This window comes from Lactuca serriola, chromosome 8 (genome assembly GCF_051521515.1).
Source record: "Lactuca serriola cultivar US96UC23 chromosome 8, Lser_US96UC23_V15, whole genome shotgun sequence".
NCBI lineage: Eukaryota > Viridiplantae > Streptophyta > Magnoliopsida > Asterales > Asteraceae > Lactuca > Lactuca serriola.
Window position 1 is genome coordinate 132,743,220 of NC_136415.1, and position 72,089 is coordinate 132,815,308.

At 37.9% G+C, this 72,089-nt stretch overlaps 3 protein-coding genes across 4 annotated transcripts; 1 reads left to right on the forward strand and 2 right to left on the reverse strand.

Annotated features, from left to right (window-relative positions):
• Positions 1-10,221: 10,221 nt before the first annotated feature.
• LOC145067415 (uncharacterized) lies at positions 10,222-12,363 on the reverse strand. Its single transcript, XM_079014564.1, has 6 exons — positions 12,210-12,363; positions 11,381-11,754; positions 11,140-11,292; positions 10,813-11,062; positions 10,466-10,745; positions 10,222-10,423 (listed from the first exon to the last, which is right to left on the reverse strand). The coding sequence occupies exons 1-6, from the start codon at positions 12,361-12,363 to the stop codon at positions 10,222-10,224; spliced, it is 1,413 nt and encodes a 470-aa protein (XP_078870690.1).
• A 1,657-nt stretch (positions 12,364-14,020) lies between these two features.
• On the forward strand, positions 14,021-15,088 carry LOC145068865 (large ribosomal subunit protein eL31). Its single transcript, XM_079015836.1, has 3 exons — positions 14,021-14,147; positions 14,331-14,440; positions 14,621-15,088. The coding sequence occupies exons 2-3, from the start codon at positions 14,358-14,360 to the stop codon at positions 14,898-14,900; spliced, it is 363 nt and encodes a 120-aa protein (XP_078871962.1). The 5' UTR covers positions 14,021-14,147; positions 14,331-14,357; the 3' UTR covers positions 14,901-15,088.
• Positions 15,089-20,318: 5,230 nt separating this feature from the next.
• LOC145066401 (leucine-rich repeat extensin-like protein 7) lies at positions 20,319-22,870 on the reverse strand. Of its 2 annotated transcripts, XM_079013635.1 has the most exons (2): positions 21,916-22,870; positions 20,319-21,771 (listed from the first exon to the last, which is right to left on the reverse strand). In XM_079013635.1, exons 1-2 carry the CDS (start codon positions 22,781-22,783, stop codon positions 21,638-21,640), a joined length of 1,002 nt encoding a protein of 333 aa, XP_078869761.1. In that variant the 5' UTR covers positions 22,784-22,870; the 3' UTR covers positions 20,319-21,637. The 2 variants fall into 2 exon arrangements, with proteins under 2 accessions (XP_078869761.1, XP_078869760.1); XM_079013634.1 differs by having other exon boundaries at positions 20,319-22,869.
• Positions 22,871-72,089: the final 49,219 nt, after the last annotated feature.

The window sequence follows — 72,089 nt, forward strand, 5'->3', positions numbered from 1 at the left end:
TATTCGCTCATCGCCGATCACCGTGGCCTTTCTTGCCGGGGAAACGAGCCATGGAGGAGCTGCTAGCCTCGGTTGAAGTCGCTGCCACTATTCCTTCTTCTTCATCCTTTTCTATCGTTGTTCACAGCCACACCCGGCTGTTGCCGGTGCTGTTCCAGCCGCTGCCTTCCCTAAGCGCCACTTGCTAGCCATCGTGTCACCGCCGCTGCTGCCTAGCGGCCGATGAAGAGAAAGGTTGCTGCTTCGACGTGATTCAGTTTTCGAGATCGCAACCCCAACCGCCATCCCCACTGTTTTGTGGCTGTTGACGTCGATGAGCCGCTGCCGCCTCTATTCGTTGCCTTCCTGTTGCCACCAGCCACCGTGGAAGGTGGTTGTGTGCGTGTGCTTCTATGTGTTTAGGTGTGTGCTAGCATGCTGTGTTTTAGTGCGTGTGTATGTAGCTCCGTTGGCCGGAAAATTGAGAAAGGGCCATCGCCACCACCGTGAGGTGGTGGCTGCCGCCTTGAAACACCATGTATCGTAGTGATTTTGTGTGTTTATTCCGATTATTAGCCTTGTAAAATGTAATCTGAGATTTAAATAATAAAAGGAATTGAAAAACCACCACCTTAGGGTGGTGGCTGCCGCCACCGGCCGCCGTGTCGGGTGGCGATGAGATTGTCTTGAGAGTTGACTCGTTTGGGAATGCTTGAAACCCTAATGGGCCCAAAGAAGCTCAAATGGGCCCAATGAAGCTTAATGGACTCCAATGGACCCTAATAAAACCCTAATGGGCTTAATGGTATTCTAGTGGGCTTAATAGGCCCAATAAAGCCCTAATTGACCTAAAATACCCAACAAATTAATTAATGGACTAGTATTGGGTTGGAAACTCTAATTAGGGTTTGGAAAACCCTAATGCCATGAAACCCTAATTTGGGGGAATTAATCGGGACACACAAGAATTATTTAATAACTTGAGATATTAAATAATAAACTTTGGCAAAGATTAATCTAAGCGATAATGGACTTAATGGATTAAGTCCTTAATGGGTTAAGTAGAAAACTTAACCCTAATCATCATTTTATGTGAAACCCTAATCTCATTTGTATTATTGGGCCTTGATGATCGGGTTATTAATGGGCCATCCAAAGTCAAGCAATTGGACTAGAATAAGTTAATGGGCCTAGGGTAAGGCCCATGTAAGGGGCTTGGGCCCAATTTGGGAAATTGGGCCATAGATGGGCAATAGTTTGGGCTTTAATGATTATATGATGTTGGGCCTTAGAATGAGACCATGTATAGGCCTAGGCCCAATTTGGAAAATTGGGCCATGTGTTTGGGCTTTGATTCCTAATTGAATTTGGGTCTATGGATTGGGCCTTGGGCTTGAATAAGCCAAGCTAGGGGTAATGTAGTAATTACCTAAAGAATGTACTTATGGTTATATATTGGGACCCAATTATTAATTGGGTGTTATTTTGGTGTTGACAGTTCGGGAATCTGTCAGCCGGCAGCTGGGGTCGAGTCTGCGGGACTTCAACAAGTGTGGGATTGTGTCTTCGGGACTTCAGCAGTGTGAGGTGAGTTACCTTCCAGTAGCGGTGGGTCTACGGCCACAATGCCGGCCCACCAGTAGGAGTTGTATGTTAGATGATTGTCTTTGTGATATCATCTAGGTTTGCTATTACCTGATATGTTATATGCTGGCATGATATGTTATATGTGTTAGTAGTAGAGTTCGGTTGTTAGGACTGAAGGGTAGGTCAGACACCCCAGATATGTCTGACAGTATGTGATGATATGTTTATATGCTGGCATGATATGTTATATGTGATACTGGTAGTAGGAGGGGAATAGTCCCCAAGTTCGGTTGTTAGGACCGAAGGGTAGTTCAGACACCCCAGGTATGTCTGATAGTATGTTTGTGTTATGATATATGTGATAGTAGCTGAGTGTGGGCGAGGCCCGTATCTCAGAGATAATGGAGTGTGGGCGAGGCCCGTATCTCCCAGCTAGCAGAGTGTGGGCGAGGCCCGTATTTCCATGAGTGTGGGCAAGGCCCGTATCTCCTAGCTGTTCATTATATGATTGTATGGTATGTGGTATGATGGGGGAACTCACTAAGCTTTGTGCTTACGGTTTACAGTTTTGGTTTCAGGTACTCGTTTTCAAATGAAGGAGCCAGCTTGATCGCAGCGCATCACACTATGTTTTCCGCACAAGTGATCTTTGGGATTACACTCTGATATGGTTTTACGATAAAATGTTTTGATTATTGACACTTTGATTTTGACATGAGATATGAATATAAATGTTTTATTACTATTTGTTTTATATTATAACTTAATCAAAACGAAATTTTTGGCCTTGAATTTTGGGATGTTACAAACAAGAAGTTGAAAAATGAAAATCTTTTCTTGAAAATATGTTTATTTATTAGTTGGGTATTGTTCTTGGTGATACTTGTTTACAAGTTGTAAGGTGGGGATGAGTTGTTATTGTAATGGTAAAGTCTTCTATAATGGTTAGGTTGTAGCAGTGTATGTGATGGTATCATTTTCTGTAATGGTTAGGTTGTAGCAGTGAATGTGATGGTATCCTCTTCTGTAATGGTTAAGTTGTCTATGTATTGTAATGCAAATGGTTAAGATTTTTAAGATCAATGAAAATGGTGTTGTGTTGTATTGATTATGTTTTAAAGTGATGTATAAGTAGCATATTGACCAAAACAAGTAGCAATGGTGCATCATAAGAAGAAAAAATTCCATTAATTAGTACCAAACTATTACAGAGCAATGAGGGTGACAAACTAGTTCATCCAAAAGTGACAACATATTGGCTAAAACAAGTAGCAAAATACCGCCCCTATTACAAACTATTCATAAACAATGTACCAAAATATTAGCCCTATTACAAGCAGCAACATAACACAATCCATTCATATTTAAAGTAACAAAAGACTAGCCCTATTACAAACCATCAAGTGGTTGCCTTCCTTTTCCCCTTTCCTTTGACTTGTGACTGTCCACCACCCCCACCAACAATTGGTCTTTGCCCTTTGCAAGTTCTTGCATTGTGACCAACATTGTTATACTTCGTACATGTTACTGATCTATGGGCCCTCGATGCTATGTTTCCTCTAACAAAGTCCTCCTTTTCCACAATTGATATTGTTCTCTTCTTCTTTGATCTTCCTATGGGAACACGATGTTTTGGAGGCAACATAGTTGTTGGAATAGCTGACTTCTCCCACATGGACATTCCATTGATTGGACTAACCTTAAAAGAATACATCTCTTTCCAGCTTGATAACTAGTAACATGGATGCACAAATGATTATGGGATTCCCACATCTTTGGTATTCCTCCCCATGTCCCAAATAGCAGCCACACCATGTTTGCACGGAATTCCTGTTAATTCCCACCTTTTGCACGTGCAAATTTGTTGACCTACATTTATAATACACTGATCTTGCCATGGTCCAGCAACTTGATATTTTCTAGCACCACAAAATGTTGCAACATACTGTTATGCCTTACTCTTTATCTTATCCAATATTGTTGTAGCTGTAGGAGTCAAAGGGCCTACAACTTTCTGAATTTCCTTGTCAACTTTGACTATCTTCTTCATAATGTACTCTCTAATGAACTCAATGTAGTTAATGATTGGTGCGTCACGACCATCTTCTATCTTGCTGTTAAATGCTTCACACATGTTATTAGTCAGAGCATCACAATGTGCTCTCCCTGAACATAAACAAATTCTATGTCAGTATTCAATATACCTTCTTTTAAAATTATTAAGTAGAGATCGAAAGTCATTATACCAGTAAAGTGGGAGCGAGCCCAACTTTGAGGAGGTATTTGTTTCAGCCACTCATAAGCATCATTGTTAAGCTTCTTTAGTTTTTCCATTGCTTGATGAAAGTGTTGTACATTAGAGGTCGTGGCACATTCCCAGAGAAGATCCTTGAACTCCTTTCCCCTCCAGTTCTTTTTCATGTTGCCGTGTATGTGACGAAGACAATAGCGATGCTCTGCACATGGAAATAGTGTTGCAATCGCAGGCAATAAACCCTAGCAATAGTAACATGTTTGTATGTTAGTATAACTGCATCAATAGTATAGAACTATAAAACCTAGTTTGGATAGGCTCGAATACCTTTTGCCTGTCACTCATAAACGTGAAATTGGAATTTTTTCCCAAACCTAAGTCATCAACCAAATTACTTAAAAACCAAGTCCAAGAATTCAATGTTTCTGATTCAACCACAGCGTAGGCTAAAGGATATATCCCATTATTACGATCCAATGCCTTTGATAAGAAACATAAATTACCAGAAAACATTGGTTAGTTAACACTGCTTTTAATAAAGAACATACAATACAAAAAGAAATAAGAAGATCTTACCACAGCAGACAAGACTTAGCCTGGATATGGACCTTTCACGAAGGCTCCATCAAGTCTAATAAAGTCCCTTCTTCCCGCTGCAAAACCTCGCTTCAAAGCTCCAATGCAAACATAGATACGTCTGAATGTTCTTGTCTCAACAGTTGGATTTGCTTCACTTTCAACATCAATTTTAACCGTAGTATCTGGGTTACGTGCATGTACCTCTAAAACATAATCCCTTAACAACATGTATTGGCTGGCATAATCTCCTTGAACATGCTTTAAAGCTTGCTGCTTTGCCCTAAAAGTTTTCATATGCAAAATGTCCATCTGGTACTCACGTTGGAGTTGCTCTCGTAAAGCCCTAATAGGAATCTTTGGGTTTGTTTCAATAACTTGTACTATATGATCTGAAAGGAACTTATAGTCACATGCTTTGGCTTTCCTTGTTTGTAGACATCGATGCTCCTTCATGTATGTCTTAACCATCCAATTTATGTCACGCTTCCACTTACTATAATAGATAACCCATGGGCATTTCTCTTCTTCAGTAATAGCAAGATTTGGTATAGTGCCCTTACACACAAATCTAACCCTATTCTTATCATTTTTCTCTAATTGTATTTCCCTTCTTGTCCTTATGGAATGTAGTTTCACTTGTGTCTTAAAGTCCTTAGATGAACTGAAAGTTTGAAAAATGTAGAAGGGCTCACTAACCAAAGCTGCATCATTTTCATAAGCCCTCTGTATGGCCCTAATAGTTTTCCTTCGCTTACCATCATTTTCCTCATCTGATGAAGACCCAGACAACAAAACCTCTGTGTTGATCACTTCCAAGTCACCTTGCTATGTATCTTCAGGTACATTACTTTTAGAAGAACCTCCAACCCATTCTACATCCTTGTCAATGTTCATATGGAAATCTTTCATATCCACATCAACATCGTGTATGAGATTGTCCTCATTAATAAAAAAACCACTCTCTTGACTCTCACTATCATCATCAAACTCATCACTTCCACTGCCATTGTTGTGTCCACTACCATCATAATCATCCTCATTCTCTATATTCATTTCAAAATCAATATGGTCGACCAAAGATGGTTCTTTGTCCAATTGACTATCATTCTCAACTCCTGTTAGGTCTGGAACACTCTCATGCTCAATTGGAGAGTCATTCCACTCCAAGAACAACTGTCTGGAGCAAGCTGGTGGCTCTTTAATTTCAACAATTTTAACCTTACTAGGGTTGAGGGACGTAGAATAAGTATGTAAATTTGTTTTCCCATGCACAATATATACATTTATTAGCTTAAGGTTAGCAACATACGTACCCAGATGATGAACATCTTGATCTGAACCCAAAGCAAATAACCCAAAATCCAAATCGCCAAATGGTCTCAGGAAATGATAATAGAGTAGTGTCTGGTCTAAATCAATATGCCCAAGTTCCTCCATCATCTCGTCAATGTCGTGAATGGAAAAGGTGTCAATGTCTAGTAAATCAACATAATTTTGCTTGCCTTTGATATACTTTCTTCCAAGGAACTTTGTAAACTGTCCACCATGGTGTAATCGGGCAGAGAATATCGTCGGATGTCTGACTGTGTATTCACGGAAAGATAAATTAGTCACATTTTTTTGTTTAAGTTACTAACTGATTGAAGGAGTAAACACTTACCATATATACGAGCAACATCAATCTCGTCCATGGTAGCACGTATCCTCCAAGGCGCCATCGTCGTCTTCAAGTGTAGGGGTTCTTTCGATCAAGGGTTTTTAAAGGTTTTGTCTGTGAAGGCTTGTGTCTGATCACGTTGATCAACGATACGTCTTTTATTTCTTGGCGCTATAACATTGGAAATGTTAAATGACTTTTATACCCCCAACGTGCAAGGCATGTGGGGTGTCTAACGGAAACAATTGACGGAATGTGAGAATAGGGACTAGGCGCGTTACATTATTAAAAGTTGAGGACAATCCGAGTTAGAAAAATAAGTTAGGGACCAAGCGTGTAATTTACACTAAACCACAGGGACCATTTGCATAATTTACTCTTATTATAATAAAGAAGTTATATAATCATTTATAAAACATAAAGAGTAAATTACACGAATGGTCCCTATGGTTTTGGGTAATTTGCGCGTTTAGTCCCTAACTTATTTTTTTAAATCGGAAGGTCCCTACTATTTGTTTTTGTTACACTCTTGGTCCATACTGTTTATTTTTGTTATGCGCTTGGTCCCTATCTTACCTAAAAATACTAGGGTAAATTACACCGTTGGTCCCTCGTGCACATGCCAGAAAGCGTGTTTAGTCCCTATTTCCAAAATTTAACTCGTGCAGTCTCTCGTTGTTATTTATCTTGCACGGTTAGTCCCTATGCATGTTAACTGTTAAATCCTTCCGTTTAAGCTACCCACATGCCTTGCACGCAGGGCATTTTCGTCTTTTCAGGATTTGTGTCCATTCTTAATGTCGTTACACCTTAAATCTTATAAAACACTGCAACCCTCTTTTCCTATGCTATCCTCTCGTTCGTCTCTTCCCCTCGTTCGATCGATTTCTTCCAAATAGATAACAATGATCGATTTTAATGCAATTGTGGAGCCAGTGCAGTGATTCGCACATCTTATAGCAAAAGAAACCCTGAGAAACTCTATTATGCTTGTACAGTAAAGGTAAGGTTAATGATTTCAATTTCGTTCTTCATCTTCTCTAATTTTGCCCTAATTCTTCATCTACTTTAATTGGTTCAGGGACCATTATGCAAGTTTATAGGATGGGTGAATGATTATGATCAGGACTGTGATTATATGGCGTTTAGGATGAAACTTAAAGAACAAAATCGCAAATTGAAGCTTTACTTAGTTATTAGTTGGGTTTTTTTTGTTTCAGTCCTTATATATAAAGTGTAGGTTTAGTAATGAAGTTGTTAGTATTTTGGTATGTGTATTTTGTAATGTTATTTGTATTAAGAAAAAAACTTCAATTTCAGTTACAATATGTTGTGTAATCATAATGTGGTGTTATCAGTTGGTGTTCAAATTTAATGAAAATGTGGTATTTGCAACATATGCAATATACCATTCAATACATGTAGCATCCAATATAACAATAAAAAAGGAAAAAAATTAAAATATCCAAGATAACCACTGACCATTAACATAAAGGGACATCCAAAATAACAACATAGTGTTATGGCATACAGATAGTTATCCTAGACAACAACAAAGTATCAAAAAATAAAACATAACAACAAAGTAATATGGCAATAAATGCCTCACAAAAACATAGTTATCCTTCATGATCATGATACCAAACTACAAATTCTCAAAGCATGGGGATTTTTCCTTTGTTCCCAACTCCATTTTGTACACCACCACTGCTACCTGTTGCACCTTCTCCTGTTGTATTCCCTACTGCACCTTCTCCTGTTCCATTCCCAGTCTGTGATTATCCCTTGTGTAATGCCCGTGTTTCCAGGATAGGCATTATTGTTGATGTGATAGTCTAGGTTAACCTTTGTAATTCTTTTGAAGTATTAATGATGAAATATCTGAGTATTATATGTTTTATGCTTAGTTGTGTGGCTTAATTGAATTAAGAATAAAATAAGAGTCAAAATTAAAGTGTGAGATAAGCCCGCTATCTTTTCATAAAGTTGTAATGGTCGAAACAAGGATTCCGTAGATATAAGGAATGTCGAAATCCGAGTTATAACGAAGAAGTTATGACCTGTCGAAGTTTCGCGACAGAATCGAAACGACGCCGAATGACGTAAAATATGAATTTAAGATAGAGCGATATCTAACCTTAGTGATCTAAACGAAAGTCGTAGGGTTCGTTAAACCGATAGCGTGCATGAAAAGAATGCCCAAATCTGACTTCGTATGAGGAATATATGATTTTTCGAAGTTTCGACTTAGCGGTATGCAGCCCGAATACTCGAAATAGAGATCGAGTGATATTTAGCCAAAAATTTCTAAATGAGAATTGAATATCTCATTGATAGTAGTCCAATGATAAAAAAGACAGACGAAAACGGAGTTTAGATGAAGGAGTTATGAATTTCGAACAGAGTTTTCCTGTCCCGGCCTACTAAAAATACTATATAAGTAATATACTTATAATATATTAAAAATAAATTCAAAATTAGCCAATGGAGTCTAAACGAGAGTTTTAGAGCATAACCTCACCTTCGCGTCGATATAAAGAACGTCGAAAACGGAGTTCGTGTGCGAAAGTTATGAATTTATGAAGTTCGGGGCGCGAACCCCAAAGTTGTGTCAGAGACCACGACGTGGCAAGCAGTGCCACGACGTGGCAAGTCTTCTGACACCTCCGGAAGTCCCCCAAATGCAACTTGCGATGACGTATGCAGTGACGACCAAGCCCACGACGTGGAAAAAGGGTGCCACGACGTGGCAAGGGCCAAATTTGCCCTATAAATAGATTTGAAGGGCCAGTCGGTTAGGGTAGCTATTTTCTCTCCTCTCTCTCCCGTTTTACCTCGATTTACGTGCAAGAAATATCCCGAAGCAAGTCCCGAAGCCCTGAAGTTCCCGAGAAGTGCAATTCCCGAGCCGAAGCTCTGCCCGCGAGGAGTCCGGTTTTTGTGAAGATCTTCCAGATCTACCGAAGAATACTACTTCTACAAGCCGTAGTGCTGTCTGATCATCTTTTGATCAAGTGAGTGTGTAGTTACTTTCTTCTAACGCATAATTATGAAGTATTTTATACGAAATACGTGTTATGTGTATATTTTTTTGTTATATGTGTGAATGTATATTCACTTTCTTCTATCTCGTGGATATGATTTATTCTCTATGAAATACATGTTATGTGTATGTGTCTCATCTTTTATCTGAAATGTGTTTTGAATGAACATACTATACATGTTTTAAACTATGTATAAAAATGTATATTTTATCTACTAATGTTGGGTAGAACATGGGTAGATAGTTGTCTTGTGATAAAAAGATGAGAGGCCTCGATGTTTTTGATTTAGTCATCTAGCGGAGTTTAGATGACGACCACAGACTTTTCTAGACAGTCCTGTGGAACACTAGCAGGTTCGCCACCTGTAGGTGTTAATGAACTTGGGTGTTCATTTGCTGTACTCCATCACCCTCATGGTTGCCTTATTTTACTTATATTGCTGAGGAACCCCCGAAGCATGTGTTGTCGCCCCGATGAAATATTCTTAGACTAGGTCCCTTATGTTAGTTGTCTTAGGGATGTGAAGTGAGAATAACAGGAATGGGTAATTGGATTATTGTTGGTTGGTGGAATTAAATATAATTATTTATTGTGGGTTGAAAACCCTATATGCTCACCAGGCTCCCAAGCCTGACCCACTTAGTTTCTTTGTATTACAGGTAGTGGCGCCAGAGCATAAGTTTGATGACTTGTCAAGTTATTTTTGGATTATAGACCTGTTGTTGTAAATAACTGTTGTAAGGTCTGTATTGAAATGTTTATGTTTTTGGTCTGTTTATCGGAACATGACATCCCGAGTATTGTAATATAATGAAAAATACATTTCTTTAAGAAATGCTTTGGTAAATCTTATTTTATCATATTTTGTTTTGGGAACGAATTCCGCAACTCTTTTAATCAAATGATTACTCTGAAATTATTTTAAAAGCATAAATTAAACCGGTCTTTTCTGGCTGTGATTTTGGGGGTGTCACACTTGCAGGTCCTTCCATTATGGCCCACATTTCCACATTTTGTGCATGTTACAGATTTCCATTTTGTGGACACTCCATCATCTTCTGTTGCAGATCTTTTTCTCTTTTTTTTTTGTCTGCCAATAGGTACACGATACTTTGGTGGTATCAACTTAGTAGGACATGTGCTTTTTCCCCACAAAACCTCCCATTAATAGGTTCAACTTTGAAGACATACATTTCTTTCCAAGTCTTGAGCCAATAAGTTGGGTGTACCCATGTCTCAGGTATTCCAACATTTTCATTGTTGAGCCTCATATCCCATATAGCTGCTATATTATGTTTGCAGGGTATGCCTGTCAGTTCCCACCTGTTACATGAACAAGTTTGTTGGTCCATATTAACCACATACTGATTGGTACCTTCACTTGTAACCTGGTGCTTCCCATTGCCACATAACACTGCCCTACACTGTACTGCCCTTTCGTTAATTTTTTTAAGGGTCTTAGTGACCGTAGGAGTTAATGGGCCATTAGCTTTGTCAATTTCTTTTTGAACCATGACAAATTTCCTCATGATATACTCCATAATAAACTCCATGCAACTAATAATTGGCTTATCACGACCCTTCACTATCTTGCTATTCAAACTCTCACACATATTATTCAACAAAGCATCACAATGTGCCCTCCCTAATAAAACACAACTGTATTAGATTATATTTAAAAATTATACACTTATAAACATAATATTATATACCTGAGAAGTGGGATCTGGACCAGTGCTTAAGTTGAATAGAATTAAGCCAGTCATATGCTTCACTGTTAAGTCTCTTTAGTTCTTCCATGGCATTGTTGAATTGTGGTATGGTGGTACATGTTGCACATTTCCAAAGACAATCCTTGAATTCCTTGCCCCTCCATTTACGTTTCATGTTCTCATGAAGATGCCTTAGGCAATATCTATGCTCTGCTGTTGGGAAAAGTTTCTTAAGTGCAAGCAATAACCCCTAAATCATAAAAAGAGTGAAGTTGCTTATTGAATTGTAAAACATGCAGGTGAAAATGAATGGAGAACTTTATTTACCTTCTGTCTGTCTGATATGAAAGTGAAGTTGGAGTTTGCATACAAACCAGGATCATCTCCTAAGTTAGTTAAAAACCAGGTCCATGAATTAAAGTTCTCTGCTTCAACAACTGCATATGCCAAAGGGTATGTGTAATTGTTCCCATCTAAACCCTGAATTATCATGTCAAACATAGTAATAAGCAAACAATTAACTATGGTCAAACATTAATCAAATACTAAAATATGATTATGCACATACCACTGTTGTCAGGATCATACCATGGTATGGACCCTTCATGAATGCACCATCAAGCCCTAGTAAATCTCTTTTCCCTGCTGCGAATCCACTTTTCAGTGGACCAAGACAAATGTATACTCGTTCAAATACCCTGGTCTCATATGCATAACATGGTTCACTTTGCACTTGAAGTTTGACTGTGGTGTTTGGATTTCTACTCTGCACCTCCTGTAAGTAGTCTCTTAGACATGAGTACCGAGCAACAAAATCTTCCCTAATTGATTTCGGGGGTTTCATTTTCGCCCTATGAACTTTCATGTCTGACAATCCAACTTGGTATTTCTTCTCAAGCATCTCACGTAATGCTCTAAGTGGTATTTCTGGGTTTGCCTCCACTGTGTCAACAATCTGTTCAGAGAGAAACTTTTAGTTGCATGCCCTAATTTTCCTTGTTTGAAGGCATGTATGTTGCTTTTCATAGGTCTTAACAGTCCAGTTAATGTCTTTTTTCCACTTACTCGCTAGTAGGACCCATGGGCATTTATGAATAGAACCATCTTTCACTTTCTTTTTCTTTTGACTTGGTCCCACTTTGTCATTACTTTTGCTGGTCCTACCTGTTTCTAATATCCCAAGGTTTGGTATTGTCCCTTTAAAAACCACTCTAATCTTGTTTTTGTCATTCTTGACGAAGTCTAACTCCCTTATACTTTGTATGGAATGAAGATAAATTTGTTGTTTAACTTCCTTGGCTATGCTAAAAGTCTGGTGGATGTAAAATGGATCTTTGACAACAGCTGCTTCATTCTTATGTGCTCTTTGTAAATCTCTTATCTTCTTCCTTTTTTACTAGCTTCACCCTCATCTGATGAAGATGCAGATACAAATTCTTCAGTGTCTATAACATCTAATTCTTCATCACCTTCTACTGCTTCATCTCGATCATCAGGAAAACTTCCAACCCACTCCACCTCTTTGTCAATGTTGAGGTGAAAGTTCTTCATATCAACCTATGGATCATCTAACAAATTATCTACATCAACTATGTAATCACTATCTTGACTGTCTTCACTATCTTCATTGTCATCACTATCATGATTGTCTTTACTAGCTTGACTGTCTTCACCTGCTTTTTCACTATTTGGTTCATTTTGTTCCATAGGAGTCCCACCAAAAGGTTCACACCATTCAAATGTATCATCATCCCAACCATCAACATTAGGACATGTGCTTCCTATCATTGGTTCAGTCAAAGGGCTTTCAATTCTTGGTATATAGGAAGGGGTTGACTCAACTGTTTCACTCAATGTAACAAGGGGTTGTTCCAAGGTTGTTTCTGGTAATGTACTAGGGGGTTGGTCCATAGTTTCTACATTCTCAAAAACAGGGGCTTCTTCACTAGGACAATCCCCTGAATTTGACCATGTCAATAACAAGCTTTTACGACAAAGGGACTCAGGAATTTCGTGTATCTTTATCTTTGTAGGGTTTGGGGACATTTGATACGTATGCAACTTGGTTTCCCAAAACTCTGTATACACTTCTATCACCTTGTGTTCATACACGTATGACCTAAAGTGGTTTATATCTTCGTCACAGCCCAAAGCATACAACCCAAAATCTAAATCCCAAGTTGGTCGTTTGAAATGATAGTATATACTTTTACCTGGTTCCACACAATCAAGCAATTCCATTATCTCGTCCATATCATGCACCGAGAACAAGTCACTATCAATGCCATCAATATATTTCATCTTCCCCTTTATGTATTTGCGTCATGGAAACTTCGTAAAAACTCCACCATAGTTCAATCGTATCGAGAACATAGATGGATTGTCAACTGCGAACCCAAAAAATAAAAAAAATTACATTTTAGGAACGTATAATGGATGATCAACTGAAAATGTAGAAAATTTTACCGTATGAGCTTTGGAGATTGTATTCCTCCCATTCTTGCCTAATCCTCCAGTTCACCATCGTAGAAAACTAGGGTTTTCTTGTGCAATGCTAAGGGTTGACGGAGGATGAAATGAGAAATGATCAGTTATCGAAGTCGTGCCATAATGGTTCATGTATACAAACCCTGAAAAGACGAAAATGCCCCTGCGTGCAAGGCACGTGGGTGGCTTAAACGGAAGGATTTAATAGTTAACGTGCATAGGGACTAACCGTGCACGATAAATAACAACGAGGGACTGCACGAGCTAAATTTTGAAAATAAGGACTGAACACGCTTTCTGGCATGTGCACCAGGGACCAACAGTGTAATTTACCCAAAATACTATTATTTAAATAGGGAAAAATTGTGGGGTAGACAAGGTAAGGTGACGAAGTGGGGTTGAGAGTGTGTTTGATTAAATAAATGAAAAAAATCAAGGACAAAATAGTCTTTTTAGGTAAGACATGGACCAAGCACGTAACAAAAACAGATACTAGGGACCTTCCGAGTTAAAAAAATAAGTTAGGGACCAAACGTGCAAATTACACCAAACCATAGAGACCATTCGTGTAATTTACTCAAACATAAAAAACATTTTTTTTAAACGAATCGATCCAAACACAAAAAATATATATTAATTCTTTACCAGTGTCGAATTGTCGGGGCCATAAAAAAATCCTTTTATGAATTGGGCCTTTCGTTAGTTTCAACAATGACCCAATACAGCCTCTGGGCCAAGCCCACAGAAAAAGGAAACCCTAACGCATCAATATCAGGGTTTTATTGCCTTCATCCCATCATTTCTGCGCCTCTGTTTCCGTCTTCTCTTCTCCAGCTCCCAAATCGCAGGTTCGATCTCTGTCTTCTCTGATGCTCAAATGAATTCCATGACTATCTAATTTGATGATGCAGCATATCTGTTAGCAATCAATGGAGATATTATTTGTTGCCTGATATAAGAATTATGATGTTTTGTGATGGAAATTTTACTGATTTGTTGTTTTGATTCCTTGTTTGTATGTTCGTCTGCAGGTAAGGTGCAGATACGAGAGAGTAAAAATGGTGGATAAAACTAAAGGAAGAAAAGAAGAGGTTGTTACCAGGGAGTACACTATCAACCTTCACAAGCGCCTCCATGGATGGTACATACTTGATTCATTCTTATAAATTATTCATATATGCTTGTCTACTTCGATTGAACTTTCTTTCGGAAGCCTTATCTTTGCCAACATCTGTATTATACGATCGCGTTTAGGCTTGACCTTGATTGTACATTATTTGCTACCCTATATGTAAAATTTTCTATCTGTGTTGATCAACAGCACATTCAAGAAGAAGGCTCCTAAGGCCATTAAGGAGATCAGGAAGTTTGCCCAGAAGGCCATGGGGACAACAGATGTGAGGGTGGATGTGAAGCTAAACAAGTATGTTTGGAGCCGAGGAATCAGAAGTGTACCCAGGAGGGTTAGGGTTCGTATTGCCCGCAAGAGGAACGATGATGAAGATGCAAAGGAAGAACTTTACTCGCTTGTCACTGTTGCAGAGATCCCAGCAGAGGGGTTGAAGGGACTAGGCACTAAGGTCATCGATGATGAAGATTGATTTCATCAAAATCCAACCTTTTTGAAACAACTGGCAGAGTTTAGTTTTTATTTTTATCCTTGCTACTTTTATTTGGATTCTAGTAATTTACATTTTCCTTGAATCTATTACATTTTGTGTTTGATGGATTATGGTAGCTCATTTGTGTTGTCTTTGAAAGAAACTATAATGCATGTGCTAGTTTTAAAGTCTACTGTATAGAAGATTTCTTACAGAAGATCATATCCCCTTCATAATTCTTCACCTCTTGTTTAATCCTCTTCACAATTCATACCAAAACTTAACAATTCTGTAGTTGTAATCTGCCCCACTCATAACTCATATGCCATTGGACAAGTAGGGGTGCCAATTACATCTTCTCGACCCTTTCTTTGGTATTCATACAAGTGGGGTTAATAATTTCTTCTCTTGAAGAGATGAGCTCGAATTAGTGGTGTGATGAAAAATCATAACTGAAAACCCGATCTGGAACCAAATGATATTTGGTTTATTTGGTTCAAGTTATTTAGTTTTGATTTAAATAAGGATACATTATTTGCTTTGGTTTTGGTTAATTTTTTATTGTAAATTTCCATGTAAAAGATCCCCGTTGCCTATTGTTACTTTTGCATCAAAAAAAATTCATTATAATAAAGGAAAATGACTTATATGGGTGACTATGTTTCAAAATCGTTCAAAAAAAAGTTTGGTGTATTCATAAAACACCATCCAAGTAAAGCATTTGTATAAAAAACACCAACGAAGTATATTTTTTTTTCAAATTTGATCTTGTGATAACCGACAATTACCGGTAAAAATAGGTAAAGGAAAAAAAAAAATAGGAAATGACTCAAATGGGAAACTATGTTTCAAATTCGTTTAAAAAACACCATCCAAGTTTGGTATGTTCAAAAAACACCATCCAAGTAAACTTTTTGTATACAAAACACCAACAAACTATATGTTTTGTTCAAATATTACCTACTGGTAACTGACTCTTAGAGGTCAAATGGTGACTTAGTTTAACTATTATAACATGGTATAATAAGTATTGACAAAACAATAAATGATATATTCCTCCTTTAAAAGTCGATTTAGGGTTTCTTCATGAATGAATGACTTCATCTTCTCCTATGATTGCTCTTCTTCTTCTAAAGTGATGATCTCAAACTCAAGTCCAAAACCCTAATTCTTGACTTAAGACAAAAAGGGCTCTAATGGGCCTCCCTCCCCCTTAAGGCCCAAATCCATAAAAAGCCCAAAAAGGCATCCAAGCCCAACTACAAGGCATCTAAGGCCTAATAGGCTGCTCATTATTAGAAGAGTTTATAGTCTTTACCGGTCCTTCATTTATTATCCGGTCTATAGATAGGCACGTCTCTTGTCCCTTCCTTGTTATTTTATTGTTTCGTATCATTTCTTTTGCATGTTTCCTGGGATATGGTTCCGATACATGTGTACGATGTATTCGAATTTATATTCGTTTGTAACAAGTCGTGGTGTCTGTAATGCCCATTTGGTGATGGATAATGTAGGTTTTGGGGACCGAGTGGTCGGTTTGTGTTGGAGCCCAAGGACATATCAGTAAGTATCAGTTCGAGTCTTTATGAGGTTTAGGTTTATGTTAGAAATTTTGTAAGGCAAGGGGGAGTTGATAGACGTGTAGAGCTTCTCGTTTGCTTCCTATGGATATAAAGAACGACGAAATCGGACTTAGAATGAAGAAGTTATGGTCTTCAGAAGATTGGCGGTTCTTGACCCTAGCCGAGTACAATAGGCGTACGCTAGAAGTATGTCGAGCGTATTGGCTTGAAATCCAGATCGTAGAGGCTTCAACATATATTGGGCATATGTATGGACTTGTTTAACTTAGGCCTCGGGCCCACCTGATTATAGCAGGTTATTTTTGGGGCTTAAGGCCATGTTGGGGGTTCTTGGGCCATATTGGGCCTTAGAGGCCTTGTAGTTGGGCTTGGATGCCTTTTTGGGCCTTTTACGGATTTAGGCATTAGTCGGAGGGAGGCTTATTGAGGCATGGGTAAAGGAGCCCTTTTTGCCTTAAGTCAAGTATTAGGGTTTTGGACTTGAGTTTGAGATCATCACTTTAGAAAAAGAAGAGCAATCATAGGAGAATGTGAAGTCATTCGTTCATTAAGAAACCTTAAATCGATTTTTAAAGGAGGAATATATCATTTATTGTTTTGTCAATAATTATTACGCCGTGTCATAATAATTAAGTCAAGTCATCATTTAACCTGTAAGGGCCAGTTACTGGTGGGTAATATTTGTTGGTGTTTTTTGTACAAAAAGTTTACTTAGATGGTGTTTTTTGAGCATACCAAACTTGGATGGTGTTTTTTGAACGATTTTGAAACATAGTTACCCCTTTGAGTCATTTCCTATTGTTTTTTTCCTTTACTTATTTTTTACCGATAATTGTCGGTTACACAAGGTCAAATTTGAACAAAGAATGTACTTTGGTGGTGTTTTTTGTACAAATACTTTACTTGGATGGTGTCTTTTGGACACACCAAACTTGAATGATATTTTTTGAACAATTTTGAAACATAGTTACCATATAAGTCATTTTCCCTTATAATAAAACACAGTTACACAGACAACGGTCTAACAAATGGCCATTGCATCCAACTGTACGCAAATTTCCATAAGAATTCATTATGATACAACATAAACAATTTGAAACAAAAATGATATAAAAATAACACATGTTCCACACATCTAAATTGTATATGTAACCAAAAGGATACATGGTTTAACAAACAAATTATAAAAGCCATGCTCCAACATGCAAATAAGTCTTAAATAGATAACTTTATCCTCGAAAATGTCATAAAACCTTGAGCTACAATGCAAATAAGACGTACACGGATAACTTTCTTATTGGAAATGTTGTAAACAACCCAAGTAAATCCTCAATATATTTAGGCACCACTCTTAAACTAACGAATATCATTCTCATCCACCAATTTACACTGGAGATAAGCTAAAACATTTCATGTCCAAAATGTTGTTTGTATCCTCTAGCTAGAAGCTACAATGCACCATCGTCATGTTAATGATGAATCATTGAAATCAACATCGTATGGATGAGTGAAGGATCCACATTCATATTACACAACTCCAACCATGATCCAAATTCCAAAATATGAATTTCTAAATAGCTGTTATTGGAGTTGGAGTAGGAGACAACCTTTCCCTTATTTCATTCATAAATAACACATTCACCTTGATAGTCAATAAGGACGGGTAATAACCATTGATCATTGATAAATAGTTGTCATTAGAGTTGGAGTAGGAGACAACCTTTCCCTTATTCCATTCATAAATAGCACATTCACCTTGTTAGTCATTGAGGATGGGTAATCAAACGACATTTTAGACAATGATGTTATATATTGAATCACATTGAAAATACAATTACATATTCACACTCATACCATTACAACAACGCCAATGTCTCTTTCGAAAAAAAAAACCGTCAATGTGAATAATTTCAACCATTCATGCATGGTTAATGGATAGTTGTGCGGGTCTCGCGAACCAATATGAACCATTTGGAAGGGGTTCATCATCATGTTGGTATTGATTCCCTTAAAACTACCTCAATTTTAGTGAAGGAAATGGTATTTTATGCTTATCAAACCCAAATAACCAAAACAAAATTACATTAAATGCTAAAGTCCACTGCCAAGTGTGTTCAACTAACAATCAAGCTACTACAATAAGAACAAAAGTTTAATGATTACTTGCTTACATCACATTCATTTTTATCAACCCATGATCCACATGCGCAAACAAAAATGATGACTTTTGTTCATTTTTTGCGGTGAAAGAGATGGCAAACGATGATGACGATGACAATGAACTTTTGAAAAGTGTAGACCTGTGATACCTTTTTTTAAAGGCTTAATATTATTAAAAGTTAGCAAGAAGCTATAAAGCTTACAATTAATTGCAAAGACTTGGTTTTGAATCCAAAAGACATTACTAACTTTCAATTTACCAAATCTAAAACTAAACGAATTATAAAAACTCGTTACAATACTACCAAATAATGTTTCTTTCCCGGTAGTCTTCGATCCAAAGATAAGGGAGTTGCGGTAGTTCCAGATAACCCACCACATAGACATTGTAATCGCTTCAATCAATGACACTTTTCTTAGTGTGGAAGACCTTCAACGAGTCAACTTGATTAAAATGATCTCTGTACGAAGAGAAACACATAAAAGAAGAGCCAAAAGCTATTGGTCCTTGGCTCCACATTGTATGGTCCACCAGTCCACCTCCGTCCCTAAATTCAACCATCGGAACCTCGACAATCTTCAACTGAGCACTCTTGGTTTATTTCTAGCAAAAACATATGCGGAAATACATTCACAACTCTTCCCAAGCCAAAGTTCTGTCCAAATCTTGGTCAATGCTCCATCTCCAATGCATTTTTTTTTTCAAAATTGTATGTGGAATCAACTTTTTTTTATTTTTGGGTTAATAGAACCAACTATGCAGGACCAAACTCGTTTATTCTTCAATCCTTCAATACTATAGCCAAAACCCCCATAGGCACCATAAATAGCTTTGATATTTGTGTTATCTTTGCGGTTCGTGAGGTTTGTTTTGAGGATTTAATGGTCATTTTGTTAAAGCCATAAAATAAGAGTTATATTAAAGTATATTCTTCAGATAAATGTTCATTTTAGCGAAAAAGCTCTTCAAACAAATGGCTTATTGACCATGTCATATGGTCATTATTGATCTGAACCATGTCTTAACATGGTTTTATGGTCATTATTGATCTAAACCATGTCTTTGGACTTTGTAATTCACACTTATGATCGCTTTTATGGTCATTATTGATCTAAACCATGTCTTAACATTAAAATAGTAAAGTAATCATTTTGTTGCCTTAATTTAACATACATTGGCATATTTCTTTGACAAAATTGCACAAATGGTTCATGTGGTATGTCGGAAATTGACACTTTGGTCCAAAAAAATTTGGACCAGCACAAGAGGTCCAAAGTTTTATTTTGTTGTAAGTTTGCTCTAATTTGTTTTGATTTTTTTTAAAATCCCGATTTTGCCCTTGACATTTTCTTTTTTCATTTTTTAAATTTATTTTAACATTTCTTGATTGAAAGAAAAAACAAAAAAAACCACCCCTACCCAACCCAACCCCTACATTTAACATATTAACTTTACCACTGTTGCCGGTCACCACCACTCACCACTGCTGCATGACACCACCACCACCAGCTCACAAGCTAATGTCAAACAATTTTATTTTTTTTGAGATTTGAAAAACAAAATAATCATTTTTTTTTTCAGATTAGCATCTTAAACATGAATAATCAACTTTTCTGCTAACTCAAATTTTTCCAAATCACTCAAATTAGAATGAGATTACTCAAGAACAAAATATCTCTACAAACTCGATTTTTTTAGATCTAAAAAATAAGGATACATTATTCTACACTCGCAAAATCAAAAACCCTAGAATCATTCGGTTTTTCTAGACATATGCATGATTATCGTTTTCTGAAACTGAGTTTTCTAGATCTGCAAATAAAAAATACAAAGACCTCCAGAAAATGAGAATGAAAACCAAATCAGTGGAGAAGAGGATGGATGTTTTGGGTATCCTGATCTGGAACGTCACCATGATCGTCTTTGTCGTCACCACTGTCAGCCATCATCGTCAACCACCACATAATGAATGCTTCTCAAAGTCATCTTCATCGATCATAACAACTTCGATCTAAAAGTCATCGTTACCGGCAAAAACCCTATTTCTGCCTTCCTTCGTCTTTGAACGAAATCTAAATAAGTGTAGTTGCCTGTTTTCCGATCTATATCGTCATCGCTGCCACTACATACCAGATCCTTCGTCTTTGAACGAACCCTCTTACAACGTCGTTTGGGAGGAAGGACGACATATCTGTAACTTGACGAAGAGGATGGTTAAGGGCGATGAACTGAGAGAGAGAGAGAGAGAGAGAGAGACGTTCCTAAAACCCTTGCGTCGTTCGAATCTGGACCCTTTCGTTGCCGCCGCCTCTGCAAACCCTAGATATCTCGCCATATCTGTTCGCTGCCATGCTCGTCAGATGATCAACGTCTTCGGAAAGTGGAAATTTTCTGAACATCGGTGCCGTTCGAAAATCAATAGATCTCGTCGGTATCGAGGATGATAGATTTGTGGGTCGTTGGAGATGGTGGATTTGAGGGAAATGAGGGTTTTGAAGAAGAAATGAAGAACATGAGAGAAAAAGGGTTAGGCGTATTTTATTTTGTTTTTTTAAATGTTTTTTGAATTCTTGTAATAAAAGAAAATTATAAAATAAAGTCATTAAAAAATGTCAAAACCTTTGTACCGAACTTGCATCAAAATTGATAACTTTGGACCTCTAGTGATAAACCAATATTTTTTTTGAACCTAATTTTCGAAATAGTGCAGTTTTGTCTATTTCTTTTCATCTTTGTAAAACCCAAAAGGCAAAGACACTAAAAAAAAGTTAAAAACGATAAAACTTTGTATGTAATAAAACCAAAACGGTGGAAACAAATTAAAAGCCAATATGAATATGAAATCCATGCTTATAGTTATAACCGTGCAAAGAGAATACTGAGAATAACCCATAACTTTCCGACCTCACTTTGCGAGTTAATGTCAATACTCAATACAATAATCAATTTGAAACATAATTTCTCTATTCCAATACAAAATCTTATATTTATCCTCATGGGATTCGCGAATTCGAAGATCTAAACGATGTCCCACAAGAAAAAGACTTCATAGATGGGATTCTAAGACAGCTCAAACTACCACCGGGAATCATATCGCACTCTGGCTCAGGCCTCTGCATCTCCCTCCCTGGAATACAATTCAATGCAAAATCAAATCCCACATTCCTACCATACAATTTCCCACATTCTTGACTAAACCCAGAAAAGAAATTATAAGCAACACTCAAATTCATCAACGATTTCAACTCACAAACCAGATCCGGCAACTCACCCGACAACTCATTGTGTGCAACATTCAACACTTCAATATCTTCCAAACAAGAAATCGAATCAGGGATATGACCCATCAACGAATTGAAACTCGCATCAAAAACTTGTAAATCTGACCACATTCCGATTCCTTGAGGGATACAACCGCTTAATTGGTTGTTCAAGAACAGGATTTCTTTCAATCCTGAACCAGAATACCCGAAGCTAATCGGAATGTCACCTGTCAACTTGTTATTGGCTAAATTGATTACCGAAGCAGGGGAATTGCCTAGACTATGTGGGATTTGACCTTCGAAATTGTTGTTATTGAGTAGAATTGCGTCAAGATTCTTGGTGAATACAAGGTCTGGAATGGGTCCTGAAAAAAGATTGAATCTAAGATCTAGATACGCGAGATTTGGGATTTGGAGAATTATGGTAGGGAAAGGTCCGGAGAATTGGTTATTGCTGAGGTCAAGTTCAGTGAGGGCAAAAAGGTCTTTTAAGCTATCTGGGATTGTGCCTGTGAAACTATTGCTGTTGAGGTGAAGGAGAGTCATGTCTTTGAGGAGGGAAAGTTCTTTTACGAGAATACCCTCGAGACCACCATGGTTAAGGTCTATCCCTGTAACTGATGAATCTTGACAGAAAACTCCTTTGTAATCACACACATTTGACCCGACCCATGAGTTCAAGATTCCTTTAGGGTCATCTTTGATGGCTGACTTCCATGCTTGGAGGGCAATGTAAGCATTGTTGAGAGTCGATGTGTTTGAGTTTGACCACCCGTTTCTGGTGGTTCTTCCACCACCAACAAAACCTCCGGCGCCGCCGTGAACTGCAACTAGAAAGAGTAAAGAAAGTAATAAAAGTTTAGTTTTTTCCTCCATTTCTTTGGGGTTGTTCTTGGAGTTGGGTGTGTTTTTCTACAGAAATTTATTGGGGAAGATGATGGGGGTTGGTCTTGCATTAAATGATTGTCTTTGAATCTCTTTATGTAAAGCACTTAAAAATTAGATGATTAAATATAGCAAAAATGCTGAAAATAATGTTTGAAATATGTTTTTGGTATTTAAGAATAGGTAAGATTTTAGAAAAAAAAAAGACTTTATATTCAATGCTGTTTATCATAAAAATGTACTACTAACTATTTTTTTTTTCAAAAGTTATTGGTTATTTGAATTTTTTGTACATTTTTTTTGACATCACTAGACTGTGTCCCATTTATGGTGGTTACCTTAATGCTTATATGCTTTTTCTTGCTCATTGTGAGCCTATTTTGAACAACAATCATAAATAATTTTTATATAAATTAATAAAAATCTTTTGATTGATAAATGAATTTATATAAAGCCATGAAGCACATAGCAAAAAAAAATGTGTGAAAGTAAACATTGTACTGTATGGATTGCAGCTATTTTCCATGGGTATACCCACATGCACTTGAGTAGTGTGGTCTGCCTCCCACACTATACGTGGTGCTCATTAAAGGTTGATCAATAAATCAAATCTAAGAAACAATTAATTGAGTTATGCTTTTATTATCAAGATATATAACATTTGAATCTAGAAAGTTTATGTAGCATCAAGTATGTAATGGTACATTGAGTACCTTGAGAAAAAAGACAGAAGACACATCGATATTTGAATATATTTAAAAAAGTAAATGATTAGGGAAGACTTAGAGATCAAGTTCTCCATTTGAATATATTCCAAACGCTTTTGTATCATTTAAGCAATTATGTATTTGTTTGGCAAAACTATGAGCGAACATAATAACCGAAAAATCGAACAAAAACCAAATTAACCGATATAACCGAACCATTTTTAAAACCGGTGATTTGGTTTCTATCCTTTTCTAACCAATAGGTAGCAGTTCGGTTTTGGTTTTATAAGTTTACCGAACCATTATAAACCGAACCGACAGTTTTATACTTTAATATATACAAATTATAAATTCTAAATAAATTAAGTCCGCGCCCAATTAAAATTTGAAAAAGCACATCAATCATGAGTCAAATACTATGCGATTTGAATGCTAATTACAACCATTCACTCATTTACCCTAGTATGCAATAGCTAAATAGCTAAGACCAAGTGTTGTACTTGAAGTAATTTTTGAGTTGTTTTCGGTATTTGGACTTATTCAATGCATATTTCTTTTAAGCTTGAATAGTTGTTTTTCTTATTCGACCAAATCTTGACATTTGTAATTTCACATATTACTTTTGCGTTTATGTTAGACCACATTGTATGTATGAGAAAGATTGTTCACTTTTTGAGTGTTATGCCAACTTTCCATCATACTCATTTTACTCATCAAAATTGAGGGAATGGTTATCTTTACTAAGTTTTATTTTATTATATATATATATATATATATATATATATATATATATATATATATATATATATATATATATCATACTCATTTTGTAGGGAATTACAAATCATAAATTTTGATATATTTTTTTATAACTTTTTAGTAGGTATATAATTTAATAAATATTAAAAATAACTAGAAAAAAAAGACTGACCAATTATACGAGGAGAGAGAGTGAAGGATAAACTCCCCTCACTTTTTTCCCGCACTCATTTTCCCTCACCCTCAGTATTATGTTCTGAGGCGAGGGAAAGGTTATCTCACTCATTTCCCGATCCATACCCTCTAGCCTAGGTTATATTCTCCTATTTGATTTAGAACTATACTCTTAACTAGGTCTAATAATTGGGTTGAGTTCGGGTTGGAATTCAGAAACTCAACCCTAACCATATAATATATGAGTTATGTTGGATTAGGTGTCTAAGCCCATAACTATAATTGGTATGTACTTAAATTAATAACAACACAGTTCTTTTGGGTTGCCCTCAAACCTAACAACTGGACAAAGAAATTATGAAAGGAGAGAAATTAATTTATTATAAGATCAATAAATTAATATAAATGATTTATTTAATGTGTTATAAAAATAATATATTAATTAGAAATCATAACATTTAATTAATAGTTAGTGAAAAATTAATTGGAATTAATTTTGGGGTTCATGTATTAATTATAAAGTACAGGGACTAGTTTGCAATTATTAAATAGTTGGAAGGAACATTCTAGAACCTCCCTGGAGAAGGTGGACGAAATTCATAGGGGAAACCCTAATGATTTCGTCCAAGGGCCTTGGATAAGGCTTCTGGATTAGCTTGGGCCTTAAGCAAAGGAACATTATGTGACATCCCCAAAATCTCGGCCAGAAAAGACCGATTTTCATTTATGCTTTTAAATATTTTCAGAGTAAATTCTTTTGATTTGAAAGAGTAGCGGAATTTGTTCCCAAAAACAAAACATGATAAAACAATGTTTACCGAAGCATTTCATAAAAGAAATGTATTTTCATTATAATCAAAACTCGGGGTGTCATGTTCCGATACAGACCAATAAGCATAAACGAATACATTACAAGTCATATAACAAATATAAACATATGCAGACTTGTAATCAAAACAACTTGATGGTTCATCCATCTCATGCCCTTCCGCCACTTCCTGTAATACAATTTAAAACTGAGTGGGTCAGGCTTGGGAGCCTGGTGAGCATATAGGGTTTTCAACCCACAATAAATATCATATTTAATTTTCACCAACCAACAATAACCAAATTACCCATTCCCATTATTCTCACTTTAATGTCCCTAAAACAACTAACATAAGGGACCTAGTCTAAGAATATTTCATCGGGGCGACAACACATGCTTCAGGGGTACCTCAGCAATATAAGTCAAATAAGGCAACCATGAGGGGGATGGAGTACAACGAATGAACACCCAAGTTCATTAACACCTACAGGTGGCGAACCTGCTAATGTTTCCACAAGACTGTCTAGAATAGCCAGTGATCGTCATCTAAACTCCGCTAGATGACTCAATCAAACAACAACGAGGCCTCTCATCTGTTTATTACACACCAACTGTCTACCCATGTTCTACCCAACATATTAGTAGATAAAAATATACATTTGTATACACAGTTTAAAGAAAACCTGTATAGCATGCTTTAATCAACACATATATCACCAAACAGATGAGGCACACACACACATAACACATATTTCATAAAGAAATAAGCAGATCTGTAAGATAGAAGAGAGTGAATACACATTCACACATAACACAACCAAATATATACACATAGCACGTATTTTTATATAAAATACTTCGTATTATTGTATTAGGAAGAAAATAACTACACACTCACACTTATAAACAACAATATAATTAATACACTCGAACCAAACTCGTATTATTATTGTGTTTAAGAAAGTTAGTATACACTCACTTGATCAGAAGATGATCGGACAGCACTACGGCTTATAGAAGTAGTAATCCACAGCAGATCTGGAAGATCTTCACAAAAATCGAACTTCTCGCGGGCAGAGCTTCGACTCGGGAACCGCACTTCTCGGGATCTTCGGGGTCTCGGGACTTGCCTCGGGGCTAGAGTATGATACCGGGGCTTCGGGGTATCTTCGGCACGAAAAACGATGCAAAAGACTAGAGAGAAGAGAAGAAATGAACAAGAAATATGGCTGTCTTCGGATCCCTTATATAGAGGCTGGAGCCTCGGAGTACGCGGGGCGTACTGCAGTACACAGCGCGTACTGCGTCCGAAATCGTCATTGCATGCGTCATCCGAAGTGTCGACACTATCGGAGTACGCGATAGCGTACTCACGTACGCGGGGCGTACTCCGGATCACACCGGTGCAGTGTTCTAAAAGGCGCGCCATGGCGTGAGGCGTGGCTTCGCCGTTACAAAAAGCTTCATAACGTTGCTGTTAGGCGTAACGCGTGACAAGGCGTGATATGGCGCGCCATGACGCGTTATAGCGTGTTATGGCGCGTGTTTTTTCGTTTGAGACACAGTTTTTTTCTCTTTGTTATGTCTTTTCAAACCGGAGATACAAGTATTGTGGTTTTTGTTAACTTTTTGTTATTAGTTATTGATTTAACACTTCTAAAAAGTAGTTATATTTAGTATAAATTTATATTTATGTGGTAATATAATTTTAAATTAATACAAAATCGCCGCCTTACATCACGCCTTGAAAAACGCCGTGGCTCGCCATGGCTCGTTAAGCTTGAGGCTTGGCATTGCCGCCACGCCACGCCTCACGCCATTTAGAACCTTGCACCGGTGACTCGGCTTCGGATAAGGCTTCCGATTTTGAATTAAATTTAAATACAAAATGATTAATAAACTTCGGAAATTCATAACTTCTTCATACGAACTCCGTTTTCGACGTTCTTTATATCCACGGAAAGGTGAGACCACGCTCTACGACTTTCGTTTAGACTCCGTCGGCTAATTTTGACTTTATTTTTATTAATTATTTTTAATAGGCCGCGACAAAAACTTTCGTTATAAATTCATAACTTCTTCGTTTGACGTCCGTTCTCGCCTAACTTTTTATCGTTTCGATACCAACAATGAGATCTTCGATTCTCATTTAGATTGCTTCGGCTAAAAACCACTCGATCTCAAATCGAGTATTTCAGGCTGTATACCGCTAAGCCGGAACTTCGATAAATCATAACTTCCTCATACGAAGTCGGATTTGGGCGTTCTATATATATTCGGAAACCTCGTTTCAACTACTACAACATTAATCAAAGATATTAAGTTTATTTTACACTTAAATTTTGACGCTTATTTTTATTCTTAATTAGTCAAACCACATAATTAAGCAATTAAGCACAAAACACATAATACTCAAATAATACAATCTTATTATTTCAAAACGGGTTACAAAGGTTAACCTAGACTATTACATTGCTAAAAATGGCAAGCCTGGAAACACAGGCGTTACAATTCTCTCCACCTTAGAATGATTCCGTCCCCGGAATCACACATCAATAAACAAATGCGGATAGCGACTCAACATGTCACTCTCCGTCTCCCAGGTGAGATTCGGCCCATTCGTGTGTTTCCATCGGACAAGCACTAACCCAACCATTTTGCGTCGCAACTTCTTAGTCTTTCGGTCAACAATTGCCTCTGGTTCTTCAATCAACCTTTTGTTCTCATCAATTCTCAATTCAGAAATTGGAATTATATCGGGAACTTCTCCCGTGAACTTCCTCAAATAACACACATGAAAAGTGTTGTGAATTCCATTCAGTTCTTCGGGTAATTCGAGCTTGTAAGCTTGATTCCCAATCCTCTGAAGGACTTTAAATGGTCCAATAAACCTTGGACTCAACTTTCCCCTTTTACCAAATCTTATAAGTCCCTTCCACGGCGAGACTTTAAGCAAAACCGAATCTCCAATCTCAAAATTCATCGGTCTTCGCTTTTTGTCAGCATAGCTCTTTTGACGATCTTGAGCTGCTAACATTCTTTCCCTAATTATTTTCAACTTTTCAGCAGTTTGATGAACCATCTCCGGTCCCATAAACTGCTTTTCCCCAGCCTCAAGCCAACAAGACGGCGTACGACACTTCTGTCCATACAAAGCTTGAAATGGTGCCATCTTAATGCTCGAGTGAAAACTATTATTATAGGAAAATTCTACCAACGGTAGATGTTCATCCCAATTACCTAGGAATTCCAAGGTACATGCTATCAGCATATCTTCAAGGGTTTGTATTGTTCTTTCACTCTGACCATCAGTCTGCGGATGGTAAGCTGTGCTTAAACATAACTTGGTACCCATTTCCTCTTGTAGACTTTTCCAAAACCTTGAGGTGAAACGGCTATCACGATCCGATACAATCGTTAACGGAACACCGTGAAGCCTCAAAATTTCCTTCACGTAAGAATTCGCAAGCTTTTCCATAGACCATTTCTCTCTGGCCGCTATGAAATGCGCACTCTTAGTGAATCGATCAACGACCGCCCAAATCATGTCGTGACCATTCTTTGTTCTGGGCAGTTTAGTGACAAAATCCATAGCAATGTCTTCCCACTTACCCATAGGCACAGGCAATGGTTCTAAACTCCCGTAAGGTTTCTGATGTTGTGTCTTGACTCTCGCACAAGTCACACACTCGGCCACATACTTTGCAACATCAAGCTTCATCGTCGGCCACCAGTAGTAGGGTTTCAGGTCCCTATACATTTTAGTGCTACCTGGATGAATTGAGTACATGGTTTTGTGAGCTTCTTCCATCAGAAGATCCCTAATTCCTCCTGACTTAGGTACCCAAATACGATCTTGGAATACTTTCAGCCCATGACCGTTAGTACCAAACACCAACGTTTTACCCAAACGTTCCTCCTTTCGGTCATTTTTCTCAGAAGCTTCCTCTTGAGCTTTCTTTATACTTTCCACAATGGTCGAGACAACTTCAATTCTCAACGCTCTTGGCCTCTTCCTTTCAAGATTGACCTTCCGACTGAGAGCATCAGCAACAACATTAGCTTTACCGGGGTGGTAAAGTATCTCGCAGTCGTAGTCTTTAAGTAATTCTAGCCAGCGTCGTTGCCTCATATTCAATTCTTTCTGATTAAAGAGGTATTGGAGGCTCTTATGATCAGTGAAAAGTTTGCACTTCGTGCCATAGAGGTAATGCCTCCATATTTTTAGAGCGAAAACTACCGCTGCCAACTCCAAATCATGAGTTGGGTAATTCTTTTCATGCTCTTTCAGCTGTCGAGACGCATATGCTATCACCTTTTCTCTTTGGGTCAAAACACAACCCAATCCAACACCAGACGCATCGCTATAAACAGCGAAGTCTTCAACTCCATCGGGTAGAGAAAGTATCGGTGCCTCGCATAGCTTCTTCTTTAACTTCTCGAATGCTTCTTTATGCTTCTCACTCCAAGCATAAGTAGCTCCTTTGTGGGTCAAAGCTGTCAATGGAGTAGCAATCGAAGAAAAGCCTTGGATAAACCTGCGGTAATATCCGGCTAATCCCAAAAAGCTTCGAATCTCCGTGGGACTTTTCGGTTGTTCCCACTTCGTCACAGCTTCGATCTTCGCTGGATCAACCATTATCCCTTCTTGGTTGACCACGTGACCCAAGAATTGGACTTCACGAATCCAAAAATCACATTTGGAGAACTTCGCATAAAGCTTCTCCTTCTTCAAAACTTCTAACACTTCTCGCAAGTGTCTGCCATGCTCCTCCTGGCTTTTCGAGTAAATCAGAATGTCGTCTATGAACACTATCACAGATTTATCAAGGAACGGATTACAAACCCTATTCATCAAATCCATGAACGCTGCTGGAGCATTGGTTAGTCCAAACGACATAACCAAGAACTCGTAGTGTCCATATCTAGTTCTGAATGCAGTCTTCTCGATATCTTGCTCTCTTACCTTCAGCTGATGATATCTTGACCTAAGATCGATCTTCGAGAAATAGCTCGAACCTTGCAATTGATCAAACATGTCATCAATCCTCGGCAACGGATATCTATTCTTTATTGTTGCCTTGTTCAGCTCTCTGTAATCGATGCACATTCTCATACTTCCATCTTTCTTCTTCACAAATAACACCGGAGCTCCCCAGGGCGATGAACTAGGTCTAATGAAACCTTTGTCCAATAACTCCTGAAGTTGCATCATCAGCTCCTTCATCTCCGTCGGTGCTAATCGATAAGGTGCTTTTGCTATTGGTGTGGTTCCTGGTAACAAGTCTATTCTGAACTCCACTTGTCTATCAGGTGGTAATCCAGGAAGATCCTCGGGAAATACTTCCGGATAATCACACACCACTGGAATACTCTGCATCACCTTCTTTTCTTTCTTAGCATCAATCACGAATGCTAAATATGATGTATATCCCTTGGTCAAACACTTTTTGGCTTTCATTAGAGAAATGATTCCAGAATTCACTCGGCGTTTGTCCCCATACACCATAAACGAATCTTTTCCAGGCGGGTTTACTTTAACTATCTTCTTCTTGCACAAAATTTCGGCATCATTGGCGCTAAGCCAATCCATTCCCAACACGATGTCGAAACCATTAAGATCGATGGGCAATAATTCCTCGTGAAACTTATTCCCATTCAGATCAATTAAGATGTCTTTCATACAATGGCTAACAGGTACAAACTTGCCACTAGCTACTTCGACTAATAAAGCATTATCTAGTCTATCAATAGGCAAGGCTAGCTTTCTACCAAACTCATGCGAAATAAAGGAGTAGTTGGCTCCAGAATCAAACAAAATTGGAGCAGGTAAATCATTTACGAGAAAGGTACCTGAAGCGACATCAGCTTCATCTTTAGCAGCCTCAAGCGTCATCTGGAAGGCTCTTGCCTTCGGCTTTGGTGGAATGTTGGGCCTAGCTGCCTCCTTCTTTTTTGGACAGTCTTTCAAAATATGCCCCTCTTCATTACACCCAAAACACATCCTTTTGTTGTTCGGACATTCATTGGCAAAATGTCCGACCTTTCCACACTTGTAGCAGGTTACATCCTCGCTACATTTCCCAAAGTGCTTTTTCTTACACTTATCACACCACTTTGCTTCGCCTCCTTTTCCTCCAAACTTTTTCGAATCAGATTTCGAAAATTTTCCTTTCTTACCGGAACCAGATGTTCCCTCAAACTTCCTTTTCTCACCAACCTCAACGTTGACGGTGGTTCTCCCCTTGATCATGTTCTCCACAGACTTGGCAGCCCAGATAGCTGCCTCTAGAGTAAGTGTCTGACGTACTGGCACCTCGTACTCCCATGGAAGTCCCTTCGCATACCGATCCACCTTTGTCAGCTCGTCTGGAACGATACGCAAGGCAAACTCCATCTTATCGGTGAAGTTATTGGTGTACTCATCAATTGACATGCTACCTTTCGTCAATGTCAGGAACTTGTTCTCCAACTCCAACAAATTTTGAGCCGAGCAGAACTTGCGCTTGAACTGCACCAAGAATTCTGCCCATGTCAATTGCAGTGGCTCATTAGGGCTTAAGGTCTTCCCTAGAGTGTTCCACCAACGAACGGCTCCACCTCGGAATTGACGCACGGCATAGATAGTTTGCAACTTACCTCTGCAGCCACACGTCATGAAGGCTAGCTCCATTTCGGAGATCCAATCCATAACCCCAATCGGATCCTCCTTTCCATTGAAGGTCGATGGTTTGCAAGTTAGAAAGTCCTTGTACTTGCATCCCATTCCATCATTCCTCCCATCGTGGTTATCTTGCCTAACTATCGGTGGGTTGGCTTGACCAATAGACCCACTGAAGTTTCCCCCTTCCGAGTGCCCTTCATTCAGTTCAGGCTCTTCCACACGAATCGACAGTTCTTCACGATTTTGTTGAAGAAACCGTCTAGTTTCATCCATCTGACGATCCAACATCGTCTGAATCATCAATTGCACACCAGCCATGGTTATTGGCTCAGGTGCTGCTGCTACGACAGGTATTGGCTCAATCACTGGTGGTTGATTCCTGTTTTCGTCAGCATTTCCAACTCCACTTCTTGTTCTCACCATTTTGATCTACACACCGAATAAGGTGAAATTAGATCCTCAATCATGATAGATATTCAAATCATTCTTATCACTCTGAAACGTTTACATGCTAGTTCTAATATCGTATACGTACGCTTAGAATCCTACACACATAAGGTTTCTAGATCCGGTCGGCAACAAACCATAGATCCGAACAAATAATATCATATATATGGCAACATATAACATTTAGCACATAAAAGCATTTTAGGCAACTTTCCTAAAATAAACTAGTGCTCGTGTCTAAATCACAACAGACACACATCTCAATACTTCACTTAGCATTCTAAGTTTAAGTCTAGAAATCCTACAAATTCCTAGTTCGCTTAAACTAATGCTCTGATACCAACTGTGACATCCCCAAAATCTCGGCCAGAAAAGACCGATTTTCATTTATGCTTTTAAATATTTTCAGAGTAAATTCTTTTGATTTGAAAGAGTTGCGGAATTTGTTCCCAAAAACAAAACATGATAAAACAATGTTTACCGAAGCATTTCATAAAAGAAATGTATTTTCATTATAATCAAAACTCGGGGTGTCATGTTCTGATACAGACCAATAAGCATAAACGAATACATTACAAGTCATATAACAAATATAAACATATGCAGACTTGTAATCAAAACAACTTGATGGTTCATCCATCTCATGCCCTTCCGACACTTCCTGTAATACAATTTAAAACTGAGTGGGTCAGGCTTGGGAGCCTGGTGAGCATATAGGGTTTTCAACCCACAATAAATATCATATTTAATTTTCACCAACCAACAATAACCCAATTACCCATTCCCGTTATTCTCACTTTAATGTCCCTAAAACAACTAACATAAGGGACCTAGTCTAAGAATATTTCATCGGGGCGACAACACATGCTTCGGGGGTACCTCAGCAATATAAGTCAAATAAGGCAACCATGAGGGGGATGGAGTACAGCGAATGAACACCCAAGTTCATTAACACCTACAGGTGGCGAACCTGCTAATGTTTCCACAAGACTGTCTAGAATAGCCAGTGGTCGTCATCTAAACTCCGCTAGATGACTCAATCAAACAACAACGAGGCCTCTCATCTGTTTATTACACACCAACTGTCTACCCATGTTCTACCCAACATATTAGTAGATAAAAATATACATTTGTATACACAGTTTAAAGAAAACCTGTATAGCATGCTTTAATCAACACATATATCACCAAACAGATGAGGCACACATACACATAACACATATTTCATAAAGAAATAAGCAGATCTGTAAGATAGAAGAGAGTGAATACACATTCACACATAACACAACCAAATATATACACATAGCACGTATTTTTATATAAAATACTTCGTATTATTGTATTAGGAAGAAAATAACTACACACTCACACTTATAAACAACAATATAATTAATACACTCGAACCAAACTCGTATTATTATTGTGTTTAAGAAAGTTAGTATACACTCACTTGATCAGAAGATGATCGGACAACACTACGGCTTATAGAAGTAGTAATCCACAGCAGATCTGGAAGATCTTCACAAAAATCGAACTTCTCGCGGGCAGAGCTTCGACTCGGGAACCGCACTTCTCGGGATCTTCGGGGTCTCGGGACTTGCCTCGGGGCTAGAGTATGATACCGGGGCTTCGGGGTATCTTCGGCACGAAAAACGATGCAAAAGGCTAGAGAGAAGAGAAGAAATGAACAAGAAATATGGCTGTCTTCGGATCCCTTATATAGAGGCTGGAGCCTCGGAGTACGCGGGGCGTACTGCAGTACGCAGCGCGTACTGCGTCCGAAATCGTCATTGCATGCGTCATCCGAAGTGTCGACACTATCGGAGTACGCGATAGCGTACTCACGTACGCGGGGCGTACTCCGGATCACACCGGTGACTCGGCTTCGGATAAGGCTTCCGATTTTGAATTAAATTTAAATACAAAATGATTAATAAACTTCGGAAATTCATAACTTCTTCATACGAACTCCGTTTTCGACGTTCTTTATATCCACGGAAAGGTGAGACCACACTCTACGACTTTCGTTTAGACTCCGTCGGCTAATTTTGACTTTATTTTTATTAATTATTTTTAATAGGCCGCGACAAAAACTTTCGTTATAAATTCATAACTTCTTCGTTTGACGTCCGTTCTCGCCTAACTTTTTATCGTTTCGATACCAACAATGAGATCTTCGATTCTCATTTAGATTGCTTCGGCTAAAAACCGCTCGATCTCAAATCGAGTATTTCAGGCTGTATACCGCTAAGCCGGAACTTCGATAAATCATAACTTCCTCATACGAAGTCAGATTTGGGCGTTCTATATATATATTCGGAAACCTCGTTTCAACTACTACAACATTAATCAAAGATATTGAGTTTATTTTACACTTAAATTTTGACGCTTATTTTTATTCTTAATTAGTCAAACCACATAATTAAGCAATTAAGCACAAAACACATAATACTCAAATAATACAATCTTATTATTTCAAAACGGGTTACAAAGGTTAACCTAGACTATTACATTGCTAAAAATGGCAAGCCTGGAAACACAGGCGTTACACATTAGGATTATCCCTTAAAACCCTAGCTACCTCAACTATAAAATGAGCCTTATAGCTCCTAAATTCGGCCACCCCTTCTTGAAGAAACCCTAGGACGAAATTACATACTCCTCTCTCTCTCTCTCTCTCCCCTCTCTCTCTATAGTTTCCTTCTTGCTAGCTCTTAAGTGTGATTCCATTAGAGACATTACAATTGTGGTGCTAGGCTTCCAAGAAGATCAAGATCAAAAGGATTATCAATTGTTTACTTTAACAATTGAAAGGTATGTGATTCTAAACCCCAATTAGCTATTTTCGAAATATAACCTCTTCCCTTATGGTTTTTGTTTTGTAATTCAAAGTTATATGCTCTATAGTTAAAACATAGATCCAAAGTATGTTACATGTGAACTTAGGAATTGTTTTTCTAGTTTATTTGTTTTACTTGAAACCCATCAATGGTATTAGAGCCATTGGTTTTGTTTTAAATTGAATTGCTATAATAGTTGAATTGCAAATTAGGGTTTAAAACTATTAAAACCTAAAGCCAAAGTTTTCGTCTTTAGGGTTTTGGTTTCAGGGGTTTTCGAAAAACCATAGCCTCCATAAACCCTAATCGAAATTAGGGTTGGGGTTTTGAAAAGCCCTAGCCTCCCTCCCCGGAATTCGAAATTACCTTAGGGTTTTAGGGTTCCTTGTTTGAATAATTGTTACTTAATTGTATTAATTGGATAATTTTCGAAATCTAAAGGGTTAAGGATTAGGATTAAATTATTTGTTTAATTTAATTAGATAATCCTCACAAGATTTAATAAATTAATTAAAAGTTAATTAATAGATAATTATTAAATCTAATTTTTGGTTTATTTTAAATTTGAAATTAATAGTTTAATTTTCAAAAATTTATATAAACCTGATATGTGTATTTTTATATATGTTTTTATACATTATATCTTAATATTTTAGCCTTTATTATTCTCTTTTAGAACTAAAAAGTACTTACAATGCTTTGAATTATGATTTGCAGCTATTAGTTGTTAATAGAGCACAAAATAAAAGACTGGAGCGGAATTAGGACTTCGAAGCTAAAAGAAAGAAAAAAAATGTTGGAGGAGCCGATTACGCCCAACGTAATTGACTAGAACGCTTAGCGTAATGGCAAAACAAGGGTTACGCCCAGCGTAACTGCTGCATCCGGATAACCTCTTCGCGATAAGTTTCTAAGTACGCCCAGCGTAATCCGACTTACGCCCAACGTACGTAAGTCGGTTCCAAGGGCTATAAAAAGCGATTATCAGCTAACCAGAGGGGGGGGGGGGATTCGACTTCTAACCTAATTTAGTCGATAATTAACTTCTGTTAAGCCGTTTTGAGGGTCTAGAAGGCAGCCGGAAGACCGTTAAGCTAACAGGAGCGAAGATCGGAAGGATTGGAGAGCAGATACATGTCGGTTATCATATGGGTTGTTAACGTGACCATGTTTAGCATTCCATTGTGATACTATTATGTGTTTAGTTTCTGATTTAGGTGTAAAAACCTTTTACTTTGCGTTTATGATTGAATGAAACCTTGATTATTGGACTAATTGCTATATTGAATTGTTTGTTTATGTTTAATTTATCTTGCCAAACTTGTTAAAAGATCCTTATGTGTTAATGATAATAATTTGCTGTTAATTGTCATGTAAATTAAGTTGTATGAACATCTGCTTGATTACTTGTGTCTTATGACTTTGATGACCATCAAGATTATAAGTCTAGAAATAGCGAATGCGAAACTAGGATTAACTTGGGAATAAATAAGTTAACGTGTGAGCCTTGTTTGATAACCATCAATAAGAGGTTAATTGAACGACCAATTTGATTAACTATTATTACAAGTCTTGCTTGATACGAACTGAACACTAGGAAACATGTTAGTTTAATCAACCGATCACTGTTTGAATTGACTTGTTTGCTAAATGATTAGTTATAGTGAGCGCGAATCTAATCATTTTAGGAATCGGTGAACATGAATAAATGAATTTGTGTATGCAATTGTCTATGTTTTTAAGGTGTAATTCATCTAAACCAAAGTACCTGAAGAGATTTGTTTTCCTGTTAGTTTATCGAGAGTTGTTAATTAATTGTTCGTTTGAGATTCAATAACCATTTCTTTATTCCTTTCGTGTGTCCTGTAACCTATAATCAAATATTTTAAATTAATTCACCACCGTTCCCTGTGATCGACACCCGACTTACCTAAGCTATACTATAATCTAACTAGGTACACTGCCTATAAGTGCATAGTTAGTCTAAGTTTGTTAGGTTATAAATATTAAAATTAGTGGGGTACTTTCGTGCACATCAAGTTTTTGGCGCCGTTGCCGGGGAACGGCTTGTAATTAATTTAGTTTATTTGATTATTCGTTATTTGTTTTTAGTTTAGTTAGTTTTTATTTTTTTAGGTTTATTTTCGATGATATCATTTCACTTGTCGGGAAGGTTCTTGTTGTTATTTGCAGGAATTTGGGATCATACACATTGCTTGACTTTACCTTTTGCATGGGTTTCGAGAATGCAAGCGATTAGGGAATTCTTGATCTGCTTAGCCTACTACTTTATTTATTTGTCCAACTCAATCCATGGGGCGTAGTATAGCAAGGCGTATTGTGGTGGTTAAGTAGAAGACCGAGCTCTTGCTGTTCTTGACTAGTTAGGTCACTTCTTGTTCTACTTCTAGTTAAAGATGCGAAGAAAACAAAGGAAATATTCTAACGGGTCCCGAAAGTGGTTGTTTTCACAAACCAATTCTTGCGTGCAAGGGTTTTAATCAGCCATTGTTGTTTGATCTCGACAAAAAACAAGTGATCATGATTTCTCATTTTTTTTTAAATATGTCACTCGTTGGAAAGTCATGGCTATTGTTGAAGCAATTTAAAAAAAAAATTATAGAAGTTCCCAAATTTATTAAATGGAAAAAGGAATTTCAAATAAGGAAAAGGAAAATACTCCAGCTAAATTACGCCCAACGTAATTGAATTACGCCGAGCGTACTCCACTTTGATCGCGGATGACTCTTTCTCGGCATTGGATGTACGCCCCGCGTACATGTGAATTTACGCCCAGCATAAATCGACAACAGGTTATATCTTTCTCCCCTTTGACTTTTTGTTATTCTTTCACACATCTCTTCCTTCGCATACGCTGTGACGGCCAAGTTCTTCACAAAGACTTGATTTTTCTTCTTTCTTGTAGAAATCGACACAAAGGTATGTTATTCGATTACTCTATGTTGATGATTTATGTTTAAATCAATGAAATTTGCGGTATTAAGCCTAAATCAAATTTTAGGGTTTATACCCTTCGTCAATTGGGGTCAATTTCACACAAATTTGGTGATCGATTATGTCTTAATACACCGATTCGGACCAATAGACTAAACCCTTGAACTCGATTTGGCCTTTAAACTTGTGTATGAACCTTAGATTTGAGGATTTGAACGAACGCATAACGTTCTAGACGATTAGCCTGTGTATGCCCCCACGTATTTGACCCCTGGATTGTTTACTGCCTGCGTATGTGCTTAATTTGAAAGCTTTGTTATGGGTTATTACTTTAGAACGAACAGGGGTTGATACACATTCTTGGACATACGCCTAGGGTTGGTCCCACATTTTGACTATCTCGTGTTTATTGACTACCCTGCGTATTTTGTTGAAGCTTATGCCCTTTTAGCGAGCAGAAGGCAGTTTCGTGAATCTGGACGTACGCCCAGCGTACAGTCATGCCCAAGGACCATTGTTTTTAGTCTAAATTTGTTAATGTTGTGATTATTTTGTTTGGTTTTATGTTTGGTGTTTATTTGTGCAGATTATGGCCCGAAGAACTCAAATGACCAACCCACCCGAGGACATGACTGATCACCGTTTCTTACAATTTCCTCAAACTCTAAACGATGCAACCCGGGCACGATATGTCAACAATCTGAGTCTGCTGCTCACTAAGGAGATCGACATAACACCTTCATTTGACTGGGAATTAGCGACCCAGACTGGACTTGTTGCGCTGATCCAGGATTTTTTGCAATACACGCACTTGGACGCGAGTGAGTGCATTTGTTCGTATGTCAGGGATGGGCAAGACTGTTCAGGATCCAGGAGCCTGTATATCAGGAATTTTTGCTAGAGTTTTATGCTACAGTTTCCTATGACCCTAGGAAGACACCCGATGATAGGACAGCCTTTTCCTTCAGACTGGGTGGTGTGAGTCGGGAGTCCAGTGTGATTGAGCTCGCCACTCGAGTTGGTCTATATACAGCAGACGAGACGAGGAGTGTCCACTTCCCGGCATTCCTTGCTGATTGTCTCACGGGCCGGCCAGATGACTATAATGAAAACACTTTTTGGGCCGAGATTATAGGGGGAGTGTACATGCCATCTACTGCGTGGGAGAGGATGATTCGGTCTACCACATATAGATTGCTGCACCGTTTGATTTCCATATCTCTCACGCACCATAAGAACAGTGAGAGAGTGCCTTCGACAGACTTGTATTTCTTATGGGCACTTGTTACTCCAGGGAGGCACCTGAACCTTCCAGTTGCTTTAGCCGCGTATTTGGGTAGGAGGGCCAGGGGGCTTCGGGAGGATAGCCCGATTTGCGGGGGGAATTTTATCACGCGATTAGCTCGATCATATCAGTTGTTGACGCGTGAGATTATGAGATCGATGGTGTTGCATGATATGAGGCCGATGAGCCTTCGTTATTGGAGTCGATGCGTGTACTTAAGCGGGGCGAGGATGGTGTCTTGCAGGTACAACTAGATGACGTGGCGGACGAGGAGGGTACAGTCGAGCCACAGCCGCGACGAGCCCAACGACATAGACCTGCTCCTCGAGGAGCACAACAGGGACCTGAGCTGGAGATTGATATACGTTATCTGGCTCAACGCATGGACGAGGGATTTTTCCGCATTGACGAGGGAGTTCAGCGACTGGGTGAGCGCATTGCACACATGGAGAGGCAACAGTAGTGGTATGGGGATGCGTTGACCGCATTCTTTGCCCACCAGGGGTTTCAGTACTCAGTTCCTTTCCCTCCACCATTCCAGTCACGACCTGATGGAGCCGGTACTTATGGGACACAACAACATGATGACGGGGATGACGAGTGATTTAGTTATCCTTATTATTTTTATTTTTTTTATTTTTAGTTTATTTTTGTGTTGCTTAGTATTAGTATTTTTATTTGGTATGTAATTAAGTTTAATTTAGGGTGTTTTACTTTTGTTTTCCATGTTGATGCTCTTTGGTTGTTTAGATCTTTGCATAGGAATTGACATTCCAACCTTGCAGGAGGTTAAGTCCTGGCTTGGAAAGTGTTTCACTATGAAGGACCTTGGAGAAGCTGCTTACATTCTAGGGATAAGGATATTGAGAAACAAGAGGAAAAGACTAATTGGACTTAGTCAAAGTACCTACTTGGATAAAGTGTTGAAACGATTCAGCATGGAGAATTCCAAGAAAGGTGACTTACCCATCCAAGGCAATACCAAATAGAGTAAGACTCAGAGTCTGAGTATAGAGATTGCGATAGCTGAGATGAGTTGAGTACCATATTCTTCCACAGTTGGTTCGATCATGTATGCTATGACTTGTACTTGCCCTGATGTGTCCTTTGCTTTAAGCATGGTCAGCAGATATCAAGAGAATCTTGGTAAAGCTTACTGGACTATGGTAAAGAATATTCTTAAGTACCTACGCAGGACTAAGGATTGGGTCCTTATTCTTGGTGGGAGTAATGACTTAAGAGTCACAGGGTATAGTGACACCAACTTTCAGACCGACAGAGATAATTTCCGCTCTCAGTCGGGTTGGGATTCTACCCTGAATGGAGGAGCAATAACTTGGAAAACTTCCAAACAGGAGACTGTAACTGATTTAATGTGCGAATCAGAGTACATAGTAACAAGCGAAGCATCAAAGGAGGCGATATGGCTGAAGAACTTCATTGGAGACCTTGGAGTTGTACCAGTTGTAAAGAAGCCTATGGAGATTTTCTCTGACAATGAGGGTGCGGTTGCCTTAACCAAGGGACCAATGGATCATGGCAGATCCATGCATATCAACAGGAAATGTCACTTCATAAGACGTCGGGTGGAAGAAGTACTCCTCGTGGTAAGGAGGGTATCATCAGATGAGAATCGAACAAATCCCCTCACGAAGGGACTGAGTAGGGTTAGGCATTTGCAGCATGCGAGGAGCATTGGGATGAAGGATGATATTAGTTTTAATGATTAGATAGCTATTTTGAAACTTGTAATAGATAAAATGTAATTGACATTTGATGATTAAATAAAAGGTGTTTTTTATTTATAAGTAAGGTTACTGTATTATGTCAATTGTTTACTATTGTTTCATTTTTCATGTTTTGACTTCCAAAATAATTATATTATTCAAACTATCCACAGTCGATCTTACTTTGGAAGTAGGTATTGAGACAAGATTGTCATGAATTTGGCATGTAGATTGTCTGAAGTGTTTTAGACATAGCAAGAGATTGCTACAACATTCATGAGTGCTCATAAGGTCTGAGTATTGGATTAAACCCACGCTCACTTAAATCATTTCATGGAATTTATCACAAGTGATCATGAGACGATAATATCATATAAGTCTTCAAACCAAGATATATGAGTTGTGGACTATGAGTTGGTTGTACATTAATAGTGCGAAAACGCATCAGTAACTTGATGTCATAAAACACATTTTTGTGTATGATTTAAAAAATAGTTAGTACAAGCATATAATGTCGAAGTTTATCTGTTCCTTTTAATTCTTGGAGGATTAAAACTGATATCTTGGGCCCCTCGATGATTTTCCTTTGACTTATGTGTCGGGCCCGGTCAGGACTAAATTGATGTGTTCAATTAAGTTCTCTATCAAACAAATCAGAAATCGAGAAACAAACTGCTGGACAACAAGTATGACATTATTCCATGTATTTGTCCGGCTGATATCTTGAAGAATAGAGGATTATATGATCCCTTATCTAAAGGACGCATCACTGACTAGGTCAGAGTTCGACAACCGTTTTTAAGAGCTACAATTGCTAGTTGGTGTTTTTAAGTCATACTTGCAGTTATAGTTATTAGACTTATCCAAGTGGGAGACTGTTGGATTAGGTGTCTAAGCCCATTACTATAATCGGTATGTACTTGACCCGAGAGTAGCATGGTCCTTTTGGGTTTCCTTCACCAATGCAATTTCATAGGATGGACTTTTGAGAATAAGGTTATTTGTGATTTGTTAATATATTACAAGTATAATATATTCATATGAAATCATATTATTTAATTAGTACTGATCAAGAATTAATTTGGAATTAATTTAGTGATCAAAAGAGACTAATTAAATATACGGGGACTGATTTGGTAAATCAATGATTCTTATAGTGTAGGACAATGATCCATGGTTAATTAGGATGGACTAAACCAACATGGATAGTCCATGGAGGTTTAACCCATGGAACCTAAGTAATATGAAGAGTCAGACCTTATGAGCACTAATGAAGGTTGTAGCAATCTCTTTGAATCTTTCAAAGGTTTCTGAACTATGTTTGATTAAGTAGATATAGCTATATCTACTGTAATCATCAAAAAAAAGTCACATAGAAGCGATCAGTATCCCTTGTGGCGGTTTTGAAATGTCCACACACATCGGTGTGTATGAGATCTAGCAAACCTTCACCCATTTCACAAGTACCAATGACGGGTGACTTGGTCATCTTTCCAAGCAAACAAGATTCACAAGTGTCATCCGACCATAAGTCGAATGACTCCAAAACTCAAACCTTTTGGAGTTGGCCTATGCGCTTCTTGCTGACATGTCCAAGATGACAATGCCATAAGAATGCCTTATCCAAACTACTGGAAGAATCAATGTGCAACACGTTATTTCCTAAGTTGTCTACAACCATCACAGTTTCATATACACCATTAAAAGACAATGATTTAAAATAAAAAACACCATTATAAAAATCATTAATAGCACCAATTTCATTATCAAATGAAAAACTAAAACCTTGTTTGTACAAACCAATAAAGGAAATAATATTTCTCGCCATTTCAGACGAGTAGCAACAATTATTCAAATATAATTCTAACCCACTACTAATCAATAAAGAATAAAGTCCAATCTTGGTGACAGGCGACATTTTCCTATTCCCCATGATCAAATTCATCTTCCCATGCTCCACATCCTTACTTTTTTTTAGTCCCTGCAAATCAGAACAAATGTGCAATCCACAACCTGTATCAAGGACCCAAAAACAAGAATGTGATGACTTGTTAGATAGAATAGTATAAATACCTGCATACGTGGGTTTAACCTTCCCATCCTTGACATCCCAGAAGTATTTGGGGGAAGATTCGTTTCCAGTGCCCCTTTTCATGACAATAGAAACACCTTGCTTCCTTAGGAATGGAAGAGGGAGCAGTAGAAACACTTTTGGTTCCACTTGAAGAGGATCCATCAAGAGACTTTCCCTTGCGGCTCTTAGAAAGAGCCTTCCTCTTCTTCCCTTTCCCATGTCATATTGCCAAGACAAGGGGAGTAGCAGTAGAGTAGGAGCAACATTTTTACCTTTGAGACTACTTTCAGTAGTCCTCAAAAGGCCTTGAAGCTTGCTAAGAGTGACCTCCTCCTTGTTCATATGATAGGTTATACAGTACTGATCATAACATGGAGGTAAAGAGTGTAGAATGATATCTACGGCCAACTCTTCATCGAAGTTCACATTCAACTTCAGAAAGCGGTCCACAAACCTTTGCATTTTCTTCAAGTGGGTTGTGATGGATTCAACATCCTTCATCTTTGTTGTTATCATGGAGGCGATGATTCCATACCTCTCTTGACGAGAGCTCTGATGGTATCTTTCCATCAGGTCTTGGTGCATCTCAAAAGGGTAATAGTCCTCATAGGACGTTTGGAGTTTAGTTGTCATAGTAGCCAACATGATACAAGACACCTTGGTGGCATCCTTCTCATGAGTCCTATACTCAGCAATCTCCTCAGGAGTAGCAGATGACTCATTGATTTCCTGCAGCTCTTTGTCGAGGATATATTCTTTGTCCTCGTAACGAGTAACCATCTTGATGTTCTTGATCCAATCATTAAAGTAGGAACCATCAAAGATAACTCTCCCACACAAGTTCATTAGGGAGAAAGAACCAATAGGGTTTGAGCCAGAAGCAGTGTTGGAAGACATCTGAAAAAGAAAGACGAAGTTTAGATTAGATAAGAGTCCTTAATAAAACACCCAAATGAAATATTAAGGCTAGGAACCAACACAATATTTTACAACTTGGAAGAGGGATGCCGTAATCCAATTGCAAAATATTTGAAGGTAGGTAAATGACGATTTACCAATTTCCACCATGAAAAACGAGATTGATTATTAAGTTTAAATTGGATTGAAATTCCTATATTCGTTTGAGATTCATTGAACTTTTCAATGGCATGTTTAAATCTCGATTATGCCCTTCTGGTTTGTGACTGGGATACCGAGGATCACAAACAAGGTGTGAATAACCATGCAAATGTGCTTGGGACACCCAATGTCATTTATCACCTAATCAATGTGTTGGTTAACCACATACGCTCCATTGATCTATGACAAACATGAAGCTACCCTTTGCCACCCTTACTAATCAATGCTAATGTGTTGGTTAACCACAAACGCTCTATTAACGACTTAGCAAGGTGTAAAGTGCAATTTCATGGATTAGCATCAATTTTCACATTTTTCCTAAAGTAAATAAGATTGGGAATTTAATAAAAGTTTAGTTACTATATAATTTTCATTATACTTTTAACGAGAATTATTGTCCTATCCTACCCGTTCGGCGAACGACCCTCGACCAGTCAAGGAAGCGGTGGGTGAGAGTGGACACCCATTAAACCACCATTATATAGGCAGTAACCTTATACTCCCCTTATAGACCGGCTTCGTGAATGAGGCATACTAACGGTAAGACTGACTTGTCTTATATATATATATATATATATATATATATATATATATATATATATAATTATTAAACTTTTAATATTATAATAGTATAAGGGTTGAATTTTAAACTTTTAAAATTCTAGGGTTTGGAATTAAAGTATTCATAAGTGTGACTTTACAAATTCCAAAACTTGAGGGCATGTTTTGAAAATCTTCAAAACTTTTCATATCCATAACTTATGAGTTTAATGACTTTTACAAGTGAGACTTTTCATTTTCCATAACTTGAGGACAAGTTATGGAATCCATTAAAGGCATTTAGATCAATATTTTAATTAACAAAATAATCAAATAATTTATCTATGATCTAGTTAAACTCATAAGTCAAGATAATTCATATCAACAATGTGCAATATATTATCCTAATCATATAAACTAATACAAATCTTGAAATTTTGACAATTATCTTTTAATTGGATGAGCATGATCACTGCCATATCAAGAAAACATATTATATATTTCAAAAAAAAAGTTTGTGCTGATGATCTTAATCCAATTCTGGCCAAACACTCGAAAATCTGCAACCAGGGCCATCAACTCGACGAGCGCATGAACCTGACTCGTCGAGTTGGTCATTTACTAAGTGGACTCGTCGAGTCAGCCAGCGGACTCGACGAGTTCATCAGTCAGATGCCAGAAAATCGATTTTTTCAACTTTGAAAACTAATAAGCATCAAGTATAAAAGAAAACAATCCTAGACTCTTATACCACTGAAGGGTTTTAAGCACTCTAGCGACCTTATGGTGCACATGTAACCGTAAGTGCTTTGGATCTATATTTTCTCTAATTATACATGCAATTTGATTTACCAAAGCACACATCCTAACTAGCATACAATTTTTGACAATTGAACAATATAACTAGTTAGATAACTTACCTCTTAGTAGGACTTGTAGTTCTTGGCCTTCAAAAGCTTTAGCACCTCAAATGTGATGCCTCTAATGTGTCACAAACACCAAGTGCAAAAAGAGGCTTGAGAGAATACGTTGCTTGCACAAAATCGATTCACAGTCTCCAAGAATGTATGTGACAACCGATTTTAGCTATAGGGAGTTCCTTTTATAGTGTGACAAGTGCTAGGGTTACATCCATGCAAACCCTAATGGACCATGACTCTTCATATTACTTAGGCTCCATGGGTTAAACCTTCATGGACTATCCATGTTGGTTTAGCCCATCCTAATTGACCATGGATCATTGGCCAACACTATAAGAATCATTGATTTACCAAATCAGTCCCCGTAAATTTAATTAGTCTCTTTTGATCACTAAATTAATTCTTGATCAATACTAATTAAATATTATGATTTCATATTAATATATTATACTTGTAATATATTAACAAATCACAAATAACCTTATTCTCAAAAGTCCATCCTATCAAATTGCATTGGTGAAGGAAACCCAAAAGGACCATGCTAATCTCGGGTCAAGTACATACCAATTATAGTTATGGGCCTAGACACCTAATCCAACACAAGGTGCCCCAAAAACTGCACCTCGCGCAACCATAGCTCACACTTGGATAACTTTGCGAAAAGTCTCTCCTTCCTCATGTAATACCCAGTTTATTTATTAGATGAATAAATAAATTAATGAACAAATGGTAGCCCTAAAATAAATAATTACATATCAAAGGATGGCCTCGAGGAGCTAATTGTCACAAGTTTAGAAGATGGAGGTTAAGAGTGTAAAATCCGAACTTAAATTGTAAGTATCAATGAAGGCAGGGGCTAAATGGTAAATTACGGACTCCATTTGTAAAGAATTTTGAAGGTTGGGGTTAAAAGGGTAACATATGGATTTTATTTGAGAATAAATTGTAAAGGAGGGGCTGAATGGTAACTGTGTGTCTAGATATGAAAGAAATTATGTGAGCAGGGGTGAGAAGTGTAAATTTTGGACTTCCTGTGAAAAGAATCATATGGGGAGGGACCATTTATGACATTATGGGGTGAAGTTTGAGTGGGTTCCAGGTATATAGCTCTCGGTAAACCCTAACCCTATCTTTAAGAGAGTAGCCGTCATCTTCCTTTCCCCCCCTTATACCTCCCACCATCGACCGTTACTCCCTTATTTCTCCGACTAACCAAGAAACCGGCGAACCGTTGTTGCCGGTGAAGGCAACCACCATGGAAGCTGCGCCCGTCGCCGTCATTTAGCCATCGTAGCAAGCATCCAGGTGGTCCACTGAAGCCTGAGGAGTTGAGCTTCACGGCTATCGTTCGCTGCTGGTGCGCCACTAAGGACCACCGAACCTCCTCCGTTTTCTCTCTCTCACCGCCATCGTTCCTATCGCGGACGGTCGCACGTAGTCGAGAAAGCACCACTGTGTCAGGCGATTGGGCACCGGATGAGGGAAGCTGCCATCGTGTTGGGACCGCAACACCATCAGGAGCGCTGCCGCTGCATCCATTCCGTGACCGCCGAAGGCTGCCCTTGGTTGTCAGGTCAGTGGGCAGTTCATGGGGCGTGATTATTGTCGTTTCCGTTCACCAGTCGGGGTTACGACTCCCCACCCCTCTCCTTCCGCTTCGCTGTCGCCGCCTATGCAATGTATTGCTGCTCCGGTCAACATAGGTGGGTGATTGGGGTCGTTTTGTAGCAGATTGGGTGTGTGGTTGCATCTCCACTAGTAGTTCTTGTGTTGGGTGTTTTGTTGGCCTAAGAATGGAGAAGAGAACCACCATGGCGGCCAGCCATGGTGGCTGCCACCATACACCGCCATGTATGTGTGTTTACATTAGTTAGGGTGTGTGTGTGAGCTTTGGTATTTTATTGTAATTGTAAAAGAAAATGGAATAATAAGAAAGAAACCATAACCACCACCGTGAGGTGGTGGCTGCCGCCTCCCGCCGCCACCGGCCGCCGTGTCGGGTGGTGGTGTGCCTTGTCTCGATTGTGTTGATTCATTTGGGGGTTTGAAACCCTAATGGGCCCAAGGAAGCCCTAATGGGACCAATAAGACTTAATGGGCTTAATAAAACCTTAATGGATCCTAATGGAACCTTAATGGGCTTAATAATATCCTAGTGGGCTTAATAGGCCCAATAAAGCCCTAATTGATCTAATAGCCCAGCAAATTAATTAATGAGCTAGTATTGGGTTGGAGACCCTAATTAGGGTATGGAAAACCCTAATGCCATGAAACCCTAATTTGGGGGAAATTAATCGGGACACACGGAAATTATTTAATAACTTGAGATATTAAATAATAATCATTGGCAAAGATTAATCTTATTGATATTAGACTTAATGGATTAAAGTCCTTAGAGGATTAAGTCCTTAATGGGTTAAGTAGGAAACCTAACCCTAATTGTCATTTTATGTGAAACCCTAATCTCATTTGGGTTTATTATTGGGCCTTGATGATCGGGTTATTAATGGGCCATCCAAAGTCAAGCAATTGGACTAGAATAAGTTAATGGGCCTAGGATAAGGCCCATGTAAGGGGCTTGGGCCCAATTTGGAAAATTGGGCCATAGTTTGGGTTTTAATGATTACATGATGTTAGGCCTTAGAATGAGACCATGTATAGGCCTAGGCCCAATTTGGAAAATTGGGCCATGTGTTGGGCTTTGATTCCTAGTTGAGTTTGGGCCTACAGATTGGGCCTTGGGCTTGAATAAGCCAAGCTAGGGGTAATATAGTAATTACCCAAAGAATGTACTTATGGTTATGTATTGGGACCCAATTATTAATTGGGTGTTATTTTGGTGTTGACAGTTCGGGAAGCTGTCATTCAGCAGCTGGGGTTGAGTCTGCGGGACTTCAACAGTGTGGGATTGTGTCTACGGGACTTTAGAAGTGTGAGGTGAGTTATCTTCCAGTAGCGGTGGGTCTACGGCCACAATGCCGGCCCACCAGTAGGAGTTGTATGTTAGATGATTGTCTTTGTGATATCATCTAGGTTTGCTACTACCTGATATGTTATATGCTGGCATGATATGTATATGTGATAGTAGTAGAGTTCGGTTGTTAGGACCGAAGGGTAGTTCAGACACCCTAGACATGTCTGACAGTGTGTGATGATATGTTTATATGCTGGCATGATATGTTATATGTGATAGTGGTAGTAGGAGGGGAATAGTCCCCAAGTTCGGTCGTTAGGACCGAAGGGTAGATCGGATACCCCAAATATGTCTGATAATATGTTATGTTATGATATATGTGATAGCAGCAGTAGGGGGTGAAATAGTCCCCGAGGATCGGTTGTTAGGACCAATGGGTAGTCAGCACCCCAGAATGGCTTGACATGGGTAGTCAGCACCCCAGAACGGTTTGACACGGGTAGGTCGGCACCCCAGAATGGCCGTATCGGGTAGGTCGGGCACCCCAAAATTGCCCGACAGTATGTATGTATGCATGTGATCGTATGGTATGTGGTATGATGGGGGAACTCACTAAGCTTCGTGCTTACGGTTTTCAGTTTTGGTTTCAGGTACTTCGTGTTTAAAGGAAAGGAGCCGGCTTGATCGCAGCGCATCACACTATGGTTTTCCGCACATGAGATCTTTGGGATTACACACTGATATCATTTTATCATAACACGTTTGATTATTTCTACTTTGGTTTTGACATGACATGATATTACGGATGTTTTATTACACTGTTGGTTTTATAATGACGTATTTAAAAATGAAATTTTTGGCCTATATGGGATGTTACAAGTAAGTGGGTTAGATCTGATCCCACATCGGCTGGGAAGGAGAACTAAGCATTCCTTATAAGGGGTGTGGATACCTTCCCTATCACAACACGTTTTAAAGCCGTGAGGGCAGCAGATCCCATAAGAACTCTGCAGTTAAGCGTGCTCGGGCGGGAGTAGTACCAGGATGGGTGACCCCCTGAGAAGTCCTTGTGCCGAGTGGCCCAAAGCGGACAATATTGAGATACGTGCCAGAGGGGGATGTTACAAATGATATCAGAGCCAGGGCACGGGTCGATGTGTTCGACAGGGACGTCGAACCCTATAATGGGGGGTGAAAGTGGGTTAGATCTGATCCCACATCGGCTGGGAAGGAGAACTAAGCATTCCTTATAAGGGGTGTGGATACCTTCCCTATCACAACGCGTTTTAAAGTCGTGAGGGCAGCAGATCCCATAAGAACTCTACAGTTAAGCGTGCTCGGGCGGGAGTAGTACCAGGATGGGTGACCCCCTGGGAAGTCCTCGTGCCGAGTGGCCCAAAGCGGACAATATTGTGATACGTGCCAGAGGGGGATGTTACACCTCAGTTTCTCCAGCACCTCCTTCAGGTGCTCCTCATGTTGGGAAGTCCTCATGCCGAGTGGCCCAAAGCGGACAATATTGTGATACGTGCCAGAGGGGGATGTTACACCTCAGTTTCTCCAGCACCTCCTTCAGGTGCTCCTCATGTTGCTCCTGAGTCTTGGAATAAACCAAGATGTCAACAATGAAGACTATCACAGACCGGTACAACATCGGTCTGCATATATGGTTCATGAGGTCCATGAACACGGTAGGAGCATTGGTGAGCCCAAACGGCATCACCGAGTTCGAACTCTCACTAGCTACTGCTCGCAGTCGATCACTTTCCCATTAGGGATAAGCCAGTCCATACCCACAATAACCTTATTCCCTCGCATGGTAATAGGGACCAAATCCATGGGAAACTGCTCGTCGAACAACTGTAGTGTACATCCCCAATGAACCCTCGCAACCCGAACGGTCCTATCATCCGCTATCTCTACATCCAGTGGACAGTCTAGCTCCCTCGGAGCTCCAAAAAATCGCTTGCTAAGTGCGAGTGACACAAAATATCGGGTAGCCCCCGAATCGAACAATACCAGAGTTGATATATCGTTCACAAGTAACGATCCTATAATGAAACACACAAACATAAGCAACAATAAATATCAATAAGGAGATAAGGAGAAGACACATACCTGTCACAACGTCGGGCGCTGCTCGTGCCTCCTCTGCGGTCAGCTGGAAGGCTCTGCTCTTCGCCACTAGCACCTCCGCCCGACCATGACAGTCGTCGGTAATCCTCAAGGTAGCAGGAGCGGGTGTCGCCACCTGCCCTACTGCTGCTAGACTTTAACACTAGGACCTCTTGTGGCCCCTATGATTGCACTGAAAGCAAATCAAATCAAATATTGTCAGGAGGCGGTGGTGGCAGTACAATCCCTACTAACATGACCAGTTCGGCCGCACTTGAAGTAGCCAGAACTACCAGCCCTGTACGTCCCCTCGTGCGACCTCCCACACTTGCCGCAATGGCCTCGGCCCTGCTGGCGCTTCCCTCAGGAATCTACCATGAGCTTCTTTCCCGAACCCTCCATACCAGATGTCACATCATGTTTCCTTTTCCTCTCCCATCTCTAAATCAATATATCTCTCTATCCCTGACAATCATATCCTCCAACGTCCTGCAACTGGATCGACTCACAAACTGACGGATATCGCTCCTCAACATCTCATGATATCGGGCCTTTTTCATCACCTCGTCTGCCACATACTGCGAAACGAGAAGGGCCCTCTTCCTGAACATAGTGGTGATCTCCGTCACCGTCTTAGTCGTCTGTCGGAGATCCTGGAACTCCCTAGTAAGCTGTTTCGCCTCCATCACGGGTGCAAAATCAGCCCTGAACTTGGCTGAAAAGTCACTCCAAGTCATCGCATCAAGAACTACATTGTCTCCAATGGCATGTCCGACCTCCTCCCACCAGTCACGTGCCCTGTCCTTTAGAAGACAGGAAGAAAGTTGGACCTTATCCCCCTCAGGACATCGGCTCATACGGAAGGCGTTGGCGACATCAGCCAACCACCTGTTGCTAGCAATGGGGTCCTGAGCCCCATGATAGTTTGGAGCTCCACATGCTCTTCCCTGAAAGTCATCGTGCGCGACCCTATCATGGTCGCCACCTCGGTGCAGAATGCACTCAGTCTCTCATCCAAAAGCTCTAAGATACCCTCCTTGATCGTACCGAAGATCACAGGAGTCTGGTCTAAAATAATGCATGTGACCTCAGATGAAATGAACTCTCTCATCTGCTCATCGAGCTGCCCGGCTCCAGAGCCCGAGCCTAATCCCTCACTGGCACCTGAACCGCCGACTGGCCTAGTGCGTAGTGTCACCATAATGAAAATACACCATAACAAACATCATTATATACATCATAACTCGAGGGATCTAACATACTACAAGTTTCCTAGGTTTATCTCAGCCTTCCTTGATTCGAGTACGGATCCTCGGCTTTTAGTATTACGGGCCCATATTACCTTCCACATTTATCTGTACTTTCCTCAAGAACTGCCTTGACTCCCCCAAGTCCCTTCTACTGATACTGTTGCTCTCACGTTAATCTCATCCTAAGCTTGCCCTAGGGTAATCACCGACCTACTCCCATTCTCCACTATTAGCTGCATAAGAAGTCCCTGCTATGTCCCCCTAACTAGCTCGCAAATACCATTACATATCACTAAGACTAGATAATTCTTGGAAGGAGAGGTCTACCCTACAACGGTTGGACTCAAACAAGAGCTGCAAAATAGAACTATACCTTACCTTCTGAAATTATTTATTCCTCGCAATATGTAACTTAACATATTCGTTTACAAGTTAGTTAAAGATAACTAGAACTCCTAAAAGCACAAAGCAAGAAGCATTCGAGCATTGAGTAAACATAATCAAGCATATTATACTCAGGCTATCATATCACTGACTAATTAGTACTACCATGCAGTTCATAAATCTCATACACATATAATAGGCACATAAGGCATCCTTCCTAGATCCTTAGCCCTAATCTAGAATGCAGTTCTCATAAGCATATCATTGATGGGTTATGAGCACTACATCAATCCTATGGTGTACATGCAAACCCTAAAGTTTTGGATCTAGTTTGTCTAATGAACATGCAATAATCATCCAGAGCTCATAAACCCTAGATCTAGCATATAATAATCGATATTATCATAATAAAAGGGTTTGGATCTTACCTTGATTGTTATGTAGCAATAACAATCTCAATTCCTCTTGATCTTGACCTCTGAAAGCTTAGTGCCTCAAATGTTGCACCTCTAATGGAGTTGCAAACACCATGAGCCACAAGATGACCTAGGAGAAGGAGGAGGAGCACCAAAAACGTCCAAGAACCGTTAGGGATTACTTTCCCATGTTTTTTGGGGCCTTAGGGGTTCCTTATATAGGTAGGCTATTAGGGTTTTCAACTAGGAAACCCTAATTTGACTTCTTAGGCCCTAAGCAGCCCATGGACTCCCTCCTTAGAGGCCTTGGTCGAATTCTTATGGGTTTCCCCATAGATTTCGTCCACTCCAACTTCTATGGAGTCCATTAGCCCATTTATGCAACTATCTTATAATTACACGATCAGTCCTCTTTATTTAATTAATCTCTTTTAGCCGCAAAATTAATTCTTATTAATTCTTGACTAACATTAATTAAACAATATGATTTCTCTTTTAATATATTATTCATATAATATACTAATAAATCATAATTAATCAATTTTCTCCTTAATTCATCCTATCAGTTGCTATGGTGAAGGCAACCCAAAAGGACCATGCTCACAATCGGGTCAAGTACATACCAAAATAGTTATGGGCTTAGACACCTAATCCAACAATCATAACATAATCTTGTATGGGTAATTTGGGAATACTTACTTAAGCTCGATCAATTGTATGCACCACACACTTTTTCTCTTTTCAAAATCCTATTTGTAAAATTGATTTTTCTTCTAAAAATTTTATACCAAGTCCTTAGTTTGAGTTCAAACACACCCGAGAGTGTGCCCGAGTCACTCAAACCAAAGCTCTGATACCAACTTGAAACATCCCAAAAATACTATCCAAAAGTTTCATTTTTAATTTATGAATAAAACCATAGTAACCCAAACCATCTCATAAAAACATAAGAGATAGTATCTCCAAAACATCATATCAAAACATTGGATCAAAATCAAATGTCCAAACATCAGAGTAAATCATCATAGACTATACGTTGTGGTGTGTGAAATGCAGTCATCTCGAGCTCTTCCCCTTACTAGCGCAAGTTCCTAAAACAAAAACTGAAAATTGTAAGCACGAAGCTTAATGAGTCTCCCCAAACTACCACATACCATACACATATACATGTTACTAGGAGATACGCGCCCCGCCCACACTAAAGGAGATATGGGCGCCGCCCACACTAAACGAGATACGGGCCCCTCCCACACTTGGCTAACTACGAGATACAGGCCCCGCCCACACTCATCTACTAAGCATGCAAACAAGTATCACACAGACAACAAGTATAATCAAATCTATCAATCAATCCTATATCCATACTCAAATAATGCTATGAGATACGGGCCCCACCCACACTCGACTATCTATGAGATACAGGCCTCGCCCACACTAAGCTACTAATCAAAACATATATGGGCTGGCCTTGGTGCCTTCGACCCGATCAATCCATGAGGAAACTCACCTCGCAAAGCTGACTGTGAAATCTCATGGTGAGGAATCCCTAATGGTTGCTCCAACGACTCTCCGACTATCATTATCATAATAACACTTAGTCAAAATCCAATAATCCTTCTTAGGGTAAAATGAATATTTTAACATTGCTCAAAGTCGACCTTTTGGTCAAAGTCAACACTTGGTCAAAGTCAAAGTCAACACTCCGAGTTGACTCAACTCGTCGAGTCATCCCCATGACTCACCGAGTTCCCTAGCTACTCGCAGTCGTGATAAAGTGAGTCAACTCGTCGAGTTCAGACTCGCCGAGGAGTTCTACCCTATTCAGAATCGGGACAAATCGACTCAACTCATCGAGTTCCTCTATGGACTCAACGAGTTCATCAGTCTGCTTTGGCCATCTTAATGGATTAAGCCCCTACTCTTCATATCTAAGCTTCATACTTCTCATATACACTGAAAATGTCCTTTCAAGGGTAAAGTTTCCAACTTTACCCGTTAATACCTTTACTTAATGGGTTTACCTCAAACCCTAACTCTTTAGGAACTAGATCTTGATCCTAAAGCCATAAATACTCTAAACCAAGGCATATAAACTGACATCTGGACACTAGACACCACATAAACACGTAAAGCTTCCACCTTTCTCTCCATACGTGGCCTTTTGGAGCTTAAAAGTCCAAAATGACATCCTATAGCTTGCATGGGGCTTTAATGGCCATAAATTTTGCACCTTTATGCCATGAAAGCCCTCTATGGTTCCAGATCTGATGGTATACTCACTTAGGACGTCCATATCCCAAAGATCATGCTTCATGGACCAAAAACCTAATAAAATGGTAATAAAGAGATCTAAGAAGCAATTAAGCAAGTTTGAGACTTGCTTACCAGAAAATGAAGAGAAAGAAATGGAGTCTCTGGATCTACTAGCTTCTTCTTGAATCCCGAAGCTTCTCCTTCCTTCACAAGCTTCAACACACACAAAGTTTCACTCAAAAATGGCTCACAAGCTCACAAATGCATTAGGGTTTCTGAATCTAAGGTTTGGGACTTGGAGGCTGGAAATGAGGCCAACATGTGGGGATTAAGATGCTTAAATAGGATGCAAAACCCCGAAATTAGGGTTTCATTTTGGCAGCCCTACTCTTCGAGTTGAGTGCTATCAACTCGTCGAGTAGGTTACCTAAAACCCGTGTCACTTATGGTCTCTACTCAATGAGTTTGAGGCTCCCAACTCGTCGAGTTGCTCTACAAAAATAAATAATATATAATTTAAATGTGTACCAAGAACTAGGCATTACAATCCATGATCCATCTGTTATTTCCTAGGTCGTTTAAAGTCATAGTATTGAACAAATTTGGAAGAGTAGTGGGCTGATCGCTGCATTATCAGGCCCAGGGAGGCTGATTTAGGCCATATATCTGCATATGAGCCTACGGGGTACTTGCTGATGGTGTAGAGGGCCTGCTTCTAAGAAGTATTGGGCTGTTGGATGTGGGTTTGTCCCAAAATAGGCTGCTATGAGGAGCCTATTTTGAAAATGAGTGGGAAGTGACCCATGGTTGTTGGGCTTGACCGAAGGCAGTCCATGTGTAATGATCAGAAGTAGGCGGTGGAATATAGACCCACCCGTATTGGGTGTTGTGAGGCGGTTAACCCTATTGTCGGAGGTGATAGTTGTTTTTGTTGGATAAGGTGTCTAAGTCCATAACTATTTCTGGTATGTACTTGACCCGACCCGGCATGGTCCATTTGGGTTGCATGGCATCATGCATTTGGATAGACTAAATGAGAGAAATAACACTTGTGGTTTATTAATATATTATAAGTTCTAATATATTAATAGTATTATTTAATTAGTATTGAATAAGAATTAATTTGGAATTAATTAAGTGATCAAAAGATAACTAATTAAATATATGGGTTGATTATGTAAATCATCCATAACTTGTATAGTGAGCTAAGAGGCTCCATGGATTATCAAGTTGGGTTAAACCCGTAGGATGCTCCATGGATGATCCATGGGAGTTACAAACCCATGGGTCATGGAAATGAAGAGCCATGACACATTAGGGTTTACATGGTGTAACCCTAGATGTGTCACACTATATAAGGATCATCTCCTCCACCAAAATCGGCTACAAAAAGAAAAGTGAGGGCTAGGCCGATTTTTAGAGTGTTTGTATTCTCTCAAAAGTCATTCCAAAAGCATTTGGTGTTGTGTGAAGCATTTGAGGCATTACACTTGGGGTGCTAGGCTCACAAGGTTTCAAGGAATCAAAATCAACTACAAGATATGTAATTCAAGCCATCCTTTTAGTATTAAAGTTCCCCATGTATCCTAGATAGGATTATGAACCTTGGAAACCATATTTTGCATGTATTTTAAACAAACATAGATCCAAGTTTTGTTAGGGTTGCATGTACACTTAGGAAGTGTTAGAATGCTCAAAACCCATCAGTGGTATCAGAGCCTAGGCTTGTTTGTTAAATACTTGATGCAAACTTGTTTTTCAAAAGCCAAAAACTGTCCAGACAGGAAAACTTGACGAGTTCTGGCCAAAAACTTGCCGAGTTTGTGTGTTATAGCATGAACTTGACGAGTTTGTCATCCAGTGAGCAATTTTTGGAGCTTGGCTGCTGTAAATGGACTAGAAACATTACCCTAAACTGTTTTGGTGTTGTAAAACTTGTTTTAGATGGTGCAATGAGTGTTCTAGTTCATTTACAACGGCTAATATCAATTTTTCATGATTATATGTGTTCATATGTTCTTGAAACTTTGATATGAATATTCATGTTCTTATGAGTTTTTGATAGATCATAGGAATTACTTGTTTAAATGTTTAATTCATGATCCTTATGTGTTTTAATGGAGTTCATAACTTGTCCTCAAGTTATGGATAACCAAAAGTCTCTTTGTGTTAAAAACCATTAAAAGAACACATAAGTTATAAAATGAAGAGTCTTTATTTTAATAACTCATAAGTTATGAATATGAAAGGTTTTGTAAAGTTACAAAACTTGCCCTCAAGTTTTGGAACAAGTAAAGTCATGATTAAAACTTTAGTTCCAACCCATAGATTTTTAAAAGTTAAAAATCAACCCTTATACTTTATAGTATTATAAGTTAATAATATATGTGTATAAGATAAAGTCGTCTTACCGCTAGTACGCCTCATTCACGAAGCCGGTCTATAAGGGGGTATAAGGTTGTTGCCTATAAAATGGCAACTTAATGGGTGTCCACTCTCACCCACCGCTTCCTTGATCGGTGGAGGGTCGTTAGCCAAACGGGTAAGACAAGGACTTATAAATTCTTATTAAAAGTATGATGAATATTATAAAGTAACTAAATGCTTTTATTAAATTCCCAATCTTAGTTACTTTAGGAAAATGTGAATAAGCTGCTAATCCATGAAATTACACTTTACACTTTGTTTTAGTCGTTGATGGAGCGTGTGTGGTTAACCGACACACTAACTTGGACTTAAACAGGAAGGTAAAGGGTGACTTAAGGTTTATCATAGTATCGGTGGAGCGTGTGTGGTTAATCGGCATATCCATTGAGTGATGAACTTTAAGGGTACCAAGTGATTTGCATGGTTACTTCACACGTCGTTTTATGATCCTCGGTATCCCAGTCACAAAACTTGGAGGGCACACTCGAGATTGAAACATGCCTTTGAAAAGTTCATTGAATCTCAAAAGAATCTAGGAATTTCTAAGAACCAACTAAAAACCTAATATTTATATTTCGTTTTTCATGGTCGAAATTGGTGAATCGTCATTCACCTACCTTTCAAATATGTTATAGCTTGGATTACGGCATACCTCTTCTAAGTTATAATATATTGTGATTGGATCCTAGCCTTAATATTGCATTTGGGTGTTTTATTAAGGACTCTCTTAATATCTAAACTAATCTTGTTCTCTTCTTTCAGATGTCTTCAAACAATGCTACTTCTGGCTTTAATCCTAATGGCTCCTTTACCCTTATGAACTTGTGTGGGAAAGTCACTTTTGATGGATCCAACTTCAATGAATGGATCAGAAACATCAGGATGATTACCCGCTACGAGGACAAAGAATATTTCCTCGATAAGGAGCTTAAGGAGATTGATGAGACCACTGCAACTCCCCAGGAGATCGCTGACTTCCGTGCATATGAAAGGGATGCCACCAAAGTGGCATGCATCATGTTGGCCACCATGACAGTAGAACTCCAAAAGTCCTATGAGGACTTCTACCCTTTTGAAATGCACCAAGATCTGATGGAAAGATACCATAAAAGTGCACAACAAGAGAAGTATGAAATCATCCGCTCCATGATAACAACCATGATGAAGGACGGAGAATCACGAGCCACAAGTAGAAAATGCAAAGGTATGTGGATCGTTTGTTGAAGCTTAATGTGAACTTCCCTGAGGAGCTTGCAATAGATATCATTTTGCACTCCTTACCCTCGTGCTATGACCAATTCCGCATGACATATCACATGAATAAGGAAGAGGTCACACTCAGCAAACTTCAAGGACTCCTCAAGATCGCAGAAATAGGTCTTAAAGGTAATTCGGTTGTTAACACTCCTACTCCAAACTCCACCCTTGTTTTGGCAATCGGGAAAGGTAGAGGGAAGAAGAGGAAGAGCTCTTCGAAGGGTACCAAGGCTAGGACCCTTGATGGCTCTTTTTCAAGTGGAACCAAGAAAGGTTTCGTCACTCCTTCTTCTGACCCAAAAGAGGCTGAATGCATCTATTTCCATGAAAAGTCACATTGGAAGCGGAACTGCCCAAAGTACCAGCAAGATGTGAAGGATGGGAAAGTTAAACCCAACCATGCAGGTATTTACACTATCTTATCTAATAACTCACCCCATTCTAACTCTTAGGTCCTTGATACCGGTTGCGGTATTCATATTTGTTCTGATTTGCAGGGACTAAGAAGAAGTGAGAATGTGGAGCATGGAAGAATAAACTTAATCATGGGGAATAGGAAAGCTTTACCTGTCACCAAGATTGGACTTTATACTTTATCGCTAAGTAGTGGGTTTAATTTAGATTTGAATAAATGTTGTTATTCGCCAGAAATGGCAAGAAATATTATTTCCTTTCATGCATTGAATAAACAAGGTTTCACCTTTTCATTTGATAATGAAGTTGATTCGATTAATGCTTTCTTTAATAATGTTCTTTATTTTAACGCATTACCTTGTGATGGTGTGTATGAAACTGTATTCATGGTTGATAACTTAGGAAATAATGTATTGTGTATTGATTCTGTTAATGATAATAACTTGGATAAAGCATCACTATGGCATTGTCGCCTTAGACATATAAGCAAGAAACACATAGGCCAACTCCAAAAGGATGGAGTCTTGGAGTCATTTGACCTAAAGTCAGATGATAGTTGCGAATCATGCTTACTTGGAAAAATGACAAAGTCACCATTCACAGGTTCTTGTGAAAGAGGTGAAGGTTTGTTGGATCTTGTCCACACAGATGTGTGTCGAACCTTCAAACATGCCACAAGGGATGCTAATCGTTATTATTTGACTTTTACTGATGATTACAGTAGATATGGATATGTCTACTTAATCAAGCATAAGTCAGAGACCTTGAAAGGTTTAAAGAATTTAAACAGGAAGTCGAGAATCAATTGGGCAGGAACATTAAGATGCTTCGATCCGATCGAGGTGGTAAGTATCTTAGTTTAGAGTTCCTCGACTATCTTAGGGAATGTTGGATTGTCTCACAATTGACACCTCATAGGACACCGCAGTTGAATGGTGTAGCTGAGAGGCGTAATCGGACCTTGTTGGATATGGTTCATTCCATGATGAGTCTAGCTTCGCTACCAATCTCATTTTGGGGGTATGCCTTAGAGACTGCCGCCCATATCCTTAATCTGGTCCCTACAAAGAAAGTTGCCAAAAATCCTCATGAGATGTGGACTGGTAAAGTACCCAAACTAGACCACATCAAGATTTGGGGTTGCGAGGCTTTCGTGAGACGCGAGACTCATGATATGCCAGAACCTAGAAGTGAGAGGTGTATTTTCATCGACTGCCCACATAAATCCTTTGGTTACCTCTTCTACAGACCTAGTGAAAATGTGGTCTTTGTAGCTAGGAGGGCTGTCTTTCGAGAGAGAGAGAGAGAGAGAAAGAGAGAGAGAGAGTTTATAAGCCAAGGAAACAGTGGGAGGCAGGTTGACCTTGAAGAAATTCAAGAGTCAAGGGGTGAAGGAACTTCAAACCCTAGCACTCAACTTGAGGAAAAAACTCCTGTTGAGCCAATTGACAAGTTTGTACCTCTGAGGCATTCCACAAGGGTTAGGAATGCACCTGAGCATTACTATGGATTCCATATTACTGCGGAAGGTGATACACTTATCAGTGATGAGACACCGATAGGTCTGGATGAGCCTAACAGTTACGCGGAAGCCATGGCATGCACTGAATCAGCCAAATGGAAATAGGCAATGGACAACGAGATACAGTTCATGTATGACAATCAAGTTTGGAACTTGGTTGAGAATGTACCAGGTTGTAAGACTGTAGGGTGAAAATGGATCTTCAAGAAGAAGACCGACATGGATGGTAATGTACAAACTTATAAGGCACGACTGGTTGCAAAGGGTTTCTCACAAATTTCGGGAGTTGATTATGATGAGACCTTTTCTCCAGTGGCCAAGATTAAGTCTATTAGGGTTTTGTTAGCCATAGTTGCATTTCATGACTATGAAATATGGCAAATGGATGTCAAAACCGCTTTCCTTAATGGAAAGTTGGCTAAGGATGTGTACATGAGTCAGCCGGAGGGTTTTGTCAATACAGAGTACCCTAATAGAGTGTGTAAGCTTGAGAAATCCATTTATGGATTAAAGCAAGCACCTCGCAGATGGAATCTTTGCTTTGATGAGAAAGTCAGAGACTTTGGCTTTTCTAGGAGTGAAGACAAATCTTGTGTATATGTCAAGGCTAGTGGGAGTATAGTTAGCTTTTTGGTATTGTATGTGGATGACATACTACTCATAGGAAATGACATCCCAACTCTACAGGAAGCTAAGTCCTTGCTTGGGAAGTGTTTCTCTATGAAAGACCTAGGAGAAGCTGCCTATATTCTAGGGATAAGGATCTTGAGAGACCGGAGTAAAAGACTAATTGGACTTAGTGGGAGTACCTACTTGGATAAGGTGCTGAAGAGGTTCAGCATGCAGGACTCCAAGAAAGGAGAGTTACCCATCCAGAGTAACGCCATATTGAGTAAGACACAAAGACCTAGTACTGAGGCTGAGATAGCATAAATGAGTCGAATACCATATGCTTCGGCTGTAGGATTGATCATGTATGCCATGACGTGTACTCGACCTAATGTAGCCTTTGCTTTAAGCATGGTTAGCAGGTATCAGGGGAACCCTGGCAAGGCACACTGGACTGCGGTAAAGAATATCCTCAAGTACCTACTGAGGACTAAGGACTGGGTCCTTACCCTCAGTGGGAGTGATGACTTGAGAGTTGTAGGGTATAGTGATGCTAGCTTTCAAACTGATAGGGATAATTTCCGCTCTCAGTCGGGCTGGGTCTTTACCTTAAACGGGGGAGCAATTTATTGGAAGAGTTCCAAGCAAGAAACGGTGGCTGATTCAACTTGCGAATCAGAGTATATAGCAGCTAGCGAGGCGGAAAAGGAGGCGGTATTGCTGAAGAACTTCATTGGAGACCTTGGAGTTGTACCAGCTATTAAGGAGCCAATGGAAATTTTTTGTGATAGTGAAAGTGCAGTTGCCTTAGCCAAGGAACCAAGGGATCACGGGAGATCCAGACACATCGACAGAAAATACCATTTCATCAGACATCGAATAGAAGAAGGACTCCTCGTAGCAAAGAGGGTATCATCGGATGAGAATCCAGTAGATCCCCTCACGAAGGGACTGACCCAGGTTAAGCATCTCTAGCATGCTCGGAGCATAGGGCTGAAGGATGATATTAGTTTTAGTAGTTAGATAATCTTCGAAATTTGTAATGTGCAATTGACATTAGATGGTGAATAAAAGGTGTGTTTATTTATGAGTAAAGTGTTGTTATCTCTTATCAATCGTTTACTATATTTCTTTTGCATGTTTTGACTTCCGGAATAATTATGTTTGGTATATCATATTATTCGAACCTCCACAGTCGGTCATATGTCGGAAGTAGGTATGAATCAAGACTGTCATGATTGGTTGCAGAGGTCTAAGTTGTTGGACATGGCTACAACACTCATGAGTGCTCATAAGTTCTGAGCATTGGACTCAACCCACGCTCACTGGAATCACTTCATGGAATTTATCTCGAGTGATCGTGAGACGGTAATATCATATAAGTATTCAAACCTAGAGATATGATTTGTTGCCTATGAGTTAGTTATGAATTGATTGTACGAAAACGCATTGGTAACTCGATGTTATAAAACGTGCTTTTATGTATAATTCAATAAGTAGTAGAGCAAACATATGAGTCGAAGTTTATTTGTTCCTTCTTGGATTAGAAGCTGATATCTGGGCCCCTCGATGATTTTGTTTTGACCTATGTACCGGGCCCGGTCAGAACTAAGTTGATGTGTTCAATTAAGTTCTTTGTCAAACAAATCTGAAATCGAGAAATAAACTACTGGACAATAAGTAGACTTATCCAAGTGGGATATATTTTTCTGGCTGATATCTAGAACAGAGTATTATATGATCACTTATCTTAAATGGCGTATCATCATCTTCTTAGTTCCGAGAGACCTTGAAAGAGCTACGATTGCTGATCGGTTCCTGAAGTCATACTTGCAGTTATAGTTATTAGACTTATCCAAGTGGGAGACTGTTGGATAAGGTGTCTAAGTCCATAACTATTTATGGTATGTACTTGACCCGACCCGGCATGGTCCATTTGGGTTGCATGGCATCATGCATTTGGATAGACTAAATGAGAGAAATAACACTTGTGGTTTATTAATATATTATAAGTTCTAATATATTAATAGTATTATTTAATTAGTATTGATCAAGAATTAATTTGGAATTAATTAAGTGATCAAAAGATAACTAATTAAATATATGGGTTGATTATGTAAATCATCCATAACTTGTATAGTGGGCTAAGAGGCTCCATGGATTATCAAGTTGGGTTAAACCCATAGGATGCTCCATGGATGATCCATGGGAGTTACAAGCCCATGGGTCATGGAAAAGAAGAGCCATGACACATTAGGGTTTACATGGTGTAACCCAAGATGTGTCACACTATATAAGGATCATCTCCTCCACCAAAATCGGCTACAAAAAGAAAAGTGAGGGCTAGACCGATTTTTAGAGTGTTTGTATTCTCTCAAAAGTCATTCCAAAAGCATTTGGTGTTGTGTGAAGCATTTGAGGCATCACACTTGGGGTGCTAGGCTCACAAGGTTTCAAGGAATCAAAATCAACTACAAGGTATGTAATTCAAGCCATCCTTTTAGGATTAAAGTTCCCCATGTATGCTAGATAGGATTATGAACCTTGGAAACCATATTTTGCATGTATTTTAGACAAACATAGATCCAAGGTTTATTAGGGTTGCATTTACACTTAGGAAGTGTTAGAATGCTCAAAACCCATCAGTTTTGGCCTCTTCCACGATGGGTTGAATTCCCACGGTAAGAGCCGCCCCCACCCCACGACTCGACGACAAGGATGGGGTGCCAATGTGAAGAAGGGAAGGAGCGGAGCTATGGTTTTCATGAGACGGAACAGTGAACATGAGTAGTTGATTCTTGTTTCTTCAACTAGTAACATGGATCTCATCTCGGAGAAAGTGGGTATGAGTTTGGAGAAACGAATAACACCTGCAACAGTGTCATGGTTGCTTAGGAGGCCGTTTAGAGCATGAAGAACAACATTTCGGTCTTTCATCTTCTCGCCAAGTTCCTCTAGTAAATCTCTTATCTTCTTGATTTTCTCAAAGTACTCATGAATAGTTGAGTCCCCCAGTGTGATGTTTCTAAACTCATTCTCTAGTTGCATAGTTGTGGATTCGACATCTTCATATAAAAGAGCATGTAAGTTCAACTATATCTTGCGAGTCGTTTCTTTAATAGAGTAGGCGGAAATGATGAGTTTTTGAGATACATATCTGAACAACCATAGTTACAATATGATATCGTTCTTCCCATTATGTGGTTGTAGGGGGTGAGTTTGGAGGGTCGTAGGTTGAGTTGATGTGATTAGAAACACCATATTCAATACAATGATATTGAAAGAGGTCGCTCCATGGTTCATAGTTGCGGGCTGTTAGATCTAGAATGAGAGGGACATAGGTTTCAATGTTATTGATACCATACGCCTTATGTGGAGGTTTAGTACTGGAACTGTTGTCGCCTGTTATGGATATGAAGTAAAAAGAAGAAGACATGACACGAAGAAAAGGAAGGCAAGATACAGGAATCGGCTAGGGTTGAGAGTTATGGCTCTGATACCACATTAATTCATAATTCTCTTATATCATATTTGCATTACCAAAGGAGAATATATACAAGAGTATCATGGTTCAAATATACAATGGGCCAATATAATAACTCAATACAACATAATACATAATACAATGTGATCCGCTAACTAAGGGTTGGCAGATTGGAAACCCTAACCCAACCCAACCCATATAACCTGTTTAAGTATATGGGTTTACAGGTTCATGAGTTAGTGGGTCGAACCCAACCCATATAACCCGTTTAACAAATAAGCAACACATTTTTAAAAATGAGGTTTTTTCAACATAAAGTCATGAAGTGATTAAAGTAATTAACATAAAAAAGAAGGTTTTAACATAAATTCATAAAGTCATTAACATCCAAATAAAATTGAAAAATTAAAACATTCATACAAAGTAGATGCGTTATTCGTCCGTGATTCGTGAGAATCTAAAAATGACGACATGTATTTTTTCTTTTTTGACTAGGATACAAGCTAGCCACATACGAATATGAAAGGAATACAATGATACAAAATATTATGAATACAGAAGGAAATCATATTTAATTAATAAATAAATATATCTATTTTTTTAAAAAGTAATATATATATATATATATATATATATATATATATATATATATATACGGGTTGGCGGGTTGATCTATGAACTCAAACATGTAACGCAACCCAGCCCATGAAATAAACGGGTTGTCTGGTTGACAGGTTGGTGGGTCAAAAACCTCAACCCAAACCCGTCTATTTTCGGGTTAGGTCAGTATCGGGTTACGGGTTGGGTCGAGAGTTGTCAACCCTAGCTAATAAGGAGAAAAATATCAAAGGTACCACCAATAATGGATAATTATATTAAAAATGACAAAATTGCAAAAATAGTTTATATGTTTGTTAAAATTTTGTAGTTTTGTTCCAAAAATATTTGGTGGTGCATTAGTGACCTAATTTTGGATGCTTTGTGCGTTTTTGGTTAAAAAACGCTAACTTTAACAACTTAACTAATAATTTTTTTAGAATGACAATTTACCCTAAGAGACCATTTCTGCAACCATACTATAAGGACCATTACTCATCTTTTCTTTTTAAACTTTATTATATATTAATAAATATTATTTTTATATATAGTATTTATATATTAATAAATATTAATTTATTTGATTATAAATTTCATTGAATTAATTCTTTTTTTTAATTTCTTTTTATTGAATTAATTTTTTATTGGATTATTATATATTAATTATATATTAATTTAATATAATATTTATATATAAATAAATATTATTTTATTGGATTAATAATTTCTTTTAAATAATTAAATTTTCAACAACATATCCGGGCTTGTAGTTAGAACTTCTTTTTTATATATTTTATTAAATGATTTGATTTTACATGGTTATTCTTTCTAGCAATTATAGTTTTGTTATAACTCAACGTTTGATTCTTGACATGGTTCATGTTGGCCGCTTGAATTGTGGTTAGTTTATTCTCGTTATTCAATTTGTAAAATATGTAATTGTTTTAGGTGGCACACATCAAATGAGTTATGTGATGGGATTAACTTCGGTGTAAATTAATTTTTTTTGTTTTTACGCTTTCGAGCTTTGAGAAGTATTGAACGTTGTTGAAAACATTTGCACAAAACTTAATGTGATCTTTCAGTCTATTTTTAAGAGTTTGTTTAAAGTAGGTTAGTAAGATTAAGTTTAATTCAAAGAGCTTGTTTTGATTAAAATTTTTGAAGAATGAAAGATGTTAGAGCATGTTAGTATCTTCAAATACCAACTTAGACTATAATTCAATTTGACATCGACTCATTATTAACTTGAATCAATTAGGTGAATAGAACTCGAAACCAAATTATTTTACTCTTATTTCTAGTATTTATTTTACCGTATGTTAGTTTAGTTTATGTGTTTTCAAATTCTCCATATTTAATTTTTATGCCCCATAATAAAACATGATTATTTTGGTATATTTATGGATTAAAACTGAGTCTTTGAGGATCGACCATGTTTTTTTATTGTTATTACTATTTTTAAATCATATGTGCAAATAAGATTTATTATTTGATGGATTCGAAAACCATCAAACACCACCACCATTACCAAGTCTGGCAGTGATGGGATGAGTGAGATTTTCAAAAATAAATTAGGATGGTGATGATGTTATCTAAAAAAAGATTAATTCAATAAGAATAAAATTGAAAAAATAACTAAAAAAATTAATAATCCAATAAAATTAATAAATATTATATATTAAAAATAATATTTATTGATATATAATAATCCAATAAAAAAGAAATAAAAAAATGAATTATATAAAAGAAACTAATAATCCAATAAAGTAATATTTATTAATACATAAATACTATATATTAAAAATACTATTTATTAATAAATAGTAATCTAATAAAAAAGAATTAATCAAATAAAAAAGAAATTTAAAAAATAATTAATTAAATGAAATTAATATTTCAATAAAGTAATATTTATTAATATATAAATATTATATATTAAAAATAATATTTATTAATATATAATAATCTAATAAAAAAATTAATCCAATAAAAAAATTTTAAAAATAATTAATTAAAAAATTAATGTATAATAATTGAATACAAATTAAAAAAGATGCAAAAATAATTATTGTAGTTTGGTTGTAGAAAAGATCCATAGAGTAAAATTGTCATTTTAAAAAAAGTAACAATTAAATTGTGAAAGTTAACGTTTTTTGACCAAAACACACAAGGTATCCAAAAGTTAATAATTAAATGACTCTTGAGGGTAACTAACTATTACGTTTGTTTTCATTTGGTTTTCCTTTCTTTTTTTGTACTCAATATATCATCGAACTTGTTGTTTGTGTTCACCATAACCCTTTTGACCGGTGATAGCTGGTCAAAAGGTTATGGTGAACACAAACAACAAGTTCAATGGTATATTGAGTACAAAAAAGGGACCAAATGAGAACTAACTCAACAGTTGGTTACCCTCCTGAGTCATTTTCCCCGAAAAGTTAAAAGACTGCAACCTTCTTTGGTCATAACGTATATGAAGAGCGTTTCGGAAGGGTAACTTCGTTAAAACATGGTCTATGTTATGCTTACTATGGTTAACTGTCAACACCTCTCTACAAAAGAATATGAATGTATATGAGAGGTATATTTATCAACATAAACGTTTACCTCAAGGTATATTATGGTGATGTGTCTACAAAAGTTGCATGATATTGTATATATTGATGTTGTATCTTATCCCATGAATTCGATTTTAAAGCTAAGTAAACTCAAAAATCACAGCACTTGTGATTCCACTTGTTTGTAAACTTGTCTAGAATCCATGATACGATAAATCATTTTATTGGAAATGTAAATGTAGTCATGAAATGCGCCTACTTAGTCAAGATTCTCCTAATAAATATTCAAGTGTATTACAAAGTTGTACATGTATGAATAATGTTCTTTCGTGGGTTATGTTTTGAAGAGAAGCAAGAATAAATCTCATAAAGTCATTAATATCATCAAGAGATGACGTGGGATTTGCTTTAAATGAGTAAACGAAAAATGAATCATGAGGGTAACCAACTGTTGTATTTTTTCTCATTTGATCTATTTTTTTTGTACTCAATATACCATTGAACTTGTTGTTTATGTTCACTATAACCCTTTGACCCGCTATCACAGGTCAAAAGACAGTCAAAATGGTTATGGTGAACACAAACAACAAGTTCGATGATATATTGAGTACAAAAAAATAAAACTGATCAAATGAAACAAACACAATAGTTAGTTACCCTCAATAGTCATTTTCCCTTAATGTACCACCAAACAGTTCTTTTACCAAAATAACATAATTTTGAAACAACCACGGAAACTATTTTTGCAATTTTATAAAAAAAATCTAGAAATATATATGAAACATATACTAACAAGTCTGACAACGAAATTCTCGTATCACCTCAGATTATATATATATATATATATATATATATATATATATATATATATATATATATATATATATAGGGTGAGGTTCAATAGAGAACCATAATTAACCAAGGAACCAAGGAACCAATCTTTTTTTTAATTTTTAGAACTTATTTTTTATCAAAAAAAAAACTAAAAATACAGAAATTCATAACTTTTTATCATTTTTCCAATGATATAAAATTCAATTTTTTTTACTTCAAATTCCAATGTGAATCTTCGAAAATTCACAATGTGAATCCGGATTCACACGGTGAATCCGAAAAATATTTTTCACATTCACAATGTTAATATATAAATTTAGATATTTTTAGATTTTTTTCGATAAAGAATAAACTCTAGAAATTGAAAAAAGGATTTGGTTTCTTGAAGAACCCATAATTATAGTTCTCTATTGAACTTCTCCTTTTATATATATATATATATATATATATATATATATATATATATATATATATATATATATATATATATATATATATATATATATATATATATATATATATATATATATATATATATATATTACATAAAGTATTTACGGCGGTGGCTTAGACATATGATAAGGCCCCAATTTAAGAGGAGGCAAGTGAACATTCGAGTGGGGCTCAAAGCACATGGCTTAAAGATTAAGGGACCACTTTCGACATTACAAATTAATAAACAATTAAAATAAATAAGAAATAATAGACAAAATGTTAACTATTCAAATCTTGAAAATAGTAAATGTTAATGAGAAATTAAATTGATTTTTATTTTTTTAAGTCTATAAATGTTCCTATCCAATCAAATTATGACAAGTGTCAATCATTTCATATTTTTTTAACTAACTCATTAATGTTATATTAAAAATATATCAAATAAAATTGTGATTTGTCATAATTTTAGTGGGTATGAATAATTGTAGGCATAAAAGGTAGGAGGTAATTTAATTTTTCTTTTTTATTAGGTTTGGTAAGAGGCTATTTTTGATTTATTTTAGATTCAAGTTGTTGAATATCATATTTAGAAACATTTGACTTGGTTCTAACTCATCTTATATGTCTCTTACTCGTTTAGATTCATGATTGTGTATGACTCAGTCAAATCTCGACTCATTTAAACCTGACTCAATCAATAACTATCAAACAACTATAAGTGTTAGATTTTACCTTTTTTGATTAAAGTCGTGGGTTGTTGTGTATCATGGTATTTCTTTGATTGAAGTTTTTGTCATTTATTATTCAAGTTTTTGAAATGAGTTTACAACTTATTACATGTTAAAAGTTTGAGGATCTTGGGTTTATTATTGGTATGAAACAATTTCACTAATTCTTTATTCATGGTACGTGTCTTATAAATCTTGGATTCCTAAAGATGATTTATTTTAAGCTCATAAACAAGCTTGGTTAAAATGGAAATTATATAATATTTGGAAAACATAACAAACAATAATTTTATATTTCACTTTTCCTAATGAAAGCTTATATACTGGGCCTTCATTTTGATGGGCTACTGAATACTTATATGAGCTGCACCCCTTAAATATGGTGTGCAGTATCCCAAACGGTTAGTGTACGGGTTTTGGATATAATGACCCTTTTAAAGGAGGGATTGTGAGAGATTATCCAAAAATTATATGCCATTGTTTATATGTTGGAGGTTGGATTCTATGAAAAATATGGTCATCTTATCAACTCATAAGTGAGGATTTCCTTACTTGTAGATGAATTTGGGGTGTGGAACATATATCATATCATTTAGTTTTAATTTTGTTTTTTGTTTCTTAATTGATCATTTTTAATTCATGATGGGGCTTTCACAAGAAATTGACCATCACATTACAAAATTTGATGGCCACACAACCGTCGACATTATATTTCTTTTTTCATTTTGTTAATTGTTTTTTTTTTTCTAAATTCTTTATGATATGACACCGTGGGCAATACTATTCTTTTATTTTTCGAAGTGTTTTGATTACCTTCTTCACACCTCTTCGTAACAGCCCTCATAATCTCCGACATCTTTGATGGACATGGATCATCACCATAAAATTGCTCATCTCAGCCAAAAATGGAATATTGTTTGTTTATAAAACATTCTTAATTTTTGTAAATTAGAATAATAATCTTCTAGGTTGGTATTATTGGACAAGTTTGAACTTATTGAAATTATTTGATGTTCTAAAAGTTTTTTTTTTTGGAAACACAGATTTTTGAAAAGAAATATGTAATGGAATGTACAAACTAGCTATTTTTTCAACGGCAAAATTTAATTAAACACTAGTAAGACGTTAGAAAAACAAAATATTGCAAATAGAAAATAATAATATTAGGATTGTGAAGTCAACCAACCAAATTCATGTTACACTTAACCTTTCTATTTAAAATCCAAAAGTGAGATTGTGAAACAATCTTATGGAAAATATCTGCCTTCCTCGGCATGTCCACTCGAGAATCCGCATAGTTCAAACATTCCAAAGAATGCATCAAACATTTTCTTTTGCACTGTTGGAATCCTAAGTCGATGAGGACTTGGAGACCAAGCAATCTAATTTATAGAAAGTTTAGTTTATGACAAGTTGGTCATAAGTTTCCTAGTCTAATACAAGTTGGTTTGTTAGTCTATATATACCTATCTATAATCGAGTTTATGATTATGAGAATAGATTGTAAAACATTGGTTTTGAGTCAGTTTTTCCATTAATCAAAGAGTGAATTTTGATTACTTTTTTGTTTTGCGCTCTCATTTTGTAAACTAGAATTGGTATCAGAGCGAGGTGAAGACGGTGCCGGTTTGAGAGTCGGTTTCAAGAATACTGTAGCCTTTCGCTGTGGGGCAGACACAACAGGAACCGGGTTTGGTTTAAGGGGTGTGGATTGTTTTTGAGCGCAAGTTGAAGCATCTCAACAACAGCCTCAATTTTTCTTGATCGATCTTGTTCTAAGGTAGAGCGGCTAACCGGAAACGCGGAATAAACGGACGGGAAGACATCAAAGCGGGTAACTTTGACTCGGCTCGTTTTGCGGGTGACGGAAGACGACAAAGGTGGTCGTGACCTTGTCTTGTTGTTCGGTGGAAAAGTGCTTTCGGAACAAGCTTATTAAAGAGGTCGGGGTGGTGAAAAGAGATAATACGATGTTGATTGAGTTGAAGAATTCTCTAGAAGAACTTAGAGATTCGGAGGTGATTGTTGGAATCCTAAGTCGATGAGGACTTGGAGACCAAGCAATCTAATTTATGGAA

Bases quoted from the DNA above. Each gene is read 5' to 3' on its own strand.
- LOC145067415 (XM_079014564.1), bottom strand. From the start codon at position 12,363: ATGAAGAACTTTCACCTCAACATTGACAAAGAGGTGGAGTGGGTTGGA. The intron at 11,063-11,139 runs GTAAATAAAGTT...TTTATGATTTAG, and splicing joins TCATATCAGACAGACAGAAG to GGGTTATTGCTTGCACTTAA. The intron at 10,746-10,812 runs GTATATAATATT...GTGTTTTATTAG, and splicing joins GTCCAGATCCCACTTCTCAG to GGAGGGCACATTGTGATGCT.
- LOC145068865 (XM_079015836.1), top strand. From the start codon at position 14,358: ATGGTGGATAAAACTAAAGGAAGAAAAGAAGAGGTTGTTACCAGGGAG. The intron at 14,441-14,620 runs GTACATACTTGA...GTTGATCAACAG, and splicing joins CACAAGCGCCTCCATGGATG to CACATTCAAGAAGAAGGCTC.
- LOC145066401 (XM_079013634.1), bottom strand. From the start codon at position 22,783: ATGGAGGAAAAAACTAAACTTTTATTACTTTCTTTACTCTTTCTAGTT.